General features: G+C 43.0%; 2 protein-coding genes across 4 annotated transcripts; both read left to right on the top strand.

The window, feature by feature from the left end:
• The first annotated feature begins 12,959 nt into the window (after nucleotides 1-12,959).
• LOC147893427 (dual specificity protein kinase YAK1 homolog) lies at nucleotides 12,960-59,343 on the top strand. 3 transcript variants are annotated; one of them, XM_087386498.1, is made up of 16 exons: nucleotides 12,960-13,120; nucleotides 13,648-13,844; nucleotides 13,993-14,170; nucleotides 14,327-14,436; nucleotides 30,736-30,805; nucleotides 39,994-40,076; nucleotides 40,173-40,251; nucleotides 40,368-40,408; nucleotides 41,021-41,143; nucleotides 49,674-49,812; nucleotides 49,924-50,032; nucleotides 50,151-50,233; nucleotides 57,035-57,124; nucleotides 57,213-57,287; nucleotides 57,502-58,185; nucleotides 58,520-59,343. In XM_087386498.1, the coding sequence occupies exons 1-16, from the start codon at nucleotides 13,001-13,003 to the stop codon at nucleotides 58,601-58,603; spliced, it is 2,265 nt and encodes a 754-aa protein (XP_087242624.1). In that variant the 5' UTR covers nucleotides 12,960-13,000; the 3' UTR covers nucleotides 58,604-59,343. The 3 variants fall into 3 exon arrangements, with proteins under 3 accessions (XP_087242624.1, XP_087242625.1, XP_087242626.1); XM_087386499.1 differs by lacking the exon at nucleotides 57,035-57,124; XM_087386500.1 differs by lacking the exon at nucleotides 58,520-59,343 and having other exon boundaries at nucleotides 57,481-57,640.
• Nucleotides 20,338-22,874, top strand: LOC147893428 (uncharacterized). Its single transcript, XM_087385629.1, has 5 exons — nucleotides 20,338-20,805; nucleotides 20,904-21,026; nucleotides 21,267-21,796; nucleotides 21,959-22,390; nucleotides 22,541-22,874. The coding sequence occupies exons 1-5, from the start codon at nucleotides 20,338-20,340 to the stop codon at nucleotides 22,872-22,874; spliced, it is 1,887 nt and encodes a 628-aa protein (XP_087241755.1).
• Nucleotides 59,344-72,089: the final 12,746 nt, after the last annotated feature.

The following is a 72,089-nucleotide window of genomic DNA, read 5'->3' as shown; positions in this document are numbered from 1 at the left end:
AGCACACTAGAAGTCAAAGAAACTGAAGGAAATTTTAGATAGAAAATGATATTGATCATCTAGGAATAGAAAACATACACCAATTGGCTAGAATAAGGAGACATAAGGAATCTATATAAAAATCCATAGAAGAAAATGCAATATGAAAAATCTCATTCATGAATATGGACAAAGGGCACTATATTGTTTAATAAAGAAATGCTTAAGCTATAGAGAATCACTTTGAGTCCATTTTTGGGGAGCTTAAGTCCTAACTATAGAGAAAACAAATGATGGAATGCTTAGGTAGGTAACGGAGACTCCATGTGAGGATGTCCTACCTATTAAGCTCTATTTGAAATTCAAGTGTACTTTGGGAGAAAGGCTTCTTAGGCTATGGTAGAAATTACTCTAGCATAGGGATTTAAGGTTGAACTCAAGTATAGGAGAGAATTTATCACACTCTAGGCAAAATATAAGATCACAACTAAAGCCAGTACTATCAACAAGATGAATATGTGGATTAGAGAGGAAAACAAAGGCTTTGTCAAAGGTAAACATATATGAGAATTGAGCAACACAGTATGGGAATGGATGAAATATGTAGGTGAACAAATCTAAAACATTAAAAACTCATTTAAAAGCATAGTAGTAAACAAACCATGTAGGCATGGGTACTTTCACACAGCTCTACCCCTCCCCATTACTCCATGTGCTTATATTTACATAAAACATGTGTGCACAAGCACACGTATTTACTTTACATTTGGGATTTCAAAGGCAAACAAAATATATTGTTGTAATTAAGTAGATTATTATTCTTAGAAAGTTACAACATGTGCGATTGGTACACGAGTTTCAGGACAGTGGTATATGCCTCTTGAAAGAAAAAGATAGCTACAAATCAAATGATTTATAGCTTTGCATTTTAGGTAACCTTGCCCTCTATCCTCTCCTTTTTTTCCTTTTTCTTTTTTTACATTGCTACAGATTCCATCTATTGGGAGAAGGGAGAGATGGAAAATATTTAATTGGGAACTTTTTAATAATAAATAAATAGCTCGGTGATGACTATTAACATCCACAGAGTACACTCGTAGAATGCAGGGTAATCAATAATTAGAGGTGATTAGGCTTCATGATTTACTTCAATGGTTGCAGCCATGAGAGGAGTACAGTGCAAGCTCAAAGGCTTTGAGCCACAAATAACTCAAGTGGTTACAGGCCTCAAGGGGTTTGAGCCACAAATAACCCCAATAATTACAGACTCAAGCCATAAATTGCCACAAATAACCCAAGTGGTTATTTACCTCACGAGGTTTGAGCCACAAGTGGATCAATATCAGCCTCGCCACTCTAGGTTTTGAGCCTCAAATGGCTCAGTACTCGGAGGCACGAGGCTAACACAAGACCCAAGAGCCTTACAAATGTAAAGAAAGAGAGAGTGCTAAAAGGAAAAGGGTTGGCCCTCCCTTCCAAAGGTGACATGTATAAAAGACCAAATGGTTGACTTTGGTCTTCATTGTTGTATGCACAAGTTTGGAATACAAGCTCCCTCTTCTTTTCCAAGAGTGTCTTTGGGTGTTCTCTTCTTTCCCTTGTAGTGCCCTTGTGTTTGCCACTCCATCCCCTTTCACTCTCCTCTTCCTTTCTCCTTCTCCCTCCCTTCTCCCCTCTCTTCTCCCCTCTCCCCCTTCCCTCTTTCTCTCCTGGAAACACATTGCAACAATCTGGGAGCCGCTTGAGTGACACATGTGGATGCATCTACTTTGCATTGCTCTCATAAGGAGTATCTTGGAGTGGAGGCTCCATCGACATTCCTTCAAGATCCCCAGAACAGATGAGTCACCGTCGAGACTACACATTTTGCATTGCACTTGCTTTCTTTCATAATCTACCCATTGCAAATGGCTTCAAGCTTAACTTGGAGCTTTGTTAGTGGAGTTTTAGGAGAGGAATGAGGAAGGAAGTGTGAGTTGGATGAAAAAGAGAAGGAAAACTGTCATTTTATGTTGAAAAGCATTTTTGAGTTTAGGAAGCTTGTTTTTTAGGTTTGTCAGTGTTTTGAAATGATAGGAAGGTATTTTCTCAGATTGCTAAGGTGTGTATGATGTCAAATCTCACAAAAAACAACCAAGAATGAAGAATCAAGTTGAAAATCAAAGTTGGTTAGTGTGTTGACAGTCACCCCTCAAGAAATCTCTCATTTTGCACTCAAATGTTGTTTTTCTTTCTTGTTTTTTACATTGAGTAGGTAGACTAGGTAGTTTAGCATCCCCCCATTATAAAAAACCTTGAACAAAAACTCCAAATCTATCAAGAATCACCAAAAATCAGTCATCGATGACATAGCGCATTCCTATCCACACGGGTTGACATCTTAGCACTATTTTGTTGGTCAAACTTTGTTGACCCATGGCCTTAGCGCTTATCCCCATGACCTAACTTTTGACCATGGTCTAGCCCACCACCATAATTAATGCATGTTAGAATCAGGTATCCCGCTAGACTGACAATCGTTGACTTGTGGCCTTAGCGCTATCCCCACAACCATCGCCATCATCTTACCCCCATACTCGTCGCTATATTCATAACCCACCGATCTAGATATCCCATCGACCAACGTGTTAAACTCATCCCTGCAACTGTTGCCATATTGTTATCCCCATGCCCATGGCCATACCATTATCCTACCAACCCCTCCGACCATAGTCTTTGCTCATCCCCACGACCGTGGGGGTACCACTTGTGTCCTATCCTGCCAAACATGTGGTACTACCCATCTTGCCGACCGGTGCCTTAAGCTATTCTCATGCCCGTAGCCATACCATTATCCTACCAACCACATCATCCCTCCAACCGTAGTCTTAGCTTATCCCCACATCCGTCGCTATACTCATATCCCACCGACTGGTGCGTTAAGCTTATCCCTATGACTGTTGCCATAGTCCTATCCCTACGATCGTCAAGATACCTTTGGGGTAGTCCAAAAAATACATAATTAAAGTTTCAATCTGAGTGTGCCCTTTTAGAGGTCTTATACATGCACTTGCGATCTAGAAGAATCTTGTCCAAGGAGCCTGTGCTTGAGGACAGTGCTTCAAGCTACGCTCAGCCCACCTTTTGCCCCAGTTGGGGATTGGTCCGAACTAAAACCTCAATTCCTAGCTCCCACCACTCCGTAGCAGGACCCCAATAGGAGGATCCATCTAGCTCCGCCGATGAGACGGAGAGCTTGAACAAGGAGATGAAAGACCCCGCAGGTCCAAGGGCTTCCAAAGCCCCCCTTACTAGTGTGGCTCCCCCCAACTCTCGTGCTCCTTTTGTAGTGTCCAAGTTAAGAGGTACATTCACTAGTACGGTTGGATGTTTAGGCTAAATATATTCGACAAACATGGAGAACCCCTTCGCCAGCATGTCCATGAGAAGGGAAGGTCAGCCAACAACAGCCCAGCTCCTAAACTGTAGATAGGGACTAAAACCACCTTTGTGGACCCAGGGCCCACAGCTTTCACAGGCACCCTCAGTGGGAATTACTAGAGGATGAAGATCCATGGATGAGGGACTTCCTCAAACAAGACCCTAGCTGAGGAGATGTGAGAGGCTCCCAAGGAGGGGCATCTTATGAACTCCCAACTGTCCCGATGCCATTGACCTTCATTGGCTATGTGGCACCACAAGCTCCACCAATGAAAGGAACCTCCATGCCAATGCCTCGTAACCCGCTCCCTCCAAGAGTCTGACTGTTTCCACCCGCATCTGCTGCTCCAATGAATGTAGGCATGGGCATGTCCATCCCAATGCCGAGACCACCAATGCAATGGATTCCACCCAGTCAGGGGCCACATTTTTTAAAAGACTGCCCCTACAAGGATCTTACACTAGTTGCTCCTCCCACGATAGGTCCTACACCCTTGTGTGAGGGGTGTGGAATCGAGCATTTATTCAATTATTCAGTTGGTGGATCATTGCTAGTATAGATCTAGATGCATAGAAGATTTATATTGGATTTAGAACTACACCTCTTAATCACTCTCAATGAAGAATTAATAGGAGATTGTACACAACCTCATGTCCACTTGGGACACAATTTAAATCTCCTCATGTGTTGTAGTGATCAAGAGAGTTTCTTTATGAGAGAGATGGACCCTGGTAGATGCTTCACATATATACCACATGGCCTTCGTTACATTTCCATGCTCGAGCTTGGTTACAATATCGTCATCTCTTTTCCTCATGACTTTGGATGAGACTCTTAAGGGACATTATCTTAGAAATATTTTATTTTGCTCATACTTAATAGAAGTTCATTTTCTTGCTAAAAAATGAATAGTTACATAAACAAACAAAATCCAAGTCTCTTTTCTTGAATGATATTAGAGATCAAAATTACCATAGAGCTCTTCCTTAATTTCTTTATTTGTTATAACTCTAGAGATTATTAAAAATAAAGCATTGTTTTGTAAAAGCAGTGGGTATATACAAATTGTTATTCTTACCAAAAATCTTCTTCATTTTGGTTAATATTATTATTATACAAAATAAATATAATTGGTGAATAGTAATATTCATACAATAAATATATGTATGGATAAAATGTATTTGTCCAAATACATACTTTTCTACCATATGTACAAATAAGTAAATATACATATGGATAAAATGTATTTGTCCAAATATGTGCTAATGATGTTGCATACCTTTTAACCATATTACAAACATCTAAGATTTATTAATGTGTTGAGTGCTACTATAAAAAATCATTGATACTATACAAACCAAATACAATGCATATAAGGTAAAAGGATTAGAAAACCTAACCAAGACACTAAGGAATAGGGTGAATAATTAAGAACTCAACCAATTCAAGCAAAGAAAGGAAAATTAAGTGTATGAGCCTTTGTAGCCTCTAATAAGGGTAGAGGGAGGGAGGAACATAAATAAATAGAGATAACATAACCAACATCAACAACAAAATAGAAATCAAGGCAATCATTACAATAACAAAGAGATAATTATCAAATGAGAAGTAATTTAAATAATTCAAATAGTGGAAATTTCCAAGATAGAGGAAAAGTTAATCAAAAAATGTTTCAAGAGTAAAGTGCAACTATTGCCACACAAATTCAAACTTTATAACAGAGATTGCAAATGCAACCCATTAAGAATTCAGAAGGTGAATGTAGTTACCATGTCAACCATGTAGAAGAAAATGGTCAAGACCCCATGGTATATTGATAGGGGAGCAACATCCCAAATGAAAGGACATAAAGAATCATTTATAGAAATGTAACCTTTGGAAGAATCAAAATAATGTAATCTATATGGCTAATAATACATCAATTCTTATTCAAGGAAAGGAAAAAGAGCCCACGGATAAACTTTTAGGAAAGGAAGGATTGATGGATGACATACTTTAGGTTCCAAAGCTCTTATTAGTTGGATAGATCATAGAGAAGAACTATACAGTTGTTTTTTATGCAAATGAATTCATGATAAAAGATATAAAAAGGATATCAACTTGTTGGAAAAGTAGTAAAAGAGGGAAGATTATTCTAAATGATAGCCTCAATACCAAATCTAAATGCAATGTGAGTTAAAGTAGAGTATCAGCCAATACAACTTTCAAAATTCAAGAATAAAAGATGTAGACACGTCCACTTCAAGAGATTGGCATAAATAAAAAATGAAAATATGGGAACTAGAATTCCAAGGCTCTATTTTCTTGGAAAAGTTACGTGAAGCATGTTATTTTAGAAAGCAAGCTGGAGCCAATCTTGGCAGAATTGCAACTAGAGCAAGAGGTGCTCTTGACTTGATTCACTTTAACATTTGGGGTTATGCAAATCTAGAATCACACTATTTAAGCAACATTCATTAATGATTATAATAGATATTGTTGGGTCTGCTCTCTCAAAGAAATATTTGAAGTCTTTGATAGATTCAAATAACTCAAAGTAATGGTGGAAATCGAACAGGCAAAAAATCAAGGTACTAAGAGGTGGTGATATATGTCCATAACATTTATGATTTTTCTATAAATTTTATATTTTTGGAAAGAACTTACACATTTAACACACTCTCACAAATCATTCAATCACACAGTATGTCATGGAACTAGAAGATATAGTTTATTTATCATGATTCACCATGGCAAAATGCACTTGTGGAAAGAAAGAATAGATTACTAGCAAAAAGCATTGGGAAATTATTAATGAAAAATATTGGCCAAATCAATATTTGGTAGATGACAAATCACTACAACAAATTATTTGTTGAAGAAGAGAGCAATAGAACCGTACAAGGTGAAACATTAACTAGCCATAAGCAAAAAAATTATGGACTCAAATAGTTACTTTTCTTGTTTATGATCTAGATATCTCACCCTTCTGAAGGGTGAGGGCAAGATAGATGATCTCCCTCGCCAATCAAGGTTTGGACATTTGTTTCCAACCCTGCCACATCTATGTATCCTACCACCATGCATGACCATTCACAATGGGAATTGGTGAATTGCCCATGGTGCTTGGCTTTCTCTGGTGGTAATGTCCTCATGCGTGAGCTTGAACTTTACATTGGAATTCCAACCACCAAGAAGATGAAGGAGTCCCCTATGAATAAAGACACTATGTGGAGGTCAAGGACATAAAAGAAAGGGAAAGAAAGATCTTAAAGAAAATTTGCTTTTGAATCGTGTTACAAGTGAATAAAAAGAATAGTGTAACGAAAAGAATGGTTAATCTTGTGACATTAATATTAATTTTATTGGCTCTTTCTTGGTAGTGGTGGATGTGGATCTCACACCACAACTGTCACACAGGGAATTGGATCTTGGGGTTTTAGAGAAGGGAGTGATGGTAAAAAACTGCACATTTCTTGTCAATTGATATATACTTATTCAAAGTTATTTTCAAAAGGATCTTTTGGATCCTCTATTGAATTTGTTTTTTAGTTTAAAAGCAAGTAAAAAGATAGTAAAGGTTGTCACACCCTTTGTCTTCTACTCACCACCCTTGCTAGACCATTCCTTGGGCCTTGGAGGGTCGGCCATGTATGGATGCAGTAGAAGAGATTATATTCTTGTGGGTCATTTTCATACAGGAGAAAAAGAATAAATTATATGCTAAGATACATGACTTCTTTTTACTAGCATGTGACCCTGCACATGAGAATATAAGAAGAAGGGAGAACTGTTAAGTGGACTGCATATTTTGTTTTTCTAGACTTGCTTGGGCATCAGCTCTCCACTACCTTCTTGGAACATGCTTTCAAAGGACCACATGAAGTACGGGTTAGTGCTACGGTCGGCTTAGAAGACAGTGGGTGGCTTGTTATGCTATGTCCCATTGCAGGTACATAACATATTGAGATATTGCTTAATAAGAAAGTAAATTTTCTATTTGGTTTATTGGAGGTTATGGACTACTGTAATACGTAGGCCCATGCTTGACATGGAATCTGGAGAGATATGTTTGATTTCAAGATCTTCAGGTGGTGAGGCAAGTGGTGATTCTCGACATGGGTTGATCGAGCACCATGGAGAGAACATGCCAGTATGTGAATATTGACATTGCAAAGATTTTCTATTCAATTGAGTTATTTGTCTTTCATGGTGTAATTGCTCTTGTGCACCTTCATACTTGTATGTTGGTATTTGCATGACACACTAAAGCCACACAACTTATATTCATAGCCGAGAGTTGCTCCTTCTTTAACATGCATCGAGTATGAGTGAGTGATGACATGTGGACTCATTACATACCCGAGGCTCATTGGACTCAAGGACACTCTTCTTACATTGTAGCACTTTACAGTGCTAGGGGTGCTTTGAAGCGCTCTTGTGGATTCATTTCTATGGTTTTGAGTTTGTTATGTGTGCCATGAGGTCTAGTCCTTAAGATGGGATGTGGCACAAGCCCTCTCATGAGCTCATGCCAAGCTAGTGGTTGCTCTTGTTATTTTTTTGAGCTAATTTTAGTTTTAAAAATCAATTATCACTTCATTGGATCTACTTCTAAAACCCTAAATTTACAATGTAAGTGTGTACATAGCACATTTTAAGTGAATGGGATGTAGAAATGTTCATGCAATGTGATTTCAATGACAATTATTATGTCTTCATAGTTGTATATACTTTAATAGAATTTCATTTTGAATGACATTTCTTCCCTCGAGCAACCATATTTATTTTCTATGATTTAATTAATGTCATGTTTATGCTATAATTATGGCAATATGGGCCTAGCCAAAAGTACTAATGTTGTCGTAGTATTTGTCCCAAGACTCCAATTTGTAGATTGGAAATTGCCGATGAGCTTTGCAATTCTTCAATATAAAACAATGGTAGATATAGTCTTGCACATAGCTCCTTGAAACTTTGCTTGAACTTTAGGCTCACTCAGACGTGATCGCTTGATCATTCAACTTACTCGAACAAATTCATTTCTTGTATGAAGAATCCTACTCAGAGAGTTGATAAGAACTTTGCCACCCATTTCAGCCAAGGAGTGAATATTAAAATAGGACTTTGAATAACGCAAAAGATGCAGGGGAGACCTTGAGGTTTTGGGCCTTGAGGAGCTTGAAGATCACTATGTTGCACTAGTTTGTGACAAGCCAAGGGAGGGGTTTGATTCTCTATAGCCCACTTGGATGGATGTTGCACTTGTAGATGTAGTGTCCAATACTTCACCAATAAACTTCAACAAAGGGAGCACATAGTATTGGGCTCCTATAGGTAGAAAGGAATGTAGCGATGCAGTTAAGTATAAGAATTATTAGGCCAAGCAATGGCAATGGCCATCAGATGATATATAGTCCACTTGGATGGATGTTGCACTCATAGTTATAGAGTTAAACACTCCACCAACAAACTGCAAGGAAGTGAACACCATAGCATTGGGCTCTTATCGAGGTAGAAAGGAATGTAGCAATGTAGTTAGGTACAAGAACTATAAGGCCAAGCAATGGCAATGCAACAAAGGAATCGATCTCAGGATATGGTGTGCCTAATGGGTCTACTAAATTCAAAAAATCATTATCTATATATTCTAGCATTGGATTTCCATGGGAGTTTAAAATGGATATTTGTATCCATTCATCCACCGTCGATTTCTATCCTACCATTGTAGGGCGTAGAACCCCAGAAGATCTACCATCTTTTAACGTGTTTTGGGGTCTAGGTGGAGGCACCCCTTGGAATCCTGACTTCTTGACTCCAGTTGGCATTAAATGCTGCACTCGGTTACCAAATGGTGGCTTTTTTGCAGAACACCATGGTATCCCTTGCACGTCAACTACGGCCACTGTAGATGCTTCTTGATGACTAGGAATCGTTAGTCCAAGGCCTCGTGAAGGTGGGAAATGTATGCCATCATGGGGACTCTCATTACTCCCCTACTCTAGTGGGAACAATTCGAACAATTCACGTCTGTTGAGTTGGGTTTTCATGGACATGGGGACCAGCTCCAAGCCTGATTACTCACCTACTCAAACTTGGGCAGGTTGGGGCGTCTAAGTACATGGCCACCACATGCTTGAAAATTGCAAGTCACACAAAAAAAGGGGACGGGCAGCCACCCTACCTCACCCATTTCCCAGCCCAAGCGAGAATTCAGGTAGCATGAATCAAACCTCTGCCAACCAATTGCAAGTCACCTATACCACCCACATAGGCAGATTCTAACTTGTGAATCCAACATATTCTTTTTCATAGTTCTCGTGTCCTTTTGGTGTGTAAGGACACATTGCCCATCCTTGTTTTGGCTTGGGCGAGCATTAAGCAGTGTGTACTCATCTTGATCTTCACGCCAACAACGTATCTTGACCTGTGAAAGTCAAATAAGACGACAGGGAGTGGGTTTTTTTTTTTTGGGGTGGGTGTGCACTGAAATTGAAAGTGCCAACAGCACCCCCATACAGGGTGAGCAAGAAAAAGCCATGAGCTGCCCCTAGGGCTTGAACGTAGGAGTGCCACATACACACCAACATGTTTGAGAGGCCATCCCCATAGCCTTGCTAATGAAGATGCACCACATCTTTGCAGGGTGTTGTCAAATGGAGAGGAGGTGGTGTGGTCTGATGGAGGGAAGGTCTCCCTCTAGAGTCTACCAAAACCGGTTCATAGTCGGGAGCCTGAGCTCTCTGCCTCCCTTCACTATAGAAGGTAGAAGACCCTTTGTCCCCCTTATAAAACTGACCCTAACTGGTTCATATCTAAGGCAGGTTTCACAAACGGGCGTCCATAAGTCCTCGGACAAGTGCTCAACCAATGAAAAAAAGTAAAATGAGTCAAGAGGCGGATGCCCATTTCACAAACAGACAGACACCTTTTGTAGAAAAGGTGACATGGCAAGGCTAAATCATGCCCACGTGTGAAGAAATCTTGGGCGATGTCAAGAGCCTGCCCAAGAAGTTGGGTGGATGGGGGGACCATTCATTTAGCCAAAAACACTTGACGCCACACAAGAAGTTGGGTGGATGGGGGACCCATTTGTGTTAGCCAAAAACATATGTCACAGGGATTTGAACGTGGGAGCACTCTAAGATTCCACAGCCTTAAAACTTAGCCACCATACAATTAGTGCAACTTAATGCTCACATTTATTATACATATGTATATTCGTCCGCCCCCTTGGTGAATTGAAGGACGTCCTCCACTCTATTATTCGAAACAGCCCGGAAGTCTATGCCGTCAATTTTCGTGGGTGCCAAATGTTTGTGAATCCATCCTAAAGTAGGAGGTGTGGGGTACTTCAGACGCTCTTGTGGTGGTGTTACATTATGTTTTTGGAAGGGAAATTATGGCCATAACTTTTGACTAAGGAAGAATTTAGGCATGCTATCAAAAGCAAAAACGTTCAATGTATTATGGCCTACGGTCCTTTTCAGTCAGAATCAAAAGATAGGGGATATTTAAGAGGACATTCCCCCAATGCTAAAGTTGAAGTTGGAGACTTTCTACCTTTGAAAATCGATGAGGATGTGAGAACAATACACTTCCAAAATTTATGAGGAGCCTACCTATATTCACGCTCCAATTTCTAGTTTTGCATGCGTAGGATTAGGCGAAAAGCATGGATTCCTACATTCAAGCTTATTCTCTCCCATTTTTGTGATTTTAGCGTAGCCTCCTATCTCCCAGCCGAAAACCAAGGAAAGAACAAAGATAGGGTAGGAGTGAAAGTCGCAAGGTAAGTGGGAACACCCTTTAAGGGAACTATAGATCTAACCCACTTTTGCGCTTTAACATGAATGAACTAGAATGCTTGGCTAGCTACTAAGTATACTGCAAGTAGCTAATAATAGGCCAATTGATCTAATGGCATAGAATGTGTACCGAATGGGTTTGTAGGATTTTAGAGTTTCATAAAACACTAGTGCTGGCCAAGTTTAATGCTTGGCTAGTTGCTAAGTATATGGGCGAGTTGCTAGCTATATGGGCTATTGTAAGTAACTAATAATAGTTCAGTTGATCTAACAGCTTCGAATGTGCGACATGGCTTCGCACGATTTTAGAGTTTCATAAAACTCTCCAAGTTTTAAACAAGTTGAATGACTTTTGTCATTCATAAGACCTGCCCAAAAGGAGTTGGAGGCGATGGAGGAGCAAGGGTGTAGCTTCTTAGCTGCATTGCGATAATGTGGGCATGGAGATCCAGAGTGGGGAGAAACTTGAGAGCGCGCGCGCGCGCGAGAGAGAGAGAGAGAGAGAGAGAGAGAGAGAGGGGGGGGGGGGGGGGGGACAAGACCTTGAAATAGAAATGAGGAAAAGAGGGAGAAATCGTGGGAATTGGAGGCACATCGCGTGGAACGAAATAGTATCTACAAAATAAAACTAAGAAAATGTTTTTGGCCTGCCGTGAGGTAGGTCTTAGTGAAGACAATTCCTAAGAAGAGAAAAATCGTCATTTTTGGATTTTCAAGATTTTCAAAAAATCATGAGGTATTTTATGATCCAATTACTATTTTCTTTTCTACAAATCCTCCATATTTTTAGCCACTCTCTCTCTCTCTTTCTCCCTCCCTCCCTCCTCCCTCCCCCCCCCCCCCTCTCTCTCTCTCTCTCTCTCTCTCTTTTAACTTATCATCTCTCCACCCTCTTTTTCGAGCTACAAATCCAATTCGTCTTCTTTTTTGGTATTTTAGATTTTGAGCAAGCCTTATGAATGATTTATTATCATTCACCTTGTTTCGCTTTGGACGCAACCCTCGCCTTCACTATGGCCTCCCTATGGCAGGCCAAAAACAAGGTGGGGATCCCACTATGGCCTTGCCGTTTGGAGTGTCATTATAAGTCCAAGTGTAAGTAGCTCGATAAAAATTTCAAATAACTTATAAAAGGAAATAATAGGTGTAGATTGGAAGGAAAGGAAAAGAGAAAAAGCAAGTGAAGGTGAAGGAATATCAAGAAAGGTAGATGAGTGAAAGAGAGGAGAGAAAAGAGGTGAAAAGGTGTATGTGTGTGTGTGTGGGGGGATGGGCCATTAAATAAAAAAGCCTATTTTGGCAAGAGTAATATAAATGTGGTGTTATACAAGAGACAAAGAGAGCCTCCATCTTTAGAGAAAAATACCTAACAAAAGACAAAAGCTTGAGGATAAAAGACAAAAACATTTAGGTCCTCCACAAGCAAACAAAAACCTTAAACCCGAAACACATTAGAAGCCTTTAAACTTCTACTAATCCACATTTAAGCCTCCATAATTTGCAGGGTCAAATTGGCCAAATGAAGTAACGTCAAAACTATGGACGTTGATTTAGCAACTCACTAACCATGATCCCTTAGGACGCCAAAAATGTGATGGGGAAGTATTGGAAAGGCCAAATTTGAAAGGAAGAGAGCTTTGAGGATAACGAAGAAATTGTGTTTGCCACCCGGGCATGATCGCCTTGTCACGTAATTTTCACACGCTCCCATTTCTTGCTTGTGGATCGATCTCCATCTTCTTCTTCATCATCATCTCTGCTTCTACGTGATACTGTAGCTCCTTTGCTCTTCTGCTGCTGCTGCTGCTGCGCCATGAACTCCCTCCACAGCTCCTCCTCCTCTCCCCACCAAGAATTTTGGTCACCTTCACCCCTCGCTTTCCAACCATTCCCTCCCCCACCGCCTCACCACTCCCAGCCTCTTCGCACACACGTCAGTACCATCTCCAACTCGCTCCTTGCAACCGTTGCTTGTCTCCTGCATCCACAGCTAATTTCCTTTCGTGTAGTAGTTTCCGATTCTCAGTTTTTTGCCACGGTTTACTGCTGCATGTGTGACGAGATTGTGTCACGTGGATTTGCCGTCGCATGCGCAAGCTTCACCCCTAGAATCCATGAGCTGTTGAGCCGAGAGGAGTTGAAACGAAAAGTTAGAGATTTCCCGGAAAATCTCCCCTTCAGCAATACGATGGCTTAGCTACAAAAACTTACTTGAATTCACCGTTTTTCACTATGACGTAGCTACATAAACTTACTCGCATGCACCCGTTTTTCACGCCATTTATTTCTACCAGTTTTAGATGATCGGTGCCCATATATCCCCGCTTTCCGGGTCGGTATCTTATTTAATCTCCTAAACATGCTGCATCTTGTCTCTAAAGGTCTTTTGTGCTGAACCTTACTTGCTTTAATGCGAAAAGTTGTGGTTATGATGTAGGATTGTGTTTTTTAATTGTGCAGATTATGTTAAAGCTGACGAAGGGCTTAACTGAAACGTATCGAGCGTGCAATGCTACCTTCACCTATTCGGAGGCTTTAAATCCTAAATGCTATTTGACAAATCCTTCCGTGCCTGTGAACGGTGGCTTTGATAACGAGAACTCAGACTTGATTCTTGCTGTGAATGACGAGCTTGTTAATGAACACTTGAATCACAGGTTTGATCTCCTATGTCAGTAACGTAAATATTTCGTTGGTCCTTTATAATATTTTTCTTTGTTACAATTGTGTTGTTCCTCAATTGCAGGAGAGCTTACCGTTTATACATTTCATCTGGGCTCGTCCATTGCATGATTGCTTTTGCAGATACATCGTAAAAGATGGGCTAGGCCAAGGGTCCTTTGGGCAAGTTATCAAATGTTGGGCAGATCGGGAGAACCGTTTTGTTGCAGATAAGGAAAATCGTTTCGTTGCAGTGAAAATAATAAAAAATCAACGAGCATACTTCTATCAAGCCCTCGTGGAAATTACAATAGTAAAAATGGTGCAATAGTCACCCTTCAAAAATTACACAACAGCACATATTTCTGATCTCCCATCACAAATTGGATTTTTAGCAAGAGCATTTTTTAGATTCGAGTTCTGATGTAAAGCTTAAAAATAAAATAAAAATTTGATGTGAGGTTCCCCACTTGGACAGCTCAATCACAAGTTTGATCCGGATGATAAACATCACATAGTGCGCATCCTCGAATACTTTGTTTATCATGATCACCTATGTATCGTGTTTGAAATGCTAGGTGTGAACCTGTAAGTTCTTTTTTTTCTTTTCCTCAGAAGAACCGCTCGAACATTTGTTTTACATTATTCCAGGTTTCCACTCTTAGATCCATTGCTATTGATTGGCAGATACGCATCTCAAGTACATACTTCAATGCTCAGAATGTGTCAAATTTGAATTGACGTGTAGATAATGTGCATGTCTAGAAGTGTTGTCTTGTTTCTACAAGAAATCTCTGGCTTCACCTTAGATCACTCTACATTGGTGACTCGTTGCAAATTATTAAAGCTATCTAGATCAAAAGACATGATTCCGACTCTCTAAGAATGGATGTTGTTTATATGTCTGCGGAGTAGGCAAAAAAAAGGCCTATCACTTGTAGTTGAGGCCAAAATGGGCCTCAACTAAGACCAAGGCTCCTCCCATTACAGTCTTGAATTTGTCACTGTTTCATAAACGCAGGTACATAGACAATGAAATGACAACTAAGTGCTTCTCTTGGAGCGTAAGACGACTAAACAATAAGTTAGAAGGTTTGGATACTCTCTCCTGACCAGCTCAATTCTCCACAAGATCAAGTTGAGCTAAAAAAAGCAAAGCATTGAGCGTCAAAAATTCGAGCTAGAGAGGCTCTTAGAACAAACGCTTGTTGAAATACAAAATGAAGAGCAAGACCTGTATAAGAAGATGGATGTCTCAAAGGGAGGGCTTGACAATCAAACGAGAGATGGAGTGACTTGGGCTCTAATACCATATTACAAGAATAGGGAGAGTGAGAGAGAGAGAGAGAGGAGTGCATAGAGTGAGGATAGGAAAGGCATACACGACTAACTGCATTGAAACGAAGAGAAAATATAACTTATATACAAAGTGTCACAGTCTTCTTGGAGCATTGTGCACTAAATGGTGCAAGTATATCCCCCTACTCATAAAACAATTGAAGTTTGTACTAGGTATTAATGTGAGTAAGGTATGAAAAGGAAGAGGCTAAGAGGGGAGGAGGAGATGGGTAGCCGCCGCCAATTGCATTGCATGGGCGCTTGCTGTGCTATGGCATGATTAAAGGGGGCTCCCCTCATCAATGTGCCCCTTCCCCATTTATAACATTATATGGATTTTGGGCCCCACGTTAGAATCTAGGAAATCTATGTAGGCTAGTGGAGAGGTTTCGAAGTTCAATTCTTGTTGTGCTTTCTGTGCCTCTTCATTCCTTTTGGTAAAAGTTTGTTGTGTCTTTCCACTGTTCCATCAACTCCTCCTCAAAAACATGTCGAGGATGTCTTCTTTACCTGGTCCTGAATACCACACCTCCAGTATTCCCAGAACTTCTCTGCATCACTCTCGAACAGCCAGATCCAATCTGGAACTCTAGTACAACTTCTGGTCCAAGTCACAAACAGGCTGGAACCGCAAAACAATGGCCCATTGACGGCTGAGATCCATTTCATCTGAGGTGAAAATTCAGGTGAGTGCAAATAACTGGCTTACACAGCATGCCTTAATCAGGCAGTAGAAGAACAAATGGCTCTTCTAACATAGATTTATTGAACAATGAGTGGTAAACTAATTAATTGAGGTCTATGTGGATTTATATAAAGGACAGAACACTTCAAAGGAAGACCAAGAGAATGGGCTTTAACGCCCAAGCTCAAGACCAAGGCCAGGGAAGCCTGGCAAAAGAGAAACAAGGTTGGGGGAGGGAGGGGACAAGTCCAACCTGGGCATGGGCTACCGGATGTGAGCAAATGGAGGAAGCAAAAAGGAAGGGGCAAACCCCTTGGCACTCAGATGGAGTAAAGCAGACGAGGAGCGAGCTGAGTAGAGGGCTGAAGAGGCAAGAACGAGTGGAAAAAGATTAGGAGTGCCCTCAAAGCTGGGTGAAACTAAGAGGAGGGATGGCAGGCAGAAACATGGGGTGACGAAGCAAAAAAAGGGTCGAGTACAAGAAATGAAGTTGGGCGCAATCTATGCCCCATTTGCCTGTCAGTATTTTACAATGCATATATTATGGACCTATGTAATGTTTCTAAGAGCATTTAAAAGGTTGCAGGTGCAGGAAAGAGGGAAGGCAAGGCTAAGAGACTCACCTGTTGAGCTGCAGCTGGCTGCATAATTCGTGGAAACCTAATCCAGCTACTCCTTCAGCCTACTAGCCCTGCATTAGGATAGGTCGTTCAACTAATCATTCCTACCAGGCCTTAGAAAAATTGAAGGAGCAGCTTAAGTTCAGACAGAGAAATGCGGAACTATAAAACCCCCATTTTGCAGAACCTCAGGACTAGTTGAGTTTGCAATGGCCCAACATGAACAAAATGAATATACCCTCATAGTTCACTCCCAACAACGTAGAAAGAAGATTTTTTGGTCGATTAAAGATCTCTTTCTTGCTTTGAAGCAGCCGCATGCAGATGCGAACACACAGGGGATCCCTCTATTGAAGTGATATCTGCAATCATAGTCACCAGAAAAAGTAATTAACATTTAGAAACATTTCTGCCCGAAATGTGCCTATCATTTGGCTTTTTCATGAGGAGTTCAAGCAGATGCGAGTGACGGATTTAGATCATAGTGTTGATTGTGTTGAGTGTGCGAGCATAGACCTTGGAGTAGGCGGCCCTAGTAGCCTATTATAATTTATAGGATTTGTCATCATGTTTTATTCAGGAGTCATGAGTTATGTGCAAGCAGCTTGATACTTGCTTGTTATTTTCAAGATTGACGTCCACATTACATTTTCCTTTTTTTTTAAGTATGTAACATGTTGGGTCAACTAGAGATGGTCCCGTGTGGACAGTAATCTTCAGAGTTCGCACACATATATTAGACTTTACTGTTTCAGATTATATGTATTGTTATATTCTATATTTTACATATATTAAGTATGTGCGTTTCTAAGCAAAACTCCTCTGAGATTTTCGAAAGCAAAACTCCTCTGAGATTTTCGAAATGTTTCTATTTGAAACCCCGAAATCAGTTTCTAGAAACGTTGTTGGTGACTCTGCCTACAATACATTAGAGTGTGGTACATGCATGAAGGCGCAAAGGGTTAACCTCCGAGGGTGGGGCTATCTCAAAATTCAAACAAACTGAGACTGTCACCTCCATTTCCCAGTGACTTGCTGTCCATTCTGACTGTGAAACGGAGTGCTCCAAACCTGGCCCTTTGTTTCATCCAAACACCCTCCATTAATAAATTTAGCTTTCTTTGACCACATTCAATTGTCTGTTCATATTATCGAATAATTTACATATGCATGTGGCCTTACTGATGTTCAGCTGTTGAAGGCCATGCATCCGTTCAGACCCACCAAACAGACTTCCTTGTGGCCTAACTGCTAACTCCGTTGCTTGAAAGCTCGCACACAGGCCACCCAATAGCCTAGCTAGAGTGCATGATAGACGAGAAGAGTTCTCTCCTTCATTATTTCCTGTAATAATCAAGCATGGCATCACCCAATTTGACGAAGATGGACGTCGTAGTAGGTGTAAGAGTAGGTTCCCACACCCAGTGGGCATCTGTATTCCCACGTGCGCCACCTTCAAATGCGGCTTTGATTTGGAAAAATTTCCAATCTTGATCGACAACTACAAGCACGACAATATCTTTCTTCTGAAGCTATGTAAGATTCGCTCTTATGGTCACTTCCAGTGCCTCCAATCCTATTGCTATACCTCAAGGTCTTGCCCTTAACTTCCACCTTTGTCAAGGTCTGAGGTCAATGGAAACAAATCTCGACCGTCCGATGAAAAACCTTTCTAATTTAAAACCACTAGAAAAGAAAAGCAAAACTCCACATCTTTGACCTATTAACCACGGACACCCAAAAAAAAAAGAGAGGACACATGGTAGCTTGGAGGAGAAGAGCCTGCCACGTGTCACAAAGAAGGAGCTCTTGGATGGAAGCTTGGAGAAGGGAAAGACAAGAGGCAGGCTTTGAGTGGGGAGGAGGTGGAAAGACAAGAGGCAGCTTTAGGGGGAAGGAGGAGATAGAAGGGCAATGAATGGAGGAGATGGAAGTTCAACTTCAGGAGGAAGGAGGAGATGGAAGGTTAATGGAATGAAAGGAGGAGATGGAAGGTCTCAGAGCCATGGGTTAAGAGAGAGAAATTTTCAAAAGCCAATCCAAGTTTGCAAGGTGAATTGATCATTATGCTCGCTAGCTTAGGAAAGATCCACCTTTAGATGGGGAGTGGTTGAGGATGGTCATGCATCTTTGCCCGTGCAAAGCACGGGTTCAGTACTCGTGCTTACAACTGACACATCAGCATATAACCAAAACAGGAAAATGATGGGCGACTCAATTACCACTTGACAAATGAAAAGCTTACCACAATAAACTCATCAAGTTATGAGGCCGCGGCATTTTTGGATGAGTTACTAGCCGACGAGATTTTCAGAGTTACCAAGTGATGCTAACGGCAAGATTTATAGAATTACGAGGCGGCGATGGGTGCAACGACTCCCAAAGTTGACATCGCAGATGATGTCGTATGCATTGTGTAGGCGAGTTGGTGGTATAGATGATGCGGCATGCTTTCAGACTTCATGTATGACTGTAGGTTCGATCATGGCATGGTAGACACTGATAGACAAACTCTAGATTGCAGATGGTGCAGCAAAGACTCCCCATGCCAGCACCACAACACAAAATACTGATAGAGACTTGCAGATGGTGGCTCCCAACGGGGCTGGCAAATGTACCCCCTCCCTTTGGCCCTCGACGACTGGGGAAGTGCTTCGCTCGCACTTTCCTGGTTTGGAAGCCCGCTGGAAAAGCGGCTTGCAACCTACTGGCCGCTCGTCGCAACTTCCCTCTCGAGAAAGTGTCCTCAGAGCACTTTCCCTTGGCTGCGAGCTGCTTTTCAGGAGGCTTCACCACCAGGATAGTGCAATCAAAGCACTTTCCCTCCAACATTTGCAACATGTGGGCTCCAAGGGAAGCAGAGACACAGCTGGTTGCACACGTATGGCTATCTGACAATCGTCAGATGGATGCATGTTTCTTCACCAATGCAGCAGACGAGAACATTTCAAATTCAATGAAACGCGTTTCATTGAATTTGAAATGTTTCGAAACGTGCAGCACATTTCGAAACGTTTCATGTTCAATGAAACGTGGCTAGGGTACTGTAGGTGCTGCACGTTTCAAAACGTTTCATGTTCAATGAAACGTGGCTAGGGTACTGTAGGTCTAGCCTCGACTAGGCCATCCCTTGCACACAACTGTCAACAACTAGCCATGCAGGGCCTAGGGGCTTTTTGACGACACCTGCAGGCTGCGCCGCTAGCTATCTCCAAGCGTTGGCAGAATCGCAGATTGCAAGGCTCAAGCGTCCTGGCCCCTACGCAATACGTGCACACTGCAAGCTAGCAAGCAAGTACCACGGTCCACGAGCAGCAATCGATTGCATTATCTACTCCAACGCCAATTGAACGACGAACAGGAGCGCCCAAGTGCATTGTGGACGCAGGTTGGTTAGCTGTACATGCATGACGATAGTAGGCTATAGCCCCTTTTGTTCGTGGATTCACTAGCCCCTTTGGTTCGTATACATCTCGCTGGCCTTTTGTTCGTTGGCAGAATTTCTACGTGCTCCTTCTTGCCATGTGTCGTTGCGTTGGAGCCTGGCAAGTAGATTGCTGCATGCATGATGCTGCTAATTGCCAGCTAGCTAGCTATTAGCTAGCTGCTGTGAGCATTGGAAGCAGTTGGCTGGTCATGTTCATTAGTATACGTAATACGTATTACTTACTACTACATTCACGATTCACAATACAAAATTTATTGTAATTTGTCTTGCAAGCTTGAAGCAACAGATAATCAAAGGGATTATTGGTTGTCTCGCAGAAGACTCGAAGTGTCAGAGGGCTACAGAGTAACCTGTAACCAGTTCCAACTTCCAAGGACTTAGGATAGTATAGCTTAGAGATGGGGCGAGCAAAGGACATTGTTTGGGAGCAAGTGCATGTGGAGCAACAGTATGGTGCTTCGGGTTCGAAACAATGGAAGTGTAAGCATTGTGGTGGCTCATTTTGTGGTAGTGCACCTCGTGTAAGGGCACATCTTCTTGGTATCACTGGAAAGGGTGTCAATCCATGTGTAGGAGAAGTTCTAGATGATGTAATTCTTTCCTTGGGAGGCACACCAAGTGGCCCGTCAAAGAGGGCACGAGTTGAGGCCTCATCAACACTAGTAGGTCCTGGATCTCCTCCCAGGAGTCCCGTTATATCTGTGACATCTGGACCCCCTCCTCCACTTTCACCACCTACACAAGGGGCTTCTTTTTCTATTGGTAGTGCTTCCACTAGACGGGCATCAATGCGAGTTGTGAAGCCTCCAAGGTTTCCAAATTCAACCAGGTTACCACCCATGCCAGGGACTTTACGAGCTAGTTGGGTCACAACTTTGCTTGCATCTGCTCGTCGGGGGCAACTCGCAAGCTCTTTTATGAGTGTGACCTTTCCTTTAACCTTGCTCGTACTCCAGCTTTTCAGGAGTTTGTTCAGGCAGTGGCCGAGGCTGGCCCTTCATTTAGGGCTCCATCTTCAGAGACTTTACGCACTCGGGAGCTTAAAGCAGAGGTCTTGCAAGTAGAGAAGGAGCTGCAGCCTATTAAGGCATCATGGGCTAGATACGGGTGCTCCATTTTGTGTGATGGGTGGTCAGATACCAGGAGGTGCCCGCTCATTAACATTCTTGTATCATCTTGCGTGGGTACTATGTTTTTGAGATCCATAGATGCATCAAATGAATCTCATACAGGTGAGTACATTTACAGCCACATTAAGAAGGCAGTAGAGGATGTGGGGCCTCAGAATGTAGTTTAGGTGGTTACAGATAATGCAAGTAACTGTCAGCGCATGGGTGCACTACTTGAGAGTGACTATCTGCATATCTTTTGGACTCCCTATGCTGCACACAGTTTGGATCTTCTTATAGAGGACATAGGGAAGCTTCCTTGGATTTCCTCGGTGGTTGACAAGGCACGGAGCATGGTGACTTTCTTGACAAGGAAGCATAGAGCCCTTGCAATTTTTCGGCAACATAGCTCCCATGAGATTCTGAAGCCCTCAAAGACCCGCTTTGCCTATCTCTTTATAGTCTTGTCACACTTGGTAAAGGTGAAGCCTAACTTAAGGCGCATGGTAGTCAGTGAGGAATGGTTGAGTTGGGATAAGTCCAGCAAACGAAAGGCACGTGCCTTTGAGGACATTGTGTTTGATGGTGATTTTTGGCATGCAGCTGAGGAGATTGTGGGGATTGTGCAGCCCCTTTTCAGTACCCTTCGACTTGTTGATAGAGAAGGATGCACAATTGGACTCGTGTATGAGTTCATGGAGAAGGTTGGAGAGGCATTGAAAGGGTGCACATGGCTTGATGCAACAAGGTAAATGCAAATCAGGAATCTTGACTTTTCAATTCACTGTTGGCTGCAATTAATTTTCTTATTTGCAGCTTTAAGGAATTGCATGTATGATGTTACATTTGTATTTAGAATCTAGATTCTAGGTTTGCAGCAACCTAAATATATTTCATTTGCACCCTATAGAGAGCAAGAGATTATGGCCTTGTGGGAAAAAAGATGGACATGGTTCCATAGGCCTATTCATGCAGTAGCACACATTTTGCATCCTCTATGGGAGGACCAATCGGATGATGCTGAGTTGACTGCAGGGTGGACAGGTTTCCTTGAACGTGCATATCAAGATGCAATATTGCAAGATGCTTTGGAGGACCAACTCCTCTCATTTAGGAACTCCTTTGGGGAGTTTGGATCAGCTCGTGCATGTCTCCATGATGGTCAGTTGAGGCCTGTTACCTGGTGGGAGAAGTATGGTCGGGGCACGCTGGAGTTGAAGCGCATTGCCCTCCGAGTCCTTTCACAAGATTGCTCATCTAGCGCCTGTGAAAGGAATTGGAGTGTGTTCTCACTTATACACACTAAAAAAAGGAATAGACTAGGCACTGGACAACTTGACAGGTAATTCATAATTTTGTGTGTGAGCACTCGGGCCTCGGCATATCTATTTTCTTTTATATGCACTCAGCACACAGTTCATTATTAGCATTTGAATTATAGTTATGCTACAACCTACATGTATTTACTGTTAATTCATTTGGTGTATGGTAGGCTTGTATATGTCCATGCCAATCTACGACTTATTCGACGAATGAAGACCATTGAAGGTCCACAGGAGGTGGATCCTGATAAGATACGTGTGCAAGTCCCTGAGGATGAAATGCTTCATCCTATGCATGAGGATGATGATGCATATGCATTCATTGCTGAGGAGCGAGCATCGTTGGCACGTGCCACACGATCTCAGGCAGGCAGACGAGCAGGGAGAATAGAACCAACTTTAATAGCAGCTGCTCCAGAAGAACAGGAGACCTCCTCATCATCAAAAGAGGATTCATCCACTTCTGCAGATTCTGATAGTGATGATGGGGAGGAGGAGGAGTAGGGGGCTGAGGGCCAAGGAGAAGATGCCCAAGCACCTACAGATCTTGATTCTTGCTGATTAACTTGCTACTTTCTTTCAGATTTCAGTAGAGTTTGAACTTTAGTTTTGTTTGAAATTTAAAGTTGATGCCTTCACTCTTGACTCTTGAGTTATGTAATCTAGGTTCTAGTCTATAGACTAGCAGACTATTTACAAGAGTGAAACTGAGAACTTGATTTATGTCCAGACTCCATGGTTGTGATTCTTGAACTTGTGAAAACTGAAATATGATAAAGTTTAAGGCTTGAGCTTGTAAATTGTATATAGAAATCTGATTTTTTGCAACCTATCTAGATTCTAGTATCTACTCAACTAAAATCTAATTTCTAAAATTTAAAGGCTTAATTGAGCTTTGTAATCTAGACTCTATTCTAATTTCTAGCATTGGCCATTATAGGCTTGTTGATAAAGTTGAAGGCTTGATTGAGCTTTCTAATCTGGAGTCTATAATCTATTCTATCATTGGCCATTATAGGCTTTCTGTCAAGTCTTTTTCTATGTTTTTAGCTAGTTTTGCACAGTTTTGGCATACCAAATGTATGCATGCATAAAATTTATATTTTTTAGACCAAAATAATACAATTTGGTTTTTTGAAACTTCACCTATTTTTTTGAAACGTTTCAAAACGTTTCACGTTTCAACGTTCTGAAACGTTTCATTGAACTATGACGACAATTGAAGAACTGCACCCCGGTTCCGAAACGAATCCCTCACGCACCTAGGGTATCCAAATTGGCCACCGTTGATCAGATTGAAAGGCCTCCGCCACCGTACCGGCTTGCATGGGAAGAGCTTCTAAGCTGTTATGATTTTGGAGAGCCTGAGAAGTGGGCAAATAGGAGATGCCCATAATTTTCTTAGCATGAGCCAATTACAAGGGGATATAGATGAACTAGTGCGGCACATTCCTTCTTTTATTCTTTTGGAGAGTGTACTAAGAACCAGCCCATACTGTAGGCACATTTTTTTGCTCCGTTGAAGATGGAAGAACTCTCTTACCAAGAGGACAAATAGAGGCTGCTCACATTTCACTCAGCATCGGCCACGAACAAGGTGATACATATAGGTATACTAATCAGCAAGAAATAGGGGCTGTTGTCAGGGCGATGAAAGAGAAATGCAAAGCTCAGCATGGTAAATGGATAGTGGGAACACTTCTCCTTCCATGCTACAATTTTCTCCTTTGGCAATGGGGCTGCACTCTTACCTTCTGCACAGTTCCCTTCCCTTTTCTTTTCTCCATTTGCAACTAGGCTGCCAGACCACATCATTTGCAGGGCTGTCGTCTCTTCTTGTGGCCACCTCCTCACATGTGAGCCCTCATATGTTCGGACATGTGGGAGGTTGACACACAGGGTAGAGAGGAGAGGGGATGGACTGGGGCTGCCATGTGAGCAGCAATTGGCTGCCACAGGGGCAACACATGGATCTCCTTGTTGCACAGATTTTAGGGCAGGCAGTCACATGGGCCACCCACCCTGGTCAGCATTTAGGGCTGACATTGGGTCCACAGTTAGGGCTTTGTCCATATGGGCCTGGAGTTGACCCAACTATGAGCCCATATAGAGGGCCAAAGAGCTGGGGAAGGGACAGCAGAAGCAGCAGCAGTAGTTTATGGAGGGCTGGAGCCATTTATAGGCCTTGCACCAGGTTGGCCAGACTTGTTTGGTCCACCAACAGGAGCAGTAGACAGTGGGCCTTGCCATGTGGTAAGGTTACATTGGCTGGTTGGTTGCAGACCCAATTCGGGTCAAGAGAAGGGCAGTTGGCCCCGTTTGCTGGTCGGCTTTTCCTCGGTTCAGTCGGCCAGATTTGGGGGGACTTTCTCCATAGGGGTTCCATGATGCCAGTATGCCTAATTGATGGTGAAGAGCAGAGGGAGTGATTAGCATAAGCCTTCTAGGGTGCTCACTGTTGGTGCAGATACATATCAAGGTGGAACAGTCGGTGGTGGGGTGCCATTTGGTGGGGCACTGAAGGAGGAGCAGATTGGCTCATCCTTGTAGCTACTGGAGCCCAAGTTAAGGCACATGGCACAAGAGGAAGAGGGCACAAGAGGCAGCAGTAGCTTATGGAGGGCTGGAGCCATTTATAGGCCTTGCACCAGGTTGGCCAGACTTGTTTGGTCCGCCAACAGACCTAATTGATGGTGAAGAGCAGAGGGAGTACTAGTGATTAGCATAAGCCTTCTAGGGTGCTCACTGTTGGTGCGGATACATATCAAGGTGGAACAGTCGTTGGTGGGGGTGCCATTTGGTGGAGCACTGAAGGAGGAGCAGATTGGCTCATCCTTGTAGCTACTAGAGCCCAAGTTAAGGCACGTGGCACAAGAGGAAGAGTCGACATGGGTTGGTGTAACTCGCAAGGCCATTTTTGTGGTACCTTACCGATATGCTGCAGATGGTGGTACAACTTTTGGCAGGTTTTGTACTTGAATGTCTACATCGATACACCTATTCTTTTGGCTGTACATCTGAATTTTCTCTTTTAGATTGGAAGTGTTTTTCTTTACATGCATGCACATGGAGTAAGTTTGTTGTCTCGTGACGATGTGTGATCTTGGGGAAATCTTCCGCTGCTGTGGGGAGTTTGTTGTAGCAAGTGAGCTCAGGATATTTAGACCTTGCATGATAGTGTATGCACAGTCTTGTATCCTCCAACAAGCCCAAGAGTCCATGGTTTAGTAAAACTGCCAAACTAAGGTCAACCATTCCTAATCCACGGCAGCCCAAGGTCTTTTCAAGATCAACTTAAGGTCATTTTTCCGTCTTTTTCAAAGCACATATCTTCATCATTTGGTATGCAAATCAGACTTTCCCATATGATTTGACATCATTTTCATTACCATTTCAAGGGTCTTAATCAATGAGTCTGTTTCGGACATGTATTTTGACAAAAATCATCATATCTTGACCTATATTCGTTGGAATTGGATGGAATCTTCATCAGCAACTTCATTCAATGAAAGGCAACGTTTTCATTGAGACTAAGAAGATTTTTGAGCAATATTTTGCAAGTTACCCAAAGGGGACGTCGTCATAAGTACTTGGCATCATTGACCAACAACAACATGAGTTAATGAAAATTTGACATCAAGGCCTTTTAGACCATGGGATGTTCACAACAAAGGATCTTCAACCTAGTTCAACATCAGCTTAAGTAAATTTATGGTGAAGGAACATAAGCTCACATCAGTTTTAGCATTTTGTGTAGGTTTATCAACAACAAATTTGACAATACAATATATTTTGATAATCAAAATGGCAATTCAATTTGGTCAAATTTTCATTTCAACACAGTGGCAAATTCAAATATGGAAAAGCAACATTCGCAAAAATACTAACATTCGATAATTCAAGGGCAAGCGAAGTAAAGAGAGTGACATTCCACTCAACAAGTAATACATGTATCAATAAAAGGTTGTGTTATAGGAACATTCTATTAAGTATTTCATCAAGGAGTAGCTTAAAACATTTGATGAAGACGTGCTATTAGTAAGCACACACATTTTTGACAAGTTAAGGAGATCCAAAACTCTTCTAAACATTATCAAGCATACATCATGGAAGAGAGATCATCATTAGGGCGACAAACCATTCATCAAGGAAAGTCGTACATCAACAACTAACAATCATTCATCAAAAGGTGATAGATAAGCATCAGCAATTGCAAGACAATAAGCTAGCTAGCAAAACTCCATGCAAATCCTATAGTAAGGCAGGTTTTTTTGACAAATATGAACGACATATTTGCCATACACCAATACTAGGTGAATTTTTAAATCAAACAATGTAAGAAAAAAAATGTGGAGACGAGCCTTCAATCGTTTACATAAAATTTTTTTTACGAATGGTAAGCTTCTACTAGAGAGTACCATAAGTATTAGTTTGGGTAGACCTCTTGTATGGAGCACCATTATCAGTCAAGGTAAGCACCCATAAGTATCAATTTGGGTAAGCCTTTAATAGGAAGCACCTCCAACAGAAGAACAAATAAGCTTCCGTAATAAGCGTCATCATTATAAGCCTTCAACAAGAAGCACCATCAGAACATGTAAGTCCCTTGCAATTGCGAAACATGGATAGATGAGATTTTAGTACAAACGCCAAGAACACATGAAATGCCATTGCCAATAGCAAATGAAGAAATTTCAACACCAAATTTGCAACAAGAAGAAATTATAGGTTCCACTTAAGGATGAATATCTGATGAAGTATTGGAAGGACATTTAGAAGAAACAATAGGCTTCCATTCACGTTCATGAGATTCGGGCTCAAAGAGAAATTTGAGCAGAAGTAAACCAATTTAGAGGCAATATCACCCATATTACACTAGATAGTGATATGCAATCAAAACTTGGCATAGAGAACAATAATTTTGAAATCCAAGATTGATTCCAAATTGATTCAGAGATCCCTTGCAACATTTATTTTGACAAAGTTACACTTTGCTTATCATTGCAATCAATGCGGTTTTGAGAATGGATTAGAAAAGACCATCTAAAGTTAAGTTATTGGCACCAACAACGTTGCAATTGTTCTTGAACAACGGAAATCATTAGTGAAACTTAGAGAATTTGAGAACATACACAAGCTAAATAAGGATAGAAAAATATCCAGTAAGCTGAGGTTTGGAATTGAGGAGCTTGCAAGGCCAAATCCATAGGCACATTGTGTTTGAGGGGATTGATGGGAGAACCAAGTGATGGGACTTGGAGTAACCATCAATTTGAAGTCAATCAACTCCAAGTTGATGGAATTGCTTATTCATTGCATATAAGATAATGGAGAGGAGAGAAGCACGCAAAGGCATCCCCCTTTTTGCTTAGTCACCTAAGCATGTCAATGGCTCTTTGATTTAGCAAAGGAAGAGAAGCTGAATTCCCTCCTTTCAATCTTGCAGTGGTTGAAGCTTAAGATGGAACGATACCTTCAAGTGAGATGAACAACAATGGGAGGAGTGGCATCATCATGCATAACAGACCAAACGTATCGTGTCTTTTGGCTTAAGACCCATGCCCTTGTTAGATACCGTCATGGCCTAGAACCCTAGATGCCTATCTTGAATCTTGGGTTAGAAAATTTTGGATTAAAAGGGGTTGCAATGTGACCAAATTCAAGTTGGCGACTATGTTCCTTTTTTTGCTTGAAAAAGCAGAGATGGCAACTAAGGTCCTCAGCAAGGGTCTACGATTGGAAATCAGCCAGCCACTTTATCTTGAAAGTTGGTATCCTGATTGCTCTCTAGGCATGCCTAGGTCCACCATTGCTCCAGTTTAGGTGGAGCTACTGGATCTCCCTTGGTCCATACGTAATCATGCAGCTCCTCTGTGCCAAGGAATAGTATAACGTAGAGCAGGAACAATTTATTAATGCTAGAGGGAATCTCCAGGATTGTATTCAGCTTGACCTTGCACAGGACTTTTCTAATACCCTCTTAATCTTGTGTAGAAATGGATATATTTAAAGGAACAACCTTCAGTCTACAAATATTTATAATACTCTCCCAATCTTGTCTAGAAATGGATATAATTTAAAGGAACAACCTTCAGTCTACAAATATTTAGCAAATTTGTGCTTTTCTTTGTGGAATTGGTTTAAGCATTTCCAAACACTCAAGAAGAACAGTTGAAGAGAACAAAGATCTTATTACTAGCCAGTTGTCTCTGGTTATGCTTAAAACTGCATTTGGGGCTCTACAAAATGTAAGCAGGACAAAGATGAGGAATTTAAAGATGCAGATGAGCACAAAGATAATTCAGAAGGTGGTGATGATAAGCTGGTTGATGATGGCTGGAGCAAACGGTTGAGCAGGATATTGACCCAGTGGATGCCATGGTACAGTCAAGAAGAGGACGGTGTTGAAGAGGAAATGCTTGATGGATCCTAGTCAAGGCTATTAAGGCCCAAAAAAGATATTTCTGATGTGGATAATAAAGCAAGGGCATGTTGCTAATTAAAAGAGTGGGAACTTGTAACAGGCAAGGGAGCTAACTCACTCACTCTAAGCTGTTAGCTAACAGTAGATGCAGAAGCGTGTACTGAACGGCAAGATAACACATAATACATGTGTTTACATCTGTGAGTGTGAGAAGGAATGCGGGATTGGGTTGCAACTGCCCCCCCTTCTATAGAGAGCACTTGCTGTTTATTGTTGTTTTGCCAATAGGTTGTGATACAATCGTTGCCCTTTTGTCTGAGAGTACTTGATCAGGCAGTCCATGCATGTTCCAACTCACCAGGGTCCAACACATAGGCAGAAGCAAGGAATCAGGATGGCTAACAAGGCCTTCCTGTGCGTCTTGCATAAGAATCGTGGATTTTCGTGATTTTCGTGGAGGCTTGCATGGGGAATTATTCATGTCTGTGCGACGACGCACCAATGGCATGACAGCTCATCAATGCCCACTGCATCAAGAAGGAGATCTCCACTCCCAATCGGCTGGCACAATGATTCAATGGCCAATGTGTGACCTGTCTAAGCTACCCTCAGCTCCCAAAAGGATCTTGGCTATTGCAAGACCCAAGCCTTGTCTCTCCTGCAAGAAGGTAAGTAGAAAGTGGCTGTGTGCCCGTGGGTGATCGCGGCTCCTACACTTCTGTGCCAGTGACAACTCCATCATACAAAACATCTGATCCCTCATCATCAAGTCCAAGAGAAGGGGGGTCTACTACTACTCCCTTGTATGGTGACAATGTTGAAGCTCAAAAGGACGGGTAGGTCTTCCAATTGCCTCGATGGAACCCGGTTTCTGAGGCTGCAGAATCAAGACTCATATTTTTAAGGCAATGGGCTAGTCATTTGGAACATCAAGATAGTTCTAGGGCCCCAACCGCCTGAACTTCCGTGGGAGAGGCTGCCTTGGATGAGGCTTTGACACTGGAGGCCGAGAGAACGGGGAAGACTCTAGTGCTAACCAACAAAGGAGTCAAGCCTGGGCATGCGAGCTTTATGGCGAGTGGTAGTTAGATCTTAGGTTCTAGGTTAGGCGAAATATGACGTAATGTCATCGGCAGGTGGTTAGAGATTTGTATGAGACCACATGAGGTGGCATACTCCCACATGCATCCACCACAAATGGAGGAGATGGGTGTCACATGGTGCCATTCTATTGGTTTGGCTCTACCACTTGTCACTCAGACATGCACTCACTATCTGACTCACTTGAGGGCACTTAATCAGATGGTAGTATTGCATCTATGCATGTGTATTGATTGGACACACCCTGTTAGTGCCATATGGGTGACTTGACCCTGACTTTTCTGAGAGGTCGAAGGGTAGCTTTGCCCTCATACATTCTCACGTCCTCAGCTTGTGCTATGTATGGATTTGTTGTGTGTTGTTGCAGTTAATTGCTACATTTCAATTGTGTGCATCTTGTAGCCAGTGATTGGCATTCCATTTTGCAGCAATTCAGACTCAATGTGTGCATTGTGATTTCTACCTGTGCTATATTGTGTGGAGGGCACTTCAGTCTGAAAGGCTTCCATCTCTGTTTTCTTTCAACAATAGCTAGAGGATCTGTTCACCACTGATGCAAAAGATATGTGAACAGGTGCACTTGTGGGTGCCTCTCCTCGAAATTTTTTGGGTTTGCTGGACTCTGATTCTGTGATTTAGTCTGTGAATGTAGAATAAAGTCAAATGATTTTATTATGGTATGAGTGAGATTCTCTTGATGTGGGTATATTGAATGATCAGCTATAGCTGCTTTACAGTGCTAAGGGTTATCTTATTCTAAAACGAACCTGTATGATATCTTATCTACAGAGAAGCTTATGTTATCAATGATAATTCCCTCTTTATGCTTGTGTATACCAGATATGAGCTGCTCAGCTTCCAAAAATACAAGGGAATTTCCTTGAATATTACACGACTGTTCACTAAACAGGCACGCTCTCCTTATATTTTGAATCCTTGTAACTTTTGGCTCAATGCGGTAAACGATATCTACGACTTTATGTATCCCTCCTTTGCTGATATCATTTCACACCAAACATATTTAGATTCTAGAAAAGTTAGGAAAATAGTTAAAGGACATAATTTCAATTGCACCTTGGTCCTTACAAAAATTGGTGAATTATTCCTTTGTACAACATGTTCTATACAGACATGAGGCTTCCATTTGTCCATCACTGCATGAATTGCATGGCTACCCTTTCATAAAAAGAGCAAGTATGGATCCCCTGGATATCCTATGTATTTGTTTTATTACCCATGGATTGTGTTTGGTCTCTCATGTGGGTAACGATACTAGTGAACCAATCCTTTTTTATGGAAGGAGGGAGACTCGAGAGATGAACTGAACAATCTTTGAGCTGCTGCCGCACCCTCATTCAACAGGCAGCGGGCAGGTTCAGCCTTCGATGCTTCATACTTGTAAAGTTATTTTGTGCATTCATTCTCATGTTCTGGCAATCTGTGGCTCTCGCTTCTGGTAGCTTCTTGCTTTCAAGCATCAGCTCTGTTCATTTTCTCTGCTAATGTTCTCTCTTCCATCGCATGGTTGCTCCTTATATCATCGTTCAGCTCCACAATCAGCTTTTGTAAGGAGCGAAAAGGGGAGATATGGTGTGACCCATGAGCTGAAACATTGATAGAGCACAGTGGTAGAGTGGTGTAGGAGCAGCAAACAAAAGATTTTGATAAGGTTTTGGTATGTAAGCAAGCAAAAGAGGTACACTAGATCAGACAAGACAACCGGACATCAACAATTTACTTTTCCTCATTTGTCTGCCTGCCTTTGCTTGCCATAATGTAGCAAAATCTACCCCTGGCGATACCTGCTTTGTTGTCCCCAGGCCTTGATGCTGCTCTGGGGCTGCTCAGCTCTCCAATTGCATTGTTGTTGCCGCTGCTTTAGGTCACATTGGTACTAGGATTCTAGTCTATGCAACCCATTATATGCACACAAAACCGTCCCTTGTAGGAAGGTTACAGTGATCAACGAAAGTAGGTAGATGGTCATTGTCAACCGACATGTGTACTAGTGAATTGTGAAGTGGTAAATGCAAATTCTGTCTGTGAAAAGGATGCAAACTATAGCGGGTTTGGCAGTAAGGCGGTCTCTGCAGATGGCAATCAAAAGGTACCTGGACAAGTATTAAGGATAGTGAGCTATAGCAATTCAAAGAACATGCAAGGACATGGAGAGATTCACAGCATGATGCACTAAGAAATTACGAGAAAGCATTGCAACTAGCTCCCTGCTCGACCCCTTCTTCCGTTTTGACTCCCTGCCTTGCCGCAATTTGCCTTCATGTGCTCTCCTTCCCTAGCTCATTGCCTTGCTGTCCACCTTCCTCCTGAACCTCAGGCATGTACCCCTATTGCTGCTATCCCTGCCCATTTGGGTTGTTTGGGGTAGCCCTTATAGAGCTTGCCACATTTGCCTCAGTTTGCCATCTCTGTCCCCCACTTCCTGTCTTGCACATTGCTTTTCTCCTCCCTTCCCATTTCAGGTATCCAAGTCCCTAGTTGCTGTGCATGTCCAAGAGGGCTGCTTTGGGGGTTGGCACAGTCACATGGCAGCCCCAGCTCCCCACGCATAACTATAATTGGGGCTGGGTCTTCAAGCAGCCTAAAAAGCTGCTCAACTGCCTCGTGGCCCCTTAAAGAGGGCTCCTCAGAGAGCTTCAAGCCCACAAGGGCTTGGACAGTTCAAAGGCAGGCCAAACAGGCACCTGCCTTCCCAACTCACCTCTAGACCTCCATCATTCCTCCTCTTTCACGCTGCCTCACATTCACTTCGTTGCTCACTTGCTTCCCCTTTCTTAGGGTGTCTCTCTCTCCTCTCTTAGTCCTACCTCCTTCTCTTTCTTCCTTTCTACTTCCTCACACTTTTCCTCTAGCTCTTCCTGCCACTTTCAGCCCTTTCCCATTTTTTTGCCCTTTAGGAGCAAGGCTTCGAGCCTAGTGTTTAAACGAAAGAGGTTTTGAAGGTGACCTTAGGCTTTGGCCAAAGGCGCGCAATCCTGTGCCTCCATTACTTTGAGAATATCCTTTTCCTAGATGACAAATACAAGATCGAGCACACAATTTAGGTGCTTCAAGATAGGCTAGTGTGCATATAGCCCATAGATTTTGAGAGAGAGTTGTTCTTTGACACCATTTTCTCAAAGGTTTCAGTTCCTAATCCAATCACAACTCCTCAAGTGGCCTTAGATGTGGAAAGTCTTAAACACACCCCCCTGGCCACCTCCACCCACCCATTTGGCTCTAGACTTGAGTGGAGGGGAAGAGAAAGAGCAGGTATGCGACAAAGAACCATTCTTTTTAAGAGTATTAGGATGGGATGATTATCCTTAGGATGGGATGATTAATCATTATCCTGAGGATGGGAGGATTGCCATCAAACAGATGTGGGCCCCCTCCCACCAGCTGCAGATCGAGGTAGGGAGAGCCATAGGCATGCCTAGGGAGCAGAGGATATGCATGCTATGCACATTGGTAGAGGTAGACCCCCCAAATCAGAACCTCTGGGATCTGCATCTCCTGGAGTCTCCTAAGATCACATCCTTCATAGACCCCAGTATCTTGAGGACAGAGGAGTCTCACATGCCCTGAGGATTGCCATTGGACAGATGCGAGTCTCCTTCCATCAGCTGAGGATTGAGGCAGGGAGAGCTACAGGCATACCCAGAGAGCAGCGGACTTGTATGTTATGCACGATGGGTCAGGTCGAGATCGAGGAGCACTTTCTTTGTATATGTCCCGCCTACTGTGAGATCCGAGGGCGCTACCATTGCCTTTTTCAGGAGGGACATGGGTTTGGCCCACTCTCACGACTGATTCACTTCCAGGATCAGGTTTGTATTGGGCTCTACCTAATGGAGATGCAAAGACACAGAGAGACACTACTGCGACGCGGATCAGAGAGCAGTAGGAACGTCACAGGACACTGAGGTGGATCAAGCGCAGAGGCAGGTCACCAACTTCTATGCATTTGAGTCAGCTCCAGGGCACTCAGGAGTAGAGGAGAAGGAGCTAGCTGACATGAGAGATAGATGGGTTAGTAGAGGGAGTCGACACGACACCACTATTGGACGAGGGTCACGGGGATGTCACATATGACAGAAGACTAGAGCACACACGATTGAGGTTAGACCTATCGCAGCTCTTCTAAGAGGCTATCGACAGAGACATGGCATTACACTTGACGTAGCCCATCGGATCCAGAGATCGAGGAGACCACGCCCCCCACCACAGCGTTAGATAGCTCGGCAGATGTAGATACGTGAGCTCTTTGTGTCACACTAGAGAGCTATCACGGAGCCTGGATACATGGAGCCAGATCATGTTCTTGGAGTTCTCTACAGAGATCACTTCTTACATATCACAGCGGAGGGTTTCATTAACCCACTAGGATACACGCAGATTCACCTACCCCTTCGCTAAGGATCTCTTTTGGGTAGTTCCGGGTCTCTTCACACAAACTTCGCATCGAGAGCGGCAGAGCAGAGCGACTACCCAGGGAGAGGCACATATTCAGACTGCGTTTCCACTGCCTCTTCAGGGATAGTTATGGGATTTTGGCCTGTTTCCTCTCCTACCCTGACCAGCGGTGTTTGGCAGGTTTCATTCATGAGGCACTCAGACACCGTGAGAGGACACTTTGAGCACGGAGACAGGAGCAGACTTCTTCCTCGGCTGATCCCTCTCAGAGCTCTATCACGGAGTTCTTTCAGCTAGATCACATGGACCCCCACGAGACGAGGCCTCGACATGACTGTGACCCAGAGCCTGTGACCCGACAGCTCAGACAAAGGGTCGACACATAGATCACACTTGGGGACATCCCCTCCTTCTTTAGAGTCGGAGCCCGACCGACGGGGGTCACAGTAGCCTTGGTCAGATGCAAAGCTACAATCGGAGATGTACTAGGACCAAACCTCTGATGGCCGACAGCTCTATGGCCAACTTCATGCTCCACTGCCTCATCCATCCTGATATCTTGCTGCTACTGATGATGATGATGATATTGATGACGATGCTGAGACTGATATATAGTCGACCATCGACATGACTATGTTGTACTTAGGACTTAGTACCGCCATTCTGCATTTTTGCATTTTGCATTGGTATGGTGGTATGGACGCTCGTTTAGTAGCTCCACTACCACAGCTTGTTGTATCAGGATTTTCACAATCTCATAGACCCATCGGTCTTCCGAAGACTTTAATAAACTCTCTCTCTCTCTCTCTCTCTCTCTCTCTCTCTCTCTCGCCTAGTCTGCTCACCCCCCGCCTAGCCTAGCATTAGTCTAGGCCCTATCCTGTCACCTAGCCCAGCTTCTAGATGCCGCTTGTGTCGCCTTGCTCTAGAGACTCTCTATAGTCTATACTAAGGCCTTCTGTTGACCATTCCATGTGGTTTTTGATCATGCCATGCATGATGTATTTCCACTCTGAGCTAGCTCTTGTGGGCTTTGTCCATAATAGAAGTTTTCTCTTGAATTTTTTTTTGTTATATTTGACTTTTGAAATTTCTCTGAAGTTATATTGATATGATTTTGCTCCACTGGAATGCCTTCCAATATCATCGCTCTTTGATTGGTTCTTGTTTTCACTCCTAGCTGCACTCTAGCTCCTTTGTGCTTCCGTTTGTTGCGTCCGTGAGAGTGGCACCAGTGCTCTTCCCGCCATTGTTCCCTTTTGAATTTGGATATATAGAGTGGCACATATGCCATTCTCTCTTGACAAGGGGCTCTTTTTGCTGGAGTACATGGCTGATTTCTTTCACCATCTTCTGTTCTTCTTTCTAGCAAATCCCTAGCCCATTTGCATTCTTTTGATTCAGCAAATCCTTTGTCTCTTACCACCTCTGCTTCTACTTTTTCCACCACCACCCCCCTCCTAGCCTAGCATTGGTCTAGGCCCTATCTTGTCACCTAGCCCAGCTTCTAGATGCCGCCTGCGTCGCCTTGCTCTAGAGACTCTATACTAAGGCCTTCTGTTGACCATTCCATATGGTTTTTGGGTCATGCCATGCATGATGTATTTCCGCTCTAAGTTGTCCATAATAGAAGTTTTCTCTTGAAATTTTTTTTGTTATATTTGATTTTTGAAATTTCTCCCAAGTTATATTGATATGATTTTGCTCCACTGGAATGCCTTCCAATATCATTGCTCTTTGATTGGTTCTTGTTTTCACTCCTAGCTGCACTCTAGCTCCTTTGTGCTTCCGTTTGTTGCATAAGGACTTGGCTGTTTCCTTATCTTGACAAGGGGCTTTTTTTGCTGGAGTACATGGCCTTTCACCATCTTCTTTTCTTCTTTCTGGCAAATCCCTAGCTCATTTGGATTCTTTTGATTCAGCTGGTCCTTTGTCTCTTACCACCTCTGCTTCTACTTTTTCCACCACCACTCCCGTAGGTGGTATGCGATCATCTTGGTCACATTCTCTTTGTAGCATGTCTAGCAAATTCTTCCATAGTTGACATTCGCTCTCGTGCGGTGACCTTCCTTTCTGTAAAAGAAACATGCCGTATTTTTGTTCTTTGGTTTGTCTTCTTGATAAGGCTTTGGTAGACCTCTGCGGTCCTTTGGCCGTTCTAAGATATGGTATAGTTGTCAGTTACCAATAACTGGAGGAGAATCGCTTAGGTACTGAGAGAAGCCACGTGTGACCGCGAAAAGTTGAACATTGACAAGGAGATGAAGGGGGGACATATTATGCAAAGTGAGAATGAAGGAGTGAGCAAGAGAAAAAGGCTAGATCTACGAGCTCACCTAAGTGAACATTCTACTAGGGACTTGTGAGTAGTGGTCTTTGTGGTATGTGGGACGTGGACTTTGTAGCAGACTTTGAGTGGACTTTGTAAGGTGCTGGTGAAAGACTCTATCATATGACCACCAAGCCAAGTTATGGTTTTTCTATGCTTCCCTTTATAAGTTGCATTAAGTGAATGTGATCTTGTGACTTATGAGTTCTTATTTTTATCATTCCACATTGTTGCACCACAATTGCATGCAAGTGGGAAAATGCAAGTAGGAAGATGCATTAAGTGGAGAGAGCTCTGGACATCAGTAGCCTTTGGTCTCTAGCATTGGTTTCAAAAGAGTACGATCTCCCACCTCAAACAGTCTACCTACATCCAATCTTGCTCAAACTAGGACCTAATAGCAGACATCTCTACCCACCAAAAAGTTTTGCCTCAGCTTTGAAACAAGGGATCCTCCTTTTTCCTTGTCTATCTGCTCTGGTAGCCACCAAGTGGGATCCTGGAGTGTAGATTGCACTTGCCTTCTTCTCGAATATATTGGCCAAATCATATGTTTCCCTTTGCATTGCATTAAGAGAGGTTGCTTGCATTTTATCTGTTGTTGAAACCCCTGAACAAAGGGCCTCAACAAGAGATGAAGCCAAGCAAAGGGTGCTAGCGAAGCAATGCACTACAATGAAGCACCAGGTCCAAGCGAAGTGACCTGTTCACTCATGTCAACATAGTATGGACCGAATCCAAATATGACCATTGAGCTCGAAGAACACCCCGAACCGAATGGCGGGGGCCAAGGGTGATACCCACCATGCCTTGTCAAAGGGAGTTGTATAAACTAAAGCAGATGAGAGAGAAAGGTCCTCGGATTGCATTATTATTAGTGGGTGCGTGAAACTTGACTAGCGAGCCAAATGTATTGCCTTTGTCCAAAATATTCTCGGTAATACAAAGAGCATTTCCTCTCTCATTCCATTTGTCTTGAGCAAATTGTCTTTCTTTTCCTCTTTACTTGCATTCATCCATTTTTTGCAACCACCCATTATTACGCATGTTTCATCAAGCGGCTGCTTCATTTGGCAATCAGGCCGACACTAGCCCAGAATGAAGATAATATTTTTGGCGATCCTATTGGGGAATATAATGGCCTATGCCATGTGAGCCAATGAAGTAAGATGGGAACAAGCAGTGCGAAACAACTCGCAATGAATGTCAAGACCAAAGGATGAAAGAACTCTATGACAAAAATATTAAAAGAGGAGAGCAAGATTGAATGCTCAAGTTAGTAGGCTCTGGATGTTGAACAAAGCGGAGACTCGAACCCAAGAGGAAATTGCGAAAATTGAGCAATTTGGGACCACAAATGACATCGAAGACCAAAGAGAGGAAGGAGTGGAAGAAGACCAAAAGAGTCGAGACTTTGCCTCTCCCGGAGAATCAAGAGAATTGTAGCAAGAACTGAGAAGTAGATCCCCACTGAACTTAGGAAGGCAAGGAAGAAGTCCAAGCTCAGCAACGCAATCAACAAGGATGGATTTGTTCAAAAACCAAATGAATGCAGGCAATGAGAGGACCAAAGATAAGGATCGAAATCCAAAATATAGAGGGTGAGAATCCTTGTTCGCATTTACAAAGTTTTTGTGAATAGCGACAATATTGCAATGCAATATGGAGGAAGAGCCCCTGTTGTACTTCCCCATCACGTTCGGAGATAAGGCCATAGAGTGGTTTAATCTATATTCGGAGGATCATTTCACAACATGGATCGAATTGAAGGAAGCCTTCTTGGAAAAGTTTCAACATGAGTTCAAAAGGAAAGACGTGATACTGAAGCACAACTGCATCAAACAAAATTCGATGAATCAGTGTACGACTTTGCAGCCCAAATGAGGGTGCTAACCAATCAACTGAACAACGCTCAAGACAAAACGGCGTTTTTTTTGTGGTTATTTAGCAATCTCACCACTAGCTCAATGCTATGTAACATGGAGACCACGAATCCAACAAGAACGTACAACGAATTGCTTCACAAGGGGATTGCAACCGTGAAGAAGGTCATCAACGAATCCAAAAGAAAGAAGAAAGCTGTCTTCCGTGATGCGACAGGGACGTGTTAGAGGAGGAGAGCATAGAGGCGGTGGTGTATACGCAGAGAAGGAGCGGGCAAAGGGCAAGGCTGGGGAGGGCAATAGTGGAACCGCAGCACATACGAGAAGAGGAGGGGAGAGGCCGATGAGGTTTGTGCTAGTGGACAATGAAGATGAAGAAGAAGAAGAAGAAGAAGAAAAAGACGATTTGGTTGTCAAAAAAGACACGTTTCAACAAAAGAAGAAGTGTGATGCCACAATTGCAAAGTGGATGGCCATAACGTGCATGAGTGTTGGTCACTGAAGTATTGTAACATATGCAATCATTTGGGCCATACAATTGAAGAATGCTGGTTCAACAAACATTTGCTCTCGTTTGTTGCAACGTCTGAGTTCCTTGGCTATGCTAGAGGGACCTTGCCATCTTTGGGTGAGGTCCAGCTTCTCCATCGGCTCACCTCATGGTGTTATTACTCCTCCATGAGCATCTCAGAGGTGGCTTTGAGGTGCTCTCCTTTTTTGAGACTACCATTGGATTTGGTGAGCTCGTTTGTGATTTCATGGGCTCTGAAGTCTTGGATGGGTTTAGTGGCCCTTGATGTCCTGGATTCTTCAACTTCCTAGTCTTAAATGGGCTTAGTATCTCTGATGTCCTTGATGTCCCTATCTCCATGGTTGACTTCTTGATCGTTGGAGTCAGCATGACGTTGCATTTGTGTTCAGGTTGAGTTCTAAGAGTGGACACCTGTCTTCCAAACAATGTTTCTGTTACATGATGGTTTCGAGATGTCAAAGGCAATCAATGTTAGAGGCCACAAGTATGACTGACATGAGGGTATGAGGGTCACGAAGATATCAAGATCACTAAGTCATATCGACTTGTGGGGGATCAGATAACCACAAAGATGGAGTCTACTCTACCATGCATCTATGTTCTAGAGTGATACCTCCCACAGGGAAGGGCCAAGTTTAAAAGTGATATGTGTGTATTTAATTGCATATTTCTTTTTGCCAGTAGATCTTAGATGTGTCTGATCATTCTATTTTGGTGTGTTGCAAGTGTGGCCAGTGCTGGTAAATTTGATATTGTGGCTTTAGGTGCTGGGCATGTTAACAGTTTATGTTATTTCACTTAATTTGTTTCCAGATTTGGAGTGCTCCATTTATGCCAGTGGGATTGTAACCTTTTTCTGCTTTTTTTCCCTTTTAATAAATTATTTGTGTAATTGAACAGCAATGCTCAAATTCATTGGATTGGGATGGCCTACATTGCAGATTTTAGCAGCCCTGGCAGTCCTTCGTGAGGCTTCTGTGATACATTGTGACCTTAAACCAGAGAACATTCTTCTTACAACGAGGTGCATGCGAAGTCATCGTTTTATGGCACTTCTTTTTTAGAAACATTTGAACGTTTCTATTAACTAATATGGGAATTTCAAACCTGGCTATTGCAGTCCTGTGTCAGGTGAACTCAAGCTTATTGATTTTGGTTCATCTTGTTTGGAGAATTTCACAAGGCCTTCTTATATCCAGGTACACAAGATCTGATATGGCATGCATGTGTCATATACAGATTTGGAAGTCTTGATGAAGGCCACATGTAGCAGGCAGTTTTTGATGGTTATGTCTTTGATGATTGCATGGCACAGAGTCGCTATTACCGTGCTCCAGAAGTTGTCCTTGGCCATGAGTATCCAATTTAATACTGGATAGCAATACATTTTCAATTATTATATTTTCAACTCAGGCTCCTTACAAGTGCAGATAAGAGGAATAATATCTGCACAGCTGACTGCCTTGCTGAAAGAGGCATTGATGGTACAAACCTGTTTGTAAGATTTAGGGAGTTGAAAAAAGAGATATGGGTGTTTTGGATCAGAGAAATGATGCAGCTATTTTTGGTACTGACTCAATACAATACAACCTTTGCCTCACTATCAGATGACGCTCAGAATTTGCCTGATAGCAGGCTGCTATGTGACTCCTTTGACCCATCAGAGTCTCACTGCCTTACTTTTTCTTGATGTGGCGCAATGAAGAATGAAATTTCAATGCCTTTGTTAGTAACCTTAGTCTGGCTAATTTGTATTGATTATTACTGTGGATCATCTTAGAAAATCCTAAGATTTCATTTTTCGTACTTTTCCTTCCTCTTTTCTCTGGGGGAAATCTTTAATGAGATGCCCTGCATGTGTTATTTTTCTACTTTGCATACTGATGGATCTATAACTCTTTTTGTAATTTACTCTCATCCATGTAAGCCAAATCTTTTAAAAGGTCTAAAAGACTTGACAACAATTAGATATACAGCCGCAGTCGACATGTGGTCCGTGGGATGCATTGCGGCAGAGCTCTTTTTGGGAAAACCATTGTTTCCTGAGCAATCTCAGTATGAGCTCCTGCAACGAATGATCCAAATACTTGGGTGAGCATTTTCTTGACAGGCACGTAACTTTTACGTTATGCCCATCTGGGTACTAACTCAGATGGTAAGGTGTGCTCCTGCTTTGAGCACCTGCACTGTTCCAATTGGTACTGTAAGCTTGGTATGCAAGCTTTCATCATGGCATACTTAAATTGCTAGAATCTCAAAATAATGTCCTTGCAGGATAATTTATTTTCATGAAAGGGGGACGTAGAATTTTGCTTACTGTTACAGATATTTAATTGTTTGAAGATTGTTGCATGGCTCATCAAATGTGTGTGAGGCTTTACTGGCTCAATTTTACCTTCTATTCTAAGCATTGATGGAGGCAGTAATGGTTGAGAAATAATTAGTCTCTACGCTTATCCCCTTTTTCAACTTCCACATCCTCCTCTTTTGACTTCTAAACCTAGTGATTTTGTGGGCAGCTTGTTTCCATTTGTTCCATGCACAATCTGTTGTATGTAGCAATTATTTCTGTTGATTAAAAGTTCTCTCCAGTTTTCTCGCTGTTTGAGGTGAGGGATTGCTCTTTCTGGAAGTATTACCGATGGCTAAAGGCCACTGGTGTGAGGAGTCTCACCTAGAGTCAACAGAAACCACATTTCGGGCATCTGAAATGTTTAGAAATATTTCTGCCTGAAATGTTTCTATGAAATGGCGAAACAGGCCGATTTTTTGTCAAAATCCATCGTATGGCCTATTTTTCGCTGTTGTTTGTCGCTCCCTGCTTGGGCCTTGCTGCCTAGTTGCTGCAGCCCTCTTCCTCTCCTTCGCTTGCCTCTCCATCCCTCGTCCCTTTCCATCCCTCTTGCAAGCTGCAGCCTGGGATGGCTCCATATTTCTTCTCTGCGTTGCTTCAGCTTGCCTCTTCATCTCTCATCCATTTCCATCCCTCATCCCTTTGCTTGCCTCTCCATTCCTTGCACGGCGAATCTCATCAGGCTGCAGCCTCGTCTGGCTGTTTTGGACTGTGGACAGCCAGCCAGTCATCATCTTTCTCTTCTCTCTAATTCTCTTCCCCTTTCAAGTTCAGCCCATTCTTATCTCCCAAGTCCCAACACCCACCATGTCCACGAGAGGCGGAAGCACCAAGAGTGACATGTGGCAGCACACCATCTTCATCGAGAAGTTTGGCATTTTTGGCACAAGAATGTATTGCGTGGAGACATCAAATGGATCAATTTGAGATCACTTTTTGTGGGAGGGACGCCGTGATATGAGGATCTGCCATGCGATTCCAGAGGGTTATTCATGTCTTAGAGATGGGACCTTGGAGAGATATTCCTCTAGAGTTTTGGTCCCCCCTCCATCTTGAAGTTACTGAGGAGTCTACAGGCCAAATTGTTACTAGAAAAGCAAAATGAGGGCATTGAGGGTACATCATCGAACACTGGAGACGTTGGGGGCTCGGACGTGGTTCATGGGAGCCAAAAGCATACCATACTTTTGTCGTACATACATGAGACTTCATCTACCGATACCTTTGCCAGCCCCCAACTTTCTCCAATGTGTCCACTATCCATATTTTGGGGCTTTATGCTGTGATGGTAGATCCTCCACAGCCTTTGCCAACGGGTATGTGGTAATGAGTCCCACTTCTCTACACGCTGCTTGGGCACCATGCTTGAAGCAAGAGGCACAGGATGCAGAGTAACAGTTTTTCTTTTCTTGGAATCGCTCTTTTAATGTGTCAAGGAGTCCTACATATGAGAATTTCATAATGCACTTGTTGTTGTAGCTAAAGTAAGACCTCTTTACCTATTGGGTCAGAGACTCTCCGCACCACATGCTTCTAGAGACAGATGGGGTTGATCAAGAAAGATTTGGAAGGCTTCAAGGAGGCTTGGGCTTGGTATGGATGCACTGTAGTCTCCGATAGATGGAGTGACATGAAGAGGAGGCATATGATCAATATTCTCGTGAATTGTTCTGTTGGAACCAGCTTCCTTAGAGTGGTTGATGCATCACATGCTGGCCTCCATATCATAGGAGATTGTATTTGGAACAATATTGAGGCAGCCATAAAAGAGATGGGGGAACACAGCGTGGTACAAGTCATCGATAACATCTCGAATCATAAAAGATGGGAACACTGCTTGAGCTCCGAAGATTGTGTGGACCCATTGTACCTCATATTCTCTTGATATTCTGATGGAGGACATTGGAAATCTACCATGGTTGTCTCATGTGGTTATCAGGCAATGCAAATAGTCACTTTCATTAGCGCAAACCACTTGTATTGCTCTCTTCTAATTTCCAATTTCTAATTTCTTAGATATCATTTTGTAATGCAAAATTGCAGTTTGAGTTTCAATTTTGCCTCACTTCACACGAAGGATGATATCTTCAGGATTTGGAGGAAGAAGTGGAATTGGTTCCATAGGCTAATCCACGCTTGTGGAAGACACGAAATAGACTGATTGTGTGTTGTCAGTGGTTGGACAAGTTACTTGGAGAACCTTTGCTCACAAGTGGAGATAGATCAGCAATGAACATTGAATCTTGACCCTTCACATTTAAATTTTAATATTAGTAATTTAGTATTTGTTATTTACACATGCACCACGATCCATCATCCACGACTTGGCTCTAATTTTGTTATGACTTGTGAGTCATGACTTAAAATTTTTGCAATTGTCAACAGCCTTAAGGAGGTCATCGTTGACTTTCGGAATGAATGGGTCATTTCTCCTGAGCTATTGCTAAGGAAAGAGACAACAGGCTATTTGCTCTTACTTGGTGGGAGAAATTTGGGATTCTCAAACCCACCTTGCAGAAGTTAGTTATTCGAATCCTCTCACAAGCCTACACGTAAGGCCTAGTCGAGAGGATACGGAGCATTTGTGCGGACATACATACCAAGAAAAGGAACAAGTAAGCAGCTTGCAAGTCTTGAGTCTATAATTTTAGAAGTTATTATTATGAAATTTGAAGTGTATTATTATTAACTTTGAAGTCTCTGACATTGCAGTTTCAGCAACTAACTTTCTAAACTTTCTTGTGTATATCAATGCCGACATGCGCCTTCTTGAGAAGTAAAAAGATTCAGATTACTCCGGTAGCATTGAGTGGAAGCAAATGCAAGTGAAGCTTGACGGGTTGAAGCTGAAGCCTCTCGACATGCCCATCATTCAATGCTCTCATGAGAATGATCATATCTACAACTTTCCTAGGAGGATGTGCTCCGGCTTCTGATGCCAAACACCATCGATGGCTCGAGTTTGTTGCCATGAGGTAAGAGTAGTTCGAGCTTGTACATGGTATAGAGTCAGACATTCTAGTTCAATAGTCGATTCATAGTTATCGATGTCGATAATGAGGAACTTGTGGCACACGAGGAGTTGTCAGAGCTTCATCATCACAACATTGAGGCAAGGTTGATCTTGAGGAGGTGGAGGAGCAGCCCACAGAGCAAGAGAAGCTCATAGAGCAAGTTGGAGAGCATGCGGTGTAGATTGGGGAGGCAGTTCATGCCCCTAGGACAATCACTACAGATGTCGAAGTTGACTCAGGCAAGGAGTTAGAGTGGATGTGAGCAACAAATTGGTTTGAGGATCATTCATCTACCTCCTTTTCGCTGATTAGGATGTGCTAGGATCTTTCTGAGAGGGCCAATTTTGCTACCGAACAGACAATGATGTTGTCCATGGATCTCAATATCACATGGAAGTACAGATACATTTCTCACGTGGCATTCTCTCTGCTCGTTCTGTCTCAACCTATAGCCTGTGTGAAGATACCCGCATTAGGACCTGGTGGGCACAAACAGAGCTTCTTGTGAAGCTCAATTTCTATCGGGACCACTGCCTGCACATTTCCAAGGAGTTTTTCATTATCCCACCAGGGTACACCCAAATCCACCTACCACACTCACTCGGGATTGCCATCGGACAGTTCCATGTGTCATCGCACCGACTCCATATCGAAAGTGGGCAAGCAGATGGGATCCCCAGAGAGAGTCGTAGCACAGTATGTGAGCGGCACAAGGTGAGCACTTCATCTTTTGTTGCCCAGTCTACTATGAGATTCGTGGACGATACCACTGCCTTTTCGGAGACAGATTTGATGGCCTCTCTAGACTCATCTCATACCTAGCTCAGAGATGCCTAGCTGCCTTCATCCACGAGGTGGTCTAACGTAGAGAGCATCTCATCAGATCACGGCGGAGATAGGAGCAGGGGGCCTTGTCTGGTCCATCCCAGAAGATGATCACAGAGTGCTTCCAGTCAGAGCATGTTGCCTCCCCGGCCCCAGATAGTAGGAGAGGCAGAGACCCCGAGGTCGAGATGCGGCACACTCAATAGAGGACACACGCACAGATCACACTCACCGACATTTCTTTTATTTTTAGACCTGGGGTACGGCCGACCAAGGTTACTGTGGCGCTCACCAAGCGTTGGGTAGTTGCCAAGAGGACACGACGGACTACTCATCCAGATAACAGACAATGATCTATCACAGGCTTTTTGCCTACACTGCCTAGTCCGTCATCGGGTGTATCTTGACGTTTTTATGCACTATATCACTGCATCTTACATGGGGATGATGATGCCAGGGATGTATATGACTATGGTGACATGTATGATGATATATATCATTGACTATGTCTACACAGTTTTCTCTAGCATGGGTTAGGATGCTCGCTTAGTAGCTCCACCCTTTTGCTCATTGTATCAGTTTTTCTATCAGTCTCATCGACCCATTGGTCTTTAACAGACTTTAATAAACTTTCTTTCTTTTCTCATGGATTGGAATTTGGATCTAAAGAGATCTAGTAGCTAGCTAGGAACATAATGGAAATGTGGAAAGCATAATGAAAAGCAAAATGGAAAGGAAAATGAAAGAACAAGTGCTAGGCAATGATAACCAAAATACTCACATGTAGATAGCTTGATGTTGACTGATATCCAAAAGACTCAAGACAAGTACAACACTATATAGTGTGACACTAGAATCTAGAAAGCCATAGTGTGTATGGGATAACTTCCAATATGACATGTGGCATGTCTAGGACTCACTAAACTATAAAACATCCCCTAGACACCTAGTACACTCATTTTTGACTCACTTTGGCTTCATATTCCAACACCCCCCCATGAAGGCAAGGTGAGAGACTATTGGAATGGAACCAAGAACAGAACATGACAATGACTATCATCAGAACTGTGCATGCCGGTCTAGAACTAGACATGGTTCCCACACAATCTCAGAGCAAGTGAGCATGGCTGAGAGGCTAGTGAGCATAACATAGAAATCTCATCTAGCATGGCTCAGAGGCTCATCATGCATGGATGCATGGCCAACTTAGAGGTCTAGGAGACCAATGCACCAACATCCTGGAACTCTCAAGCCAGGCCTAATAAACAAATAAACCTATCAAAGCCAATACGTATGGCTCCCATAGTACATCCCCCCTTGGCTTCATAATAGGACATGTTAGGAAGCCACACACTAAAAAAATAGGAAAACCAATACATCTTTTTAGGAGGACTATCCAAGGCAGAGGACCTTTAGACTCAATGAAAACCAAACACTCAATACATATCATTTTAGGGAGACTACCTAGGGCAGAGGACCCCAAAATACATCAAGCGTGTAGTAATAAATAAAAATATCTCTTTGTGAAAGAGATGTCCTCCAAGTAGCTAATGCACATGTGTGCACATCCTTGCGAGTCGATGACAATGTCAATGAAGCGATAGGCAGGAATGCCCCAAAATATGTGTCGGTGAAGTCCATGGGTAGCTACATGGAGCAATTACATGATGACTCTCAAAATGCAGGAAGGAGAGTCACCAATGTCGAAGTAGAAGCCTCAGGCACCACGACCAATCGGAAAGTCAATCAATGGGAAGTACCTCAAGCACCGATCGAATAAGCAATGTTGAAGAAGTCACTTGTTGATGTAGAGTGGTCTACATCAAGCTCGATGTAATACACTAATCAGAGAGATCACTGTAGTGGAGTGTGTCGAAGTAGTATCAGAGAACTCACATTTAGCTCGGGAAGTCTTCACCAGAGTTTGGAGTAGTCACGTGAAGTAGTCACTGCAATGTAATGTCAAGAGCTCACATCAAGTGATGGGCAGAGAAGATAGAGGCAGCATGGACAGCAGCTCCAAGAGAATGACGGGCAGAATGCGGGCACGAACTTGCGGGCAGCAGCTCCAAGAGAATGTTGGGCAGAAGGAGAAAATGGCAAGCTGGAGCAGAGGTCAACGATGAAGAGGATGGACAGCTCCACGTTGAGCTGGTTGCATCATGCTTGGGTTGTCAAATCATTGAGCTCCAGAACAAAATTCGCGTGCAGAAATAAATTTCGTCACTTCTTGCAAGGGCTGTAACTTTTCACAGAAAACTCGGATTGCAATGATGTAAAAACGAAATTTGTAGTACTCAAGGTCCTCTACAACTTTGCTGAAGACACAAAGCCATGATTTTGCTTCTAGCTCCGGACAGAAGCATCACATTGTCCGCAGGTCACAGAAAGATGTAGCTGAAGGAAGGAGAAGAGAGGTGGCAGATCATGGCGTGGAGAAGAGAGCTCAAGGAAGGAGAGAAGAGGGCAGCCTTCCAAGGAGGAGGAGTTAGAGTAGCTTCATTGGCCTTCCTCACCTCAACCTCTCGGAAGGGAAAGGGAAAGAGAGAGCAAGGCTAGGAACATGGCTCTGATACCATATGAAGAGATCTAGTAGCTCGCTAGGAACAGAATGGAAATGTGGAGAGCATAATGAAAAGCAAAATGGAAAGGAAAATGAAAGAACAAGTGCTAGGCAATGATAACCAAAATACTCACATGTAGATAGCTTGATGTTGACTGATATCCAAAAGACTCAAGACAAGTACAACACTATATAGTGTGACACTAGACTCTAGAAAGCCATAGTGTATATGGGATAACTCCCAATATGACACGTGGCATGTCTAGGACTCACTAGACTATAAAACACCCCCTAGACACCTAGTACACTCATTTTTTACTCACTTTGGCTTCATATTCCAACAAGATCGAGGCATTCCAAGTTATTCTCCTTTTTCATTTGCAGATCTTACTACCAAGAAAGTTTATCATCTTCTACTTCCATAGCCATGGATTCACAAGCGTGGGCTTTCTATTTGGCATCTACAAACCTCTTTCTCGGTGGAAGCTTTGTCTTGTCTGTATTTGGAATAATATGCTCCCTCTCAGATAGAGGCTTTTCTTATGGCGTTGTTTGGTGGGTGCACTACCAATGGGTTCTTTCTTGGCTGCCAGGCATATAACTTCCTCGGCTTGCCCATTTTCTCACATCTCAGGGAGACAGTTCCGCATTTGCTTTGGACTTGCCCTATTGGCGGTGATTTTATTCCTAGATCTGGGACTTATCTTCGTGCTCGATTTCCTAGCATCTCTTTTCGCGGGCAGTTTTGGTTATTTGGGAAATATGACTCTACACCAAACTATATTCAGTTCTTCAGTTGGTGTCATTATGGGGCATTGTGGTCTTTATATCATGCCCATAACTCTCGGATGTATGGACACTCCTCTGTGGATATTTATCATTTCTTCCGTACCTCCCTACATCGCTCCCTTCAAGACACGCATTTCATGGGATACCTTCTTGCGGCCCAGCTAGAAGTGTTCTTTCACTGTTTTTAGTTTTGTTGTACTAGTTCTTCTTCACTGGAGTAGCTATGATGGTCTTGTTTCACCTCCTTCTAGTTTATGAGTAGTAGATATCTCAGTTTGGGACAGCTATGAATGTACATTCTTCTTAATGAAAGGTTCTTTTAATCCCAAAAAAAAAAGGTGTGTACATTCATAGCTGTCCCAAAGTGAGACAGCTACTAATAAACTAGTAAAAGATGAAAAGAAAACACATGATAGCTGCTCCAATGAAGAACAACTAGTACAGCAAAACTAAAAACAATGAAAGAACACTTCTAGCTGGGCCGCAGGAAGATCTCCCATGTAATACGTGTCTTGAAGGGAGCGATGCAGGGAGCAATGGAAGAAATTATAAATATCCAATGTGTATCTACACACAAAACACGTGCGCGCGTGCACACACACACACACACTCACATATGTACAGGCATATGTGTCTGTGTGTGTTTTTTCATGGTGAGTTTTACACATAAGAAATGACGTATGGCATAAACCAAAGTTTCTGTGCCTTGAACATTGTAGTGTAGAGCGTTATCTAGTAAAATGCAATCCAAATTTCTTGTTGTGGATCTTTGTCATATGTATTCAGGGCTGTATATGAGGGTCCTTGTTATGGGTCTGTATTTGGTGCTCCATCTATGAAAATTCTGGTACTTTGACAAAACAATAGTGAAAGACTATCAATCTAAGTGTTGCAGTGTAGCTTCATCATCTATAATAAGCTACACGAGTAGGACCATGATGTACATACGACCCTTATAGTTAAATTGATCGATGTGTCTTCAAGGGAAATGCTCAGCTGGGAAAACTAAACATTGGTTAAGGCCGAATGGCATTGCAGAATTTGAGATAAAGATGAAATCTGTGCATTTTCCTGCAGCGGTCAGCCACCTGACTATATTTTACGGAAAGCAAAGAATACAAGCAAGTATTTCAAGCTTACAGGAGCACCTACACGATGTTATGATTGTACAGAAAGGGGACATCCCTCTGCTTATCGCTTTGTCATGCACGTAAAGGTTAGACCCTGATAGATTAAAAGGTTGCAGAGAGAGAGGGAGAGAGAGAGAGTTTCATACAATTCTTGTTCAGCTCTCTGAGCAACTTAGTAACTGAATATGTTGTTGCAGAAAGAAAAAAATAATCAATCTGAAAGGAAGCATGATTCTATTGGGAATTTAAAGGAGAAAATATTGTGTCATCGTACACAGGGGATGAGCCATGATGAAAGACAAAGAGGTTGGCATCTATCTGTACTTTATGCCATAATGAAAGACAAAGAGGTTGGCACACTTTAATCAGGAAATCGTTTCAACCTTAAAGGTGGGACACATAAGCCTTTATTTGGATCTTGCAGAGAGCAATCAACGTTCTGCTTTTGTTGATTTTCTGGAAAGTTTACTTAGATTTGATCCTTCAAGGCGACTGACTCCCCAACAGGTATTTTGTGCACGCACTTGCTGATGGATGTCACAGTATAAACATATGACATGTCCCATGACAGCCAAGTGTTTGTGAATAGACGTTGTGCCTTTTAAGAAATTATATACTTTGTGAAGCTTGAAACACATCTGGATGCATTCTTTGCTAACCATGTTACATTGGAACCAAAGTGAATAAAGGTCACGTGCATCTGGATTGGTAGTTCCATGGGGTAATTACATTGCCCATATGCTTCATTTACTGCCTATTTTCCTGTAGGGACTTCAACTTTTTAGGAAAATATCCTGTGTTAAAATGTCAATTCCCTAGCTTTGATTTGGGAAAGGCTTTTGAGGTCACTGTGTTACCTGACTTCTCTATTCTCGCTTCTACTTACTGATCTCGGGAGTAGCACCATGTCTATCCACCCAGCCAATTCTGCCAAGGCTACCCAGCTTGGGAAAGAGAGAGCTGTAACAGAGTCACGTAAATCACAATTCTTCATTCTCTCACAAGCCTTGACAGACCCCAATTCCCTAGATAGATCTAGATGCCACATGTCATCCATATAGGGCCTTTCTAATGCAACATTTCACCCCTCTCTTGGGATGCATTTAATTCCTTGCCCCTAGGCACATTCTTTGCACTAGGCCCCTGGCCTCAGATCTATCTAGTCTGGTGCTATCAGCCCTCACCTAGGACCTTGACATTAATCCCTCCCGATCATTTACATAAAGCGCAAACACATATATTACAAAGATAGATCCTATAAGGGAAATGTCGACTGATTCTTCCGAGGTCATGCTATCTCGGCTAGAGCGTAACATTCCTTCCCTCTTCAGACATCAGCGTCCTCGATGATAAAGTCTGGGAACACTCTCCGCAACTGATATACGGATTCCCAAGTAGCTTCGGATAGAGGCTGACCATGCCATGCAACCAACACCGTGGGTATCTTCCGATTTCGTATTTGCATTGTTCCTCGGTCCAGGATTCTTGTTGGTTTGCGCCTTGCAATATCCTCTATCTCCTGAAACAAAACCACACCTTCGATTAGTGAGTCACCAGTATGTAAAAATTTCTTTAAACGTGAAACATGAAAAACCGGGTGCACCTTACACCCCTGTGGCAATTCTAATTTATAGGCTACACTGCCTATTCTCTTTAGAATTAACCACGGCCCACAGTATCGAGGTGATAACTTAGCACACTCTCCTGAAGTCAACGACTTCGAGTGCGAAGGAATTCTGAGAAAAACTTTTTCTCCTTCTTCAAATACTCTTATAGACCGATTTTCATCCGCATACACCTTGGCTCTATCCATAGCCTGGCGGATATTCGCTCTCGCAAGTGCTAGCATCTCCCGCATCTGAACTACAAAGTTCGCGGCACTAGGCACTTTCTGAGGTACTCCAACTATAGTTGGATTGGCTGGTCTATAACCATAGTTCAACTCAAACGGACTGAACCCAGTAGATGAATGTTTCCTATCATTGTAGGCAAACTCCAACAATGGCAACCACTTGTCCCATGTATGTTGCCTCAATGACACATATGCTCTCAGCAATAAAATCCATGGAAATGCTCTCCCACTTACTTAGTGGTATTTCCAAGGGTTGTAAAAGTCCGGGTGGCTTCACCCGCTCGGCCTTACTTACCTGACACGAGAAACACCGTGTCACATATTCATGAATGTGCTTTTTCATCTTTGGCCAAAAGAAATCTCGCTTCACGAGATCATATGTCTTCTCGACTCCTGGATGTCCCGCACACGGGCTATCATGGCATTGTCGAATGACTCTCTGCCTGAGATCATTCTGACCAGGTACTACAACCTTGCCATTTCTAACTAGCATACCATCCCTTATGGTATATCTTGCATAAGTTTGGCCTTTTCTGGATGCCAGGTCATCCTTTTCATTTTCCCCGGGTTTTAACACATGAGCCTTAGGCCACAAGCTCTGGACAAACTCGTCCACTTTTTGAGTTTCTCTTATCTCGGTCATTAGAGCACTCTCTAATACCGTGAAACTCAGGTTGTGCATAATGCGAGACAACGCATCAGCTACCTTATTGTCTCTTCCTCTTCGGTACCGAATCGTTAGATTAAATTCCTGCATGAGCTCTGCCCACCTAGCTTGGCGGCCCCTCAAGTCAGGCTGTTTACAGAAATGTTTCAGAGTATCATGATCCACATCCACATAAAACTCTGAACCATACAGATAATGCCTCCATGTTTTCAAAGCATGGATAACAGCATACAACTCCAATTCATGAGTTGGCCAATTCCTTTGAGAGGGAGAAAGCTTCTTGCTTTCAAAGGCTACTGGCCTTCCCTCTTGAAGGAGGACTGCTCCTACCGCAATGCCACTTGCATCGGTTTCTAGGAACAACGGTTTCTGGGGATCAACTATTTTTAACACCGGTCCGGTGACCACAGCTTGTTTTATGGTGTTAAAACTTTCTTGTTGATTCTGTCCCCAAACAAAAGGTACTTTATCTGAGGTCAGATCAGTCAATGGCGATACTATTCCGGAATATCCTTTGATATGCCTTCTATAAAACTGGACAAATCCCAAGAATGATCGCAACGCGGTCAGACTCTGAGGGATTGGCCAAGTTAGTATCGCAGCCACTTTCTTCGGATCCATTTCTACCCCCTGTGGAGTAATTATGAACCCTAAGTACTCAAGCCTAACCATACACAGTATAGTTTTCTTTTTATTCACGTAAAGACTGGCTTTCCTCAAAGTACTGAACACTATCCTTAAGTGTTCACAATGCTCAGTAACACTTTTACTGAATATCAAGATATCGTCAATGAAATGTACTACAAACTTTCCGATATACGGACGTAGTAAATCGTTCATAAGCATGACGAAGGTCGCTGGAGCATTGGTAAGTCCGAAGGGCATTACCAAAAACTCATAATGACCAAACCTGCTTCTAAAAGCGGTTTTATGCACATCCTCGGCTCTAATCCGGATCTGATGATAGCCGCACTTAAGATCTATCTTGCTGAAAATCACGGCTCCATGTAATGCATCTAGCAAATCATCAATCCGAGCCATCGGATACCTGTGCTTAACAGTGATATTATTCAATGCTCTGTAATCTATACAGAGGCGAAACGTATCATCCTTTTTCCTCTTTAATATCACTGGTGAAGCAAAAGGTGAGAAACTTGGTTGAATCTGCCCCAACTTGAGGTATTCTTCCAGTTGTCTACGCACCTCCGCTTCTTCCGTGAAACTCATTCTATAGGGAGGTCTATTTACAGGTTCTGCCCCCGGGATCAGTTCAATCTTATGCTGAACTTTCCGCTCTGGAGGTAACCCATAAGGTAGTTCATCCCTAAAACACTCAGAGAACTCCTCTGTTATAAGATTAGCCAGCTTGGCCATCTCACCACTTTGCGTAACATCAGTGCTAGCCGAAGACTGATCCGCTGACTCTACCGATGCTGTGCAAAGGTATAAAAACTCTACCTGAGCCTTTCTGATTTCCATCACGGAAACCAACGGTCCCTGAGGTATATCTTTTTCACCTCGCAAGACATAAAGCACATCATTCATCTTGAATTGATATACGTGCTTTTTCCAATCAATGGCTGGATTCTTCCTAGAATGCCACGCCATTCCCAGGGCTATATCTGCATGAGCAAGCTTGGTCATTTCAAAATCAAGCTTCTCAGCATAGTCCTGAATTCGAAGTTCCAACTGGGTAACCCTTTGGTCCCATACTTCAGTTGAACTTCCATCAGCCATCCTGACTGTATACGCATAGTCAGATGGACTTGTCTTTAATTTCAGCCTCTTCACGAGCTTGGAGTTAATCACATTGTGAGTTGACGCGGAGTCAAACAACACAATGACATCATGACTGGCCACTTGCCCTTTCATTTTAATTAACTCCGTATCATTGAAGGCTGTATACCCCGTTGCTGCGGGCTTAGATAGGATGTTATCAGGTGCACTCGTCACTAACTTAGCAACAGACACACATAACAAACAAGGTACTAACCTCTGAGAAGATCCCGCTAGCTGAATCTGCATCTCTTCCGCTCTGGGACTTCCCTGCATCTCCACGTCGCACTCTGAGATCACCATCTCAGCCATCCGACGATCTTTGTTACGTGGACAATCTCTCCACTGATGAGGTTGAAGGCAACCAAAGCATAAGCCTTCCCTCCTCGCTTTTTCCCTTTGTTCTGGGTTCAAGGGAGACTTAGACCAAGCCCGGGCTGCCATTGGAGTTACTTTTCTCTTCACTCCAATGGTGGTACTTGGTTTAGGAGTTTCAGCCGGTCTCGCCTGCTTGGCTTGACCACTCGGCTGCGAACCACTCCCTCTACTAGTCCACTTCTTCTTAAACCCAGATTTCTTCGGATACCCATACTGGGTTCCGACCTGTGCAAACCCACTTGGCTTGCTACCTTTGGCATCCTCGTAGTTCAGGGCTATAGCTATTGCATCATCTAGCGTGTTCGCGTACTTAGCCCGAACTTCCATTTTTATTCGATCATTCAATCCAAATATGAAATCTTTCACTTGGATTGATTGAGGCAGGGGTTCATCAATCTTCATTACACTCTCTCGAAACTTATCAGTGTATTCTGCCACTGATAAATTTCTCTGACGAAGGTTCCTATATTGATCCCAAGCTCGGGATGCTTCGTCAGGAGGTAAGAAGTGTTTCCTGAACTCTCTTTTAAACCCCTCCCAGGTAGTGGATGCTATGCCATCTTTTTGTTGTTTAATCCACCACCGATCCGCTGCCTCACTGAACATGTGGGTGGCCTCGCGGATCTTTTTGATGTCATTTCTGATCTCACAAATGGCGAACGCCTCGTCCCATTTGTGTAGCCAGGTCTCAATGACATCGGAGCTACGGTCGTTCATCCGACCAGAATACTTTTCCGGTCTGTAATTTGCAATATTTGGCACTTTAGCCTTCCTAGGCTCGACCGTATGGACACTAGACTCCAGTTCCATTGGAGCCTTACCCTTCTCCTCTCGAGAAGGTCTGGCAGACATACTATGTATCGCTCTCCTAAGCTCGGACTGCCCTGCATTGGCCTGTAATTGCTGCGCTAACAACTGTTGCAAGGCATCCTCCAGCAAAGCAATCCTGCCAGATAAAGTGTGAGCTACTGGGCGCGATCCCTGCTGGGTCGGCCGGACTCGTGATTCACCAGGGTCCCTCCTGGAAGCCCCTTCTTCTGCTTCCATTTAGCTCAATAGGTGTTTTGTCTTGGGTTTCCTTTTTTTTTTTTTTTTTTTAAACACCGCTAGAACACTGTATTTACACGCTTACACAATTCAGGGTACTGACACTCTGACACAATTCCCTATACTAGGGAATACCTGCAATCTGACATGCACACTAACTACGCATTTGACACAAGCATATATTCAAATCCCGCCTTTCCCTATACTAGGGAAATTTCTGCAAATAACTCAGACTCAAATATACAGGCATGGTCTCAAGCACAATCTGTCCTTGCTACAGCATCAAACTTTATGCATACTTATCACTTACGAGATCCTGCTCAAGTAAACGGAGCATCAACGAAACTAATCAGGGAAAAGAAACACAGAGTTGGCGAGAGCTCCCTGGTTTAAATCTGTCTGAGAGAATCCGTCTCAGCTCCACCTCGTTCAAGCTCCTACGACAAGTCTTCAGCCTAGAGCTTTCCTTGCATCGATCCAATATTTGGTTACGTGCTGCCTACGTACTACCCACGTGACCTTGGAGGGCTGCCCAAGCCCCTTGGTTGGCTGGTCGGTGTCGTGCCTTCCAAAGGTTCCTCTTCAATCTGACTTATGGGAATCGTCGTTCCAACAACGATTCAGAACCAGGAGGTCGACTGGTTTTTTTTTTTTATTTTACGTAGACCGACGTCGAACAAACAGCCCACGATCACGTCACGTCCCCGCGCTCCACGCTTGCCAGCCGCTTCACGCTTTCGTTCATGCTTAACGGAATCTCCTCTCTTCCCCGTTAACGGTCTCCTCTGCCACAGGTCTACATCACGAGCTCCTTCATGGCAATGAATCAATAAATGAACTGTTTTTTTTTTTTCAGCTCATGCTCCCGTTGGACTTCTCGTCCAAACTCACAAATCCTTTCTCGCTGTCCGTCGCTCCACACCTATCCCCTTTGGACTCTCCGCTGATCAACGTCGAAGGGCCTTACAGGATAAACATCAACAATCTCAAGCCTCACTTGAAAAGCCTCCGTTCGCCAATTCGTAGGCCCCCACGCAAGCGCCACAATTCCGTATACTGACTACCGTCCATCGACGTCGCAGCATCACCAGGTCAATTCGTCAATTGGCGCTACGCAGCTTCTTTTTACGTCCTCTCTTCCGCTCTAACCTGAGCTCTGATACCAATTGTTACCTGACTTCTCTATTCTCGCTTCTACTTACTGATCTCGGGAGTAGCACCATGTCTATCCACCCAGCCAATTCTGCCAAGGCTACCCAGCTTGGGAAAGAGAGAGCTGTAACAGAGTCACGTAAATCACAATTCTTCCGAGGTCATGCTATCTCGGCTAGAGCGTAACACACTGCATCACGCGTTAGGTGTAACATTCCCTCAATTATCATGTTTGCTCTGCAAAAATACGTTTTACAAGAAGTTGCAGTATAGTTTGTATTGTTCCCTGTTTTGCTTGCTAGCTCCTTTTTTTTGTTTTTGATTCTTATTGGATGGATATAGCTGTCGATGCTACGAAATGCTAAATGTTAAGGGCTTCCTGTTTTAAAAGATGACAGAGACTATTACGTATGTAATGTCTCTAGGTTTTGTGTAGGCTGCACAGCATCCTTTTGTTACAGGTGAGCCATTTACAGGATCATTCCACCCACCTGAGGAAACACCATGGATCATAAACGTTACGCAGGTCAACTTGAAAGGAATCTCCTGCCATTTTTTTGGTTTACAAATGGATTCTCCAAGTACTAAGTCATTTGCAGCATGTGAATTTTCAGCCACTGCATCGCGGGATGACCGTGGATCATAATCCAGCCTCAGGGCATTGGTTTTGGGCACATGTTTCTCCTCAGGTATATAATCATGTATCAGTGTTCCCTTCTAGTGAGGTTTCAGCATGGCTTAAAATGAAAATTCTGCTTTACAGTTTTTGTAAGATATTTCAAGACATTCAATGCAAAGATATAATCAAAGGGCTGTTTGTGTTTATACTGTTCAGGGCCTGTGCTGTGAAGTATTTCCGTTTATGACTCTTTCTTTTCTCAGGCCTAACAAAGCCCACAACAGGTAAATTCAGAGACTGCTCTGCAATACCCTGGACCTCCCTCTTCTTCTGTGAGCTGCTATAGAAGTGGCAGAAGTGATGGACGTTTTGTTGACAATAATGCTGCACTGGGAAGTAGCTTCGAGACCTTTGGTTATGCTGCAGGATCACATGTGAATGATCAAATGGCCTCAGCCATAGAAAATACAGGTTTTGGAATTAGTCCTGACACCCGGCACATATTGGATTATACACCCGTGATTGCTGTGGGAAATGCACATTTAGGGTCCAATCGCAGTAGCCCTTTCACGCCTATGTCATTGGGTCCAAGCCCTTTAAATTCTATTTCACCAAGTTATTCTTTTCAGCCTTATCCTGGAGCTCTGTCAACTAGCTCCACCAGCAGTTATGCGTCTTCTTCACTAGCACAAAGTATGAGTGGTGGCATGACTACTCAAGCTATCGCTCTAGGACATCCTCACGAGTGCAGGGGATCAGGTTCATCTGGATCATCTGAAAATGGAACCAGTGGAAGCCGTGTTTCAGTTCAAGGCATCTCAGGGCTTCCTTGGCATAGTTTCTATCAATTTACTGACATTGAAAGTGGCAGGAACAGTCCCAGTGGCTTGAATGGAAGCACTCTACAAAGGATTCACTTTAAGTCACCATTCAATTCTGCCCTAGGAAGGTGCCATCATGATACACAGGTATGCCAAATATCATAATCAGCACATGCGAAGTGCCAAAGCACTCTTAAGTTTTTTGTGAACTGTCCCAGACTAGGGAAACTTTTAGTGCTTTCATATTCCAAAGAGATAGCTAGTCTGCATGGTTTGATCCAACAACCTAGGAAGGTGCCATCATGATACACAGGTATGCCAAATATCATAATCAGCACATGCAAAGTGCCCAGTCACTCTGAAGTTTTTTGTGAACTGTCCCAGACTAGGGAAACTTTTAGTGCTTTCATATTCCAAAGAGATAGCTAGTCTGCATGGTTTGATCCAACAACCAAGCATTGATCAAAATCGTCTTTGCCAGTTTTACAGACACGTCAAGGATTCCAAAGAGGGCCATGCCATGGCCCACCCACCAAGGAGGAAAAGTAGGGGAGCAGATTTGTAGATAATTGAGAATACTCCTAAACAACGTGGGAATATTAGTGTGATTCTTTTGTTGGCCTGGACCTCTACTCCCCAACTTCCATCTCAATTCTTAAATGTCAGCACCTTGTCAAAGTTTGCATGTCAGCTGCGAATGACCTCAGGGATGGGGCTCTTGATTCAGCCAGGTTAATAAATGGAAAACACAATTCATCTGGTAGATGACGTTTGACCAGGGCTTTTAACTTGTTGGCTAGAAGGTGGCAATTGGTCTCAGAAATGCAAGAGCATGATGCCTTTATGAACCTCAACATGTTTGGCACAGATCTATGTATTCTTTCAACATAAAGGTCAATAGCACCTAGCTCAAGATCATGTTGCAGCTGTATGGTTTCCATTCATCTGTCCGCATCAAATGGGCAGTAAATTTGATACAGACAGAACTAGAATACATCAATGAACTATTCTTCAAGATACCCCTTGGTACTCAAAAGCACCTCGAAATTCCATTCATCTGTCCAAATCACACGGGCACTAAATTTGATACAGACAGAACTAGAGTACAGTAATCAACTGCTCTTCAGTACATTAGTCAAGATAGCCCTTGTTACCCAAAAGCACCTCGAAATTCATTCATGTTTTATTTGAAGGCCTGACACTTGAAAGTTGTCAAGAAGAAGCTATGGGATGCTGAAATTGGTTTTACCTTTGCTCTTCACGAAATCAGTGGACTGTAACTATGAATTGGTTGTTTTAGATAGTTGTGGCATTTAACATGATAATATGTATAGTGTGTTGAAGTTGAAAATTTGAGTAAAAACTTTGATGATTGGACTTCTGCATGTTTCTTGGGGTATGTGTCATATGGATGTGACCTGCAAATAAAGAACACAGAGAAATATGAGTCCTCACATCAGAATGGGGTTGCATGCATTGTGGTCCAATTGAACCTCTGTATCATCTCCATAAGCTCATTAGGGATGCATCCAGGTTTGGACATCAGATATTGGTTGGTCTTTGTGGTTAATATAATGTGTTGTGGTCAATACTTCTCACTTTCCACCTGCTGGATTTAGAGAAGGAAGGAATGTTTGCTAAGTGAGTAAGCCTATTTCAGAGAATTATGTGCTACATTTGTATTATACTTTTCAATGAAGGTTAAAAATGCCTCGTACACCATTGCCTCTCTGCTGGGCTTTGTCCCTCCGCTAGCGTTCCAAAAGCAGTGATGCCACACCACAGTTTTCCATCCTGTCCATTGGCTCAGACATTCCTGTGTATCAGATTATACTATATTTGTCTTGGGTGTGATGCCTATGTATCATGATTATGCTGTATTTGTCTTGGGTGTGATGCCCGATTAGAAGCTCCACCCATTCAGCTCATTGTATCAGGTTCTTTCAGGCTCATAGATGCTTCGGTTTTTCAAAGACTTTTAATAAACTTTCTTTCTTTCTTTCTTTCTCAATTAGACCGTCATTGCACAGTTTGATGACCATCATTGTCATGTTCTGTTCTTGATTCCATTCCAGTGGTCACTCACTTTTCCTCCATGGGGGGGTGTTAGGAAATGCAGTCAAGATGAGTCAGTTTGGTGTGTTCTAGTGAGTTCAAGTGTGATTGTGTCCTATAGTCATAGGGTGTCCTACAGTTGTGTGGGTGTGAATATGTCTAGTAGGTGAGCAATCATTGGCACCTCCTAGAGTTAGGTGACTTAGGTGTGTGAGACGGAGGTATGTCAGAAGAGAAGGCTACCTAGCCTATAAATGAGGCACCTTGTACTTGGAGTGTCCTACAGTTGTGTGGGTGTGAATATGTCTAGTAGGTGAGCAATCATTGGCACCTCCTAGAGTTAGGTGACTTAGGTGTGTGAGATGGAGGTCTAGTGACCTCCCCTGTGATGTTAGAAGAGAAGGCTACCTAGCCTATAAATGAGGCACCTTGTACTTGCTTATGAATCAATCAACATCTATCCACAGTTGCTTCATCTCGTTTCCATCATGTAATTGCTGTAAGTGTCTGCAAGATTCTGTGGTTGGTAGGGGTTGGAAAATTGATCCCTCCTCCCCACTCATCTTGGACTGCTCACTAGTACGCATGGTGTCCTTTCCAGATCTCGTATGTACCATAAAACAGTGGGGTGATCCTTAACGGACCCTCCCTATCTCATGAAAGGAAAAACTGACGCTTCGATACCAATGTAACAGAGAGATAGCCTAACTCACTTTTTTTTCTTTTGGGGGTAAATCGATGATTATATTATCAGCAAAATTTACATGAGGGTCTCAAAAAAACAGAGAGCCTCAACAAGAAATCAAAAGCAAAGAGAAACTATTTCCAGGCATGACTGAGGAAGATCTCCTTGATGGCAAGCATCATAGATAGATTGCCGTAGGGAGAGTCTGAAATATTCATAAGATTGCAAGAACGGATTCCCAAAATATCTCATGTTGTGATCTTGCCATATGGTCCAAAAAGCCCAATATCTGACCCAGTACAAAAATAAAGAGTAATGGGCCAGGGTTGTAGGAAGTCTGCCAAAAAGCCAAAAATGTTTCCCAAAAGGAGAGTTAGGGAAACGAAGGCGAAGCGACATGGAAATTTTGCATATGAAGGTCTTAGTGCTGGAGCACATCCAAAACAAATGAGGCACCGTTTCAGAAGGGGCCATGCATCGAAGACAAGAAGCAGATGCAATCCTTCGTTGAGCCAGAGTGACCCGCACGGATAAGGTTCCTGTAAGACAATGCCATAGGAAAAGCTTTTGCTTGAGAGGCAATTTGCTCCTCCATAAATTGCGGAGATTCTTTCGCCACCAAGCAAGTGATTTTGCCATATGCCAAAGAGAATTAGCATGTAAGTGAATCCATGGTGATGGCTGGAGGAAAGAGTATGTTGTGCTAACCATTAGGTCAGAAAGAGTAACAGGACGAGAATTTGAGCCCACCGGGTGTAACTGCCAGTCGTGTAATCAGTCCCTGTTAGATAAAGGAGGGATGGGAAGAAAAGGCTGCAGCAATAAAGCAATTTTTCTCCAAATAAACCTGTGATGCATGGCTGGTGGATAAGAAGCCATGGGTTGAGGGAAGGAAAGCATTTGACCAATAGCATCAACGTCGTCATTTATACACCTGATCCCCAATTTGCTGAGATTATATGCCCGAATCGGCTCTTGGAGGGCCAATGGAGGATCAAAAACAGCACTCCAGTAAATACTTTCTTGCCGAAGGGAATTGGCATGAGACAAAACGGAAGGGGCCCAATGAGCATGCGAAAGGACCTGTTTCCAATCGCTAATAAGTGAAGTAGCAAAAGGGCAACCCAGGATAGAGCCTACAAATCTGCCCAAAATGACCTTCCAAAAATCAGTGATCCATGCACCATGTGCAGTAGTACGTAAGGACGTGCACATGGTTGCAAGCATATGAGTCCATGGCTGCTTCTGACGAAAAAAGGTGAGGAGAAGAGGAATTTTCCTGGCCAAGACATGGTGCGCAATATTCAGCACATTCAATCCACCGTGCATCCTTGGGGAACAGACTTTTCTCATCCTCATAAGTCTTAGAGCTTTAGCAGAAGACTTTGTTTTCCATAACAGTTCCATAGCGTGAGACATAAAGGCAAAAATGTCTTGAGAAGTCCAGTGCATCAAAGGCAAATAATACTGAACATAAGCCATAATAATCGACTGGACAATCCTGAGCCTAACATGGAGTGGCCAAGTGGAGAGCTTCCAATAATGGAGTTTGGCATGAAGCTTGTCAAAAATCCACTTTAGCTGTTGTTTCCTAGTGATGTGCCAGCCAATAGGTGACCAAGATGGCGGACCACATCATAGGGCTGCATAATGTGCCCATGCCATAGAAGAGTATGCCAATCATATGAATGCAAAGGTATGAGGCTAGATTTATCAAAATTAACATTCAGGCCAGCAGCCAAACCATATGAAGAAAGAGTGTCCATAATAGTCTTCAACTGCTGTGTGGAGAATTATGTTGCATAAAAAAAGAATCATCTGCATAGGCCTGAGCGATAAAGGAAGGGGCTCCAGGAATCTGAAGACCAGTGAGAAGACCTTGTGCGGTAAGATGATCCAAGTATGAGAGAAGTGGGTGAGTAGCAATGGCATATAACAGGGCACTGAGTGGACATCCTTGTCGAACCGAACGGCCCAAGGACCAAGATTGCGAGAGATGATTTCCAAGGATGCATTGGGCTGTAGAGCCAGCATATAAGCAGTAAATGACATTAGCCATTTTTGGCCCGAAGCCCATCTTAGCCATTGTTTGTGAGATAAAATCCCAGTTGATCGTGTCAAAAGCTTTGGCAAAGTCCACTTGCATAATACAAACATCCTGTTCAGAATATTTTGCATATTCAATAGCCATGAGAGCATTGCCAATATTATCATGAATCTGCCTCCGAGGGACGAAACCATATTGCAAAGGATGTAAGCCCTCATAAAGCACTTGATGAAGACAGTGCACTAGCATTTTAGCAAAGAGTTTGTAAACAACAGGCATCAATGTGATGGGCCTCCAATCCATGAGATGCTCACACAATTTCCTCTTGGGAATGAGTTTAACTATGCCATGCTTCCATGAGGAGGGGAGTACTCCTGTGTGCCAAGAGTTATTAATCATTTGTAGGATGACACCTTTAAGATCCTCCCAAAAGTGTAAGAAAAACTCCACTGTGAGACCATCGTACCCCGGTGCCTTACCAGGGCTAAGATGAGACAAGGCATCATCAAGCTCCTTATCAGTGAAAGGCATATCCAGTTTGAGAGCTTTCTGTGGATTGATAATGGGATGCACATGATGCAAAAGAGTCTCCCGAGCTTGTAATTCTTGCAAAGAAGTAGTATTAGGGGGTGCAAACAGCTTCTGAAAGTAAGAAAAGCATTCATGTTGAAGCTCTGAGAAAGACCGAGTCCATTCACCATCCCGTTTACGGACTCTAAGGCAAGATGTCTTTCTCCTGAAAGCATGTAACCCTTGAAAAAAGGATTTAGAAGAGCATCCTTTATCCAAAAATTGAGTCATCCTTGCCCGAACCTGCCACTTGGCCAATTTGCGTCAGTCATTAGCTTGCAAAAGAGCTTTTGACTGAGCGAGAGTGTCCATTTGTTGGGAAGAAAGGGGCTGCATCTGAAAAAGTACAGTCAAGAGATAGATAGCCTAACTCACACTCTCTCCTACCAATTACTATCTGAACTGAAGAATGATGCACTTAAAACACAAGTAGGATTGTGGAGTGAGTGTGAGAATTAGAGGGAGAGAATATAGCAGGCCTCCTGAGAGGAAAAATGAATAATGAATAGTGTCTGACCTAGAGGGCTGAATACAATGTAAATAATAGACAAGTACTGTATGGAGGAAAATCCCTCCACTACAAAAGAGTGAACTAAGGACTACTGTAGACTAACTGAAGGACTCAATGGGCTGCTGGTTTGTTGCAGTCTTCTCCTGAGTTGATCCTGGACTCAAATGCTGCTGCTGGCTATGAGCTAGAGCTCACTCAAGAGGAGGAGGATGAATGAGGGCGCTGCCTGCGTGGCATTGTTGCTGGATGACGTGTCACGAACTGCTGCTGTTGCAGGCCGTGCCGTGGTTGCCTATGTGGTAGCCTGCTGACGTGGCTGCCTATGTGGCACTCCACATGTCTTGCTGTCCTGGCTGTTGACCTAGCTGCTGATGCAGCTTGCTAATGTGGCAGCAACCTGCGTGGACTGCTGATGTGGCTGCTTGCTGACTGGCAGTCCACATGGCACTCTAGCATGCCACGGGCTAAGGATTCCCTGACAGGTATTGATGGTGGTGAGTTGTATTTACCATTTATAGGAACACAAGTTGAAGCAGTTCATAACCTGCACAGTCAAGACTTCCAGTCTTTCTAAAGATGCACATTGCCTTAATCTCACTAGCTCTACCTTCTCTCTCCATGGTGTATCCACCACTGCAAGGCTTCTTCATTGCAGTGGTGTATTTACCACTGCAATGGTGTATCCACCACTGCAAGGCCTCTCCATTGCTCAAGGATGTGATCTCATGCTTGACACTCATCCATGTTCAGCCTCTCATGTACATCCATGCTCAAGTTCTCAAATTTGTCATGGCTCAAGGCAATTTAAATTTCTATAATGCAGCCCAATCAATGATGGTTGTGTTTCCTATGAGTACAAATACATGTCTTGTGAATCTGTGATAGTTCAATTAACACCTATAGCAGGCAAAAGTAAATAGAGCCCTCTGGAATTGAGAAGAGGAAGAAACGTCTGCAATTAATGCAGATTTGTTGTACATTTGCACAAATCAAAGCAAATTGTCAAAGAAGTCTACAACAATCTAAGCAAAGAGATTCCAAAGTGAAACATCCACCACTGCAAGGCCTCTCCATTGCTCAGCGCTGTGATCTCATGTTTGATGCTCGTCCATGGACTCTTGTGCTTATCCACACTCAAGTTGTCAATTTTGTCATCGCTCAAGGCAATCTAAATTTCTATAATGCAGACGAATCAATGATGGTTATGTTTCCTATAAGAACATACACATGTCTTGTGAATCTATGATAGTTTTTAAGTCTACTCCTCCCCTTGGAAAAATAAAAAATAAAAACATAATTAACACCTCTAGCAGGCAAAAGTAAACATCTGAAATAAAGCACTCTGGAATTTGAGTGGAGAAAGAAGAGTCCGCAAGTGACGCAGATTTCTTGTACACTTGCACAAATCAAAACAAATCATGAAAGTAGTCTACAATAAATCCAAGCAAAGAGACAACAAAGTGAAGACCTTCACACAGGATAAACCTTGCAAACTGAAGGCAGTGGCAGAAGAAACACAATAACGACAATCTCTTATGATAGAAAATGAATCAACTAGAAGAAGGGGGGGGGGGGTCGCAGTGATGAATCACAGTTCAAAGTAGCGTCCCATAGAGATATAAAGCTTGCACTGATCCTTAAATAGACCAAGCAGTGAGCTAAAATCCTGAGAAGGAAGCTGCATAGTAGAGGATAACAAAGAGTACATGCTAAGTACTGTACTAAGAGATTGGTTCAATTGAAACCACATGAAAGAAGATAAGAGGATTAAAAAGAGTACACTAGACTTGATATAGCCTATCAAGACAAAAACTTGGATAAGTCCTGACGAAGGGGAGCCAACTCTTTCCAATCGAATCACCAAACTTTTCAAGGTCCTAGTGTTAAGCTACCTACCAAGCATGAAACACCAAATTAAAGGAGACTGAATGAGGACAAAGATTGAAGAGAGATGTCTTGTCCAAAATGAAAGATCAACTAAATCTAATGCATAACAACGTATTGGCTTCTCTCAAAACCCCTTGTACATGGGGTATTTACTCCAATGCCACATGTCACTCTTCTCCACAATCCTGCAAAAGGTCTCATTAACAAACATCCATATAACGCATTCATCAAATGTGAATGGCAGCCAATCCTTTCAACAAATTCCGGAGCTACTTTTTTTCCCCTAGAGAAAAGAACACTTGAAAAGAAACAACCATACAAATCAGCAATCCGCGTTGGCGCTAATCGTGGAAGAAAACCAAGGGACAGCACTAGCTATCTGTTGGAATATGAAGCCAAAGTGAGTCAAAAATGTGTGTTCTAGTGTGAGTTCTAGTCTAGTGTGTCCTATGGATGCCACATGTCATATTGGGAGTTATCCCATATGCATAGGTGTTCATATGTGTGTGTGTGCTCTTATATAAGAGCTGTACTTGTCTAGTGTGAAATAAATCAAGTATCAAGCTACAAGCTCTTTGGTCTACATGTGAGTACTCTCATTTTTGTTCATTGCTCTAGTCATTTCATTTCCATTTCATTATGTCTCCTTTTGAGAATCACTTCCTCTCTCCCTAGCCTACCCTCTTTCCACCATGTTCCTTCATGTGGTATCAAAGCCTCCCTTCCTACCTTCCTCTTCTTCTTGCTCTATCTAGAGGATGAGAGAAGCCTGCAAATGGAAGCTCCCCTCTACTCTAAGGTAGAGCCTCCCTTCCCTTAGCCTCGCCATGGTTCCTTGCCATCAAGTACTCAGGTGTCCTTGTGATTGCTCCTGGTCCTCGTTTGTAAGTTCAACTCACTCCCGCATCAGTTCGTGGTTCTCCCTCAGCATTGGCGGACATTCCTCGTCAGTTGGTCATCAAAAAACTATTTTGGAGCAGTCCAGCGGCTGTTTGTTGACTTTTTGAGGTCCGATTTTGACGTTTTTTGACATTTTGGCACTACCCAAACATAAACGACCTTGTCCCACACCATTTTGAGAAAAAAAAATCAATTTTTTGTTTGTACAGTTGTACGTACGTCCGTACGGACCTTTGTAGGCGGATGTGCGACAATGCCTGGAGTCTGTACAACTTGTCAGAAGGCGATTCCGAGCAATTTTAGGCTACTTTTTGGCATTTCTTGCTCAAATTTGGACTCCCGTGACCTCCACAAGTGATTTGAGCTTCCCGAGCTTACCCACAAGTCATTTTGATTGTACCGACACTCTAGTACATTGACTTAAGGCTTCCGACAGCAGGGAATACTCTTTTCACACCTCGTCATCTCCGACATTGAGATATTTCGGTGTTTGACTATCCCGAACAATCAAATATCATTTCTCTGATCTCGGTACACTTCGATGACTGCTTCGATTGGTGCACCATCTCTACTACTCATTGTCTCTTTTATGCATTCAGTGACTCTCCGATCGGCACATTGAGAGTCATGACATGAACTCCCTTGGTAGCTGCTCCTATGGCCTTCATTGACACATCAATCGAGGGCATCCTTGCCTGGTTCTTCACCGACATACCTCTTTGCATCAGGATGTGCACACTCTTGTGCAGTAGCTACTTCGGGCTCATGGGTTCTCTGCCCTTGCTATGCATAAAATGAATGAAATCTTTTATATATTTTTATATATGTTTGAGTTAAAAATTCTCTACCTCGAGTAGTCCCTTTAGAAAGAATGTTTGAAGAGTTAATAAAGATCCTCTGTCTTGGATTGTCCTTCTAAAATGATGTAATTCTTTTATGGTGTGTGACTCCATGCTTCTAGTTAGTCCCTGGAGTCAAGAGGGGGATGTACTGTGGGAGCCATGTATTGGCATTGATGGGTCTATTTGTTTATCAGGCCTGGCTTAAGAGTTTCAGGATGTTGGTGCATTGGTCTTCAAGACCTCTGAGTTGGTCATGCATCCATGCATGATGAGCCTCTGAGCCATGCTAGATGAGCTTTCTATGTTATGCTCACTAGCCTCTAAGCCATGCTCACTTGCCTCTGAGATTGTGTGGGAACCATGTCTAGTTCTAGACCGGCATGCACAGTTTTGATGACCGTCATTGTCATGTTATGTTCTTGGTTCCATTCCGGTAGTCTCTCACCTTGCCTTCATGGAGGGGTGTTGGAATATGAAGCCAAAGTGAGTCAAAAATGTGTGTTCTAGTGTGAGTTCTAGTCTAGTGTGTCCTATGGGTGCCACGTGTCATATTGGGAGCTATCCCATATGCATAGGTGTTCATATGTGTGTGTGCTCTCTTATATAAGAGTTGTACTTATCAGTGTCAAATAAATCAAGTATCAAGCTACAAGCTCTTTGGTCTACATGAGTACTCTCATTTTTGTTCATTGCTCTAGTCATTTCATTTCCATTTCATTATGTCTCCTTTTGAGTATCACTTCCTCTCTCCCTAGCCGACCCTCTCTCTCTCCCTCTTTCCACCATGTTCCTTCACTATCAACCAACCTATTCTCGGAGAACCCAACTCACTACTTAATGAATTTCTGAAACAAGGGCTACTAAGCTTTGCATAAACGTGCCCGCCTATCAACTATCATCCAAGATCCCAAAATCCCGCACTCCCATATGGCACACATGATGTAAACAATATCTTGCTAACAAGCAACAAGGTGGTTGCTAGGAGGACCTAGTGACCTCCCATCACCAAGTTGAAACTGGTGACCCAAATGTTCCAAGTAGTGATGCTAGACACAGTTTACCAAATGTTGTCGTCTGAGCAAAAAATAAGACGTTGCTAGGAAGGAGGAATCCCATCTTGTACCTCAATCTAGAAGTCCCCCTAGATCCTGTAAGTTGGTGGTGTGACCTTGTTAATGGAGAAGGCATGATCACCCTTCATCAATCAAGCTATCATCCCCTAATAAGTCCCGTTGCATCCCCTATGTCCTAGCCCACGATCCGGAGGGTCCTTGTCAAATCCTTTGTGTTAACAACACCACAGATAGTGTGGGATTGTCTTGAGATCACTATCCGTGCATTGGTGGCACCTCCCTCAATACACATTTGCTCCAACTATGGGCCGATAGGCAGACCCACAAGGGCAACCATCCAGAAGAAGTAAGCTGTCCTCAAACGCGACCAAAATATGGAGACGACCTTCGGTTCGATCCAGTGCCGCTCCCTTGAAGGAGTTTGAGTGGCCGCCTCCAACTGGACGCAATGACCAATGCATGTTATGTATGGGAAGATGGGAACCTCAACATATCTCTACGATTGCCCTACTCTGGATGGCGAAAACCACTCACGCGGATCCCATTGTACCTTCTAAAGGGACCAGCCCTCCCACAACCAGAGGTCCCATTGTGACATGTCTTGACCCGATGTAACTGGTGCTGGGTTGACAGTCCAATCCTTGCCCAAACAACCCACTACTTAAATCCTCTGCCAGTCAAGCAAGTCCAAGGTCCCATCCAACTCTAAAGAAGGATCTCGGGCCCCACTCTAGTGTGCCTAGAGCAGAATGATCCAAGGGCTCAGTGCAGATAATGGATCCTAAGGAGTACCCCTCTCCTAGACAATTGTCCATGCCAATGTGGGGGAGCTGAGGTTTCTGTGAAGACCATCCCTACAAGACTCACGGATTGTGGAGTCTATCTCTAGAATCGACATGCCTGCCCCGTTAGGCAAGAGAGGGCTCTCCCTCGAGCCTCTGTATTAGCAGAAAGATGCCCTAGCATGAGGCCCTCCTAATCTCGTGTTGGGGTATTTCAAAGTCTTCAATGTGAACAGGGTTTGAGTTCTGGTGTCATTGTGAATGAATTGTGGTTGGTCTTGTGTGAGCTTGAAGGGTCACTTGACCTTTGATAGTAGATTAGATTCGATTTGATTTGTGTGACATCATCTATAATGTCAGTGAGATGCTACTCACTAACATCATCAGTGATGTATGTGTGTGGGGAAGACAAGGCATCCTCTGCGTATAAAATGAGGCTTGTACTTTGCTATCACAATCAATCAACTTCAAGCACTTTGCCTCCGCCTTGTCTCCATCTTTTCGATTGGCTCTCTCTCCATGTTACTTTTACATGGTATCAAAGCTGTGGCTCCCTAGCTTTTAATTCCTCTTCTCTCAAGTCATGACTATCTAGCTGCTGCAGTCCCTGCTGGTAAAGAAAAAGGCACTGCCATGATAGAGGAGGATTGCCCCAGTGTTTAGACCTGGCTGCCATTCTCTCTTGCTTCTTCATCTGCTGTCATTTCTGATGGATCTGCTATCTGACGTTCATTGCAAAGGGGTATTTCACTGCTGCTGCTGCTTTATTGCAGATCTGTCATGGCCATTTTTGTACAGATCCGCTTGCACTTCAGGTTTGCATGACTCTCTATTGGCCGTTCCCATTCAGCTCTGTTCTGGTCTATTCTGAAGGTCACCGCTACTGAGAAAGCTGCTGCCATGTTATTGAATATTGCATGCAATTCCTGAAGCTCATCTCTATTTTTTTGCTGGTCGACATTACGCTACTCACTACAGAAGGTGATGCTCCAGTTCATTTCTGCCCATCTTGCAATGTCGCCTTATTCTGAAGGAATTTGCTGCTATAGGAAACATCGCTTTCTTTGGGAGCTCTTCGTTGAGTTTGATGCTGCTGTAAGAATCGGCCTCTTTCTCTGATTTTTTCCCCTGCTGCTGCCTCTATTTTTTAGGGAAGTTTGTGCCCTCACTTTTTAGAGCTAAAATGTCTGCCACATTTTGGTTCAAGGCTGCAGTCAATTGAATCAGCATCTTACTTTGACTGAAGCATTTCATTCTGAGGTGCATCATTTCTGGTCTCTTCCTGTCTATCTGAACCTTATTTGCTCGAAATGGATCTATCCGCATCTTCTTTCCCCTGAATGCCTTGAGGAGATTCTTCCCAACCTGGCACGCAAAATTGCAACTTACTTGATGCGAGAAGGGATTTGGGAGTTGGCTTCTAGGGATGAGGAGACTCCTTCATCAGAATCCAAACCTTGGAAGCAACGCTTCTTCTTTTAGATGCAGTTTTTGTTCTAGCGTTGATTTCCTTGTAAAACATAGTTTTAGATTTCAATACCTGCTTCAATTGGTCCTTTCGTATTGTAAGCTTGTGTTGATGCATTCATGGAGGGACTAAAGCTCATAAGAGCAAATAGGCAATATGCTTGAGCAAGGAAGGGAAGCGAGCAATAGAAAGGGAGTGAAGCTGAATGTAAGGGAAGCGCAAGAAAACTCTGAGGGAGATTGCTATTATTGGCCTCGGGCTAGCTGACTCACTTATACATCACATCGATTTCAAATTGTCAGCTAATCAAGTCTGCAATATCTTCGGTAACAAGATTACCAATTCGTAGTATTCTTAAAGCTTCGCATGTTTCTAATAGCACAAGGGATTTATAAGATAATCAGGCATGGCAGGTCAAGGGGGGAGTTGTTCTCAAGTAATGATTTATGAACTCTAATTGGTCCTGGTGATCAGTCCTTTAAAGACTAGGAAAGGGATAGGTCTCAATTACGAAGGTAGCCTCTCACATAAGACTTGATATGGTCGCTCAAGATTCACAAATAAATTATCAATCAGCTCACAAGCCTTAAGAGCGAGCATGATGGTGATGACAAAATTGCATCCTCGTTGAGAGCATGACGGATGTAACCGATTCCAATCTTCTTTTGAAGTGGTCCACATTGCATGAAGAGCATGAGGGATGTAACATGATTCCAATCTGCTTATTAAGAGCATGAAGGATGTAACATGATTCGAGTCTTCTCTGGAAGTGTTCCACGTTGCATCAACCACGTTCTAAGACATCGTGCCCTTATTGCTAGAGAAAGATTGCAGAAATATGGTTGAAACCTCTAGCAAACATGAATACATAGATACAGCCCTTGCATCCTCTTCAAAGTGGAGACATGGAAAGAAAATCCAACGTCATTACTCCAAGCACTTTGCATTCTACTTCTAAAAGAAAGAAAAAGAGCAACAAAAGCACCATGCCAATCTTGTTGCATAAGATAAAAGAAGACAAATCCAACATCGACACCTTTGAAATCAATGCTTCCACTGTTATCTTTTCTATGTTCTCTATTTTTTCAGAGTGTTAAGCATCAATAAGAGTTTTCTGCCCAAGGTAGTCCCCTTAATATGGTTGTATTTGTGTCTTTTGTGTGGAAGCATTTGTTCTATAAAAGGCTCCAAGAAAATAATAAGAAGTCAAGGGGGTGCCATAGTAATGGTC

The sequence above is a fragment of the Dipteris shenzhenensis genome, chromosome 15, assembly GCF_047967505.1.
Source record: "Dipteris shenzhenensis isolate YYH24624 ecotype China chromosome 15, Dip_SZ_1.0, whole genome shotgun sequence".
Classification (NCBI taxonomy): Eukaryota; Viridiplantae; Streptophyta; class Polypodiopsida; order Gleicheniales; family Dipteridaceae; genus Dipteris; species Dipteris shenzhenensis.
This window is presented reverse-complemented; position numbering and strand designations above follow the sequence as displayed.

Coding starts and splice junctions, on each gene's coding strand:
- LOC147893428 (XM_087385629.1), top strand. CDS start 20,338: ATGGGGCGAGCAAAGGACATTGTTTGGGAGCAAGTGCATGTGGAGCAA. Junction 20,806..20,903: donor GGACTTTACGAGCTAGTTGG/GTCACAACTTTG, acceptor CCAGCTTTTCAG/GAGTTTGTTCAGGCAGTGGC. Junction 22,391..22,540: donor GGCACTGGACAACTTGACAG/GTAATTCATAAT, acceptor GGTGTATGGTAG/GCTTGTATATGTCCATGCCA.
- LOC147893427 (XM_087386498.1), top strand. CDS start 13,001: ATGAACTCCCTCCACAGCTCCTCCTCCTCTCCCCACCAAGAATTTTGG. Junction 30,806..39,993: donor CACGACTGTTCACTAAACAG/GCACGCTCTCCT, acceptor CCTACATTGCAG/ATTTTAGCAGCCCTGGCAGT. Junction 58,186..58,519: donor GGTGCCATCATGATACACAG/GTATGCCAAATA, acceptor CGTCTTTGCCAG/TTTTACAGACACGTCAAGGA.